Consider the following 72,089-nt stretch of genomic DNA (forward strand, 5'->3'; position numbering starts at 1 on the left):
AATTAGTATATTGATCAAACAAATTTAACAACATTATAGCTTAAAAGACAACAAAGCCAACATCAAATTCTTCATTTAGAAATGATGAAGCATTTCTTCATTTTGATTACAAGTGAACATTTGCTTAGGTTAACATAATTTTATAAAATAAAAAGTCATATCATCACAACATGAAATAGTAAAAACCCTTAAAATTTTATCAAAACAAAAAATTTATAAAAAAAAAACCAAAAATTTATGTTTTTGGTAGGATCAATAGGATCCCATATGATCCTACGTACGATTCTATCAATACGATTCTAAATATTTTAGTTAGGTAAAATTGTAAAATCGGACGATTTTACGATTCAGACCGCGACTGTGGCAACCATGCCCAAGTCTCATTTTTTTTTTTTTTTCCATTAACTGACAGACATAACAGCATTGTTGCATCGACAATACTCTTTAAGCATGATTGGTTGATTAAGAAAACACATCACTGGGGCCCGTTTCTGACATAAAAAACTATTCAATCATTTATTTATCGGATGATTAAAACCGACCCATGACATTAAATCCACATCATTTTATACGCTTTTTAAGTGCTAGAATTGCAGCAACTTTAGCATTTTCCTTGAGGACGGTCCTAAAGGAAACCGTCCGCCAATATCTAGGGTTGTCCACCTAAATGCCCAGCCTAAGCTTAAACGAAACTCCACAAAAAAATAAACTTTTACAGAGCTATCTTCAAAATGATTTACTACTATAGGGAAAATAACAGGCACATTAATGGGGGAAAAAAATAAAAGTGACCGGCTAATATAAATCATTTTTCAAAATTTTAGCATTACACAGCAATATTATGCCATCAAATCATAAGAAAGAATAATCTGATAAGTTACAGCCTGAAAACCAGCCAGTTTGTGGCTCATTTTTCAGTTAAAAATTCTAGGCAGCTTTTAGATAGTTTGATTTGCGGCAACCTCGAGCACAACACTTGGATTTCGCCCAATAATGGAAAGCATTGGCAACACACGCAGAGCTTTAGCGCATCTTATAGTGCTGGGTTTTTGAAACCATGCAACGCCGACCATTTAATGAATATTTGAGCATTATATCGACATCACGGGGATTTTTCTTGTTTTGTGCCACAGCCAAGCTCCCAACTATTGCCTCACCTTCGCAAATGGTCAGCACATCTTCCAGGTACAGGACCGTTTGCTTCCAATGAGTAACCCTCGATCTTGGCCCTGCATAATATTCCAACTTTATCAGAAACCTATTGAATAATAATTAACCATGCCTGTATTAGTGAAGACAGCAACAGCCTGGCTTGGTCAAACCCCCTTGCATATATAGTACTAAAGACAGACACAGACCAAAACAGTGCAAACAAATGCCCCAATTAAACCACATGTTTTGACATTTAAAAAGTGTAATTATGGTTGAAAGAGCAAGAGATACCAACTAATGACACCAAGAGTCCAAACAGAAACCAGTTAAACAAACACCTCCACAAGTGGGCTTATGACCTTCCAATCTAGAAAATTCTTACTGGTACCATGAATATAAATTCAAATTGACTCCATGAATTTAGAGAATCTTATTGGCACAATACTGTGGTCACCAGTATTTTTGGGGCATGACCAAATTCCATGAAGACATCATGTTACATCTCAGGCATAAAGACATGCTTCCTTTTCCCTTTCAAACCCAAGTGTATGCTACATGAACCATAGCAGAACTTAATCCAGGAAATACAATTCACAAAAGAGACGTAAAAATTAACAAAAGAGAAGCAGGAAAACATCAAAGAAATCAACCTGTGGAAAAGCCTGTCAACTTGTGACACTTGGTAAATGATACATCAAAATAGGCTACAAGAGCATGGATGTAGTCATCACGTTCTGCCACAAGCTTGAAAGGAGCTGTGAAGGAAGCATCCCCAGGGGCCATCTTGGAGATATCCATTGTCTGAAAAAAGGGAAGAAAATCAGCTTACATTAGCCAAAGAGGAAAGTTACATTTTGTAGTGACCAATCAAAAAGCAACAATGAAAAGCGAAATGAATATGCCACAAAACAATATATATTAATTGATATGTTTGTGAGTATCTTCACCTTTAGTAACTGGCAGTTAGTAACAATTTGGTTCTGGTCAACTGTGTCAACAAGAGGCTCCATCAATGCTTGCTTCTTGATGCAGCTCATGTCAAAGCCATATACATTATTCCAGACTGGAGAATGAAAATCAAGGGGAAAAAGGTGAAAATAAAGAAATTACACAGCATTGTCATGAAAAAAAAATTTGCATTTCAAATTCCCACAACTGAAATAGATGCGAGTTCACAGGCTCCTGTACTACCCAGGCATAAAAATGGATCCCAAAACAATATTCATATGCTTCATATAAGCAAAAGGTTAATTGTCTCACATTCAATCTTGTCATCTTTGTACTCAGCATCCTCAATGGCTGTCAAGTATAGGGAAGTTTTGTCAGGTAGCACAACTCCATCCTCGACCTGGGTAAACAAAAAATAATTGAGATAAAAATATTGACATTATCAATTTAAACAAGCTATAGCATGATTGAATGCCAGCACAAACTGTTACCAAGAAAAGGAAACAACAAAAACCATTGCACATTGAAGTTTGAAAAAATTCTCAGTATATAATAATCTGCAGCATAACCAAAAGACAACCATGCTGGTACAGACAAATATAGCAATGAAAGGGATCAAAGTGATATTTTAACTCAATGAATTAAGGGTTCTGAAACTATGTTTACAGTCTGCCATGTACTGTATGTAACATGTAATAGAGGACCTAGACAAACTCATACTGTAACACTAAGGGGGATTTTTTTTTTTTTTTTTTTTTTTTTTTTTTTAAGTAATAAGATTATATTGATATAAAAAAGGAACACCCTAGTACACATGGAGTCAACAAGGGATAAGAAATCAAATACCAAAATTGCAAGAGTCTAAGAAATCAATAAAAGAAGGGAATGATTGTTTTTGCAAAGCAAACAACCAATCCCTTAAAGTTCTAAAAAAGAGTAGCTTGAGGTCCAGAATAGATCTCTCAATATCTTCAAAACATCTACTATTTCTCTCTCTCCAAAGACACCACATTAAGCAATGAGGAATGATGGACCAAATATAACCATTTCGATGACGACCAAAGCTGCCTTGCCAACACTCTAACAGCCCCAAAACCGTGTGCGGCATAACCCAAGTTACTCCAAATAGACCCAAAACCATCGACCATAGATCCATAGCAAAAGGACAATGAAGGAATAGATGGTCAACTAATTCACCACTAAGGGGGATGTTTTTATGTTATGCCTGTAATGAAAGAAGTCCTCAGAAACTATAACTAAACATGATGCACATTTATCAATGTCTTGGGAAGGAAATTTTCAGCCTGGTACACAGGCAAGCATGAAAGTAAAAGACTAGCCTCTACTACCTTAGAAAACTTAGGTATAAAAAAATAAGGCATACTTTCAGGAACTAAATGCATATTTTTCCATGGAAGTTTCCCAGTATGAAGTATGAGAATATAATAAATAATTCCTCTCATGGCTCTCCCATTATAGTTTTCTTTGCACAACTCAATGAATGACATAAATCTATAGAACACCAGTGATTCCCTAATTCAATTGAAGTTCCAAAGCCACTATAACTCCAAGATTCCCACATATGCTTCAAAATGGCATGCATATTATACGTAAGAAAAATGATGTTGACTGTGGGACCGTCTAGATATTGACTTGAGCTTGTAAAAAGAACCCACATTGGCTTATCTCTATAACAAACAGAAGAAAAAGGTTCAAGTGTTCAACTTTTTAAGGCAATTTAGAACCATTAAGGATAATCTACAAAGTCACATATTAGAACAAATTATTTCCAGAGTATCTACAGAATAATATGATTATAATTGGGCTAAGAACCTTATAGCTCAACTAGCACCTCTTGGTGTTTCCACGTAGACATTCAAGGTTTAAATTCCCCCACCCCCACCCCCACCCCCACCCCCACCCCCAACTATCAAATTATATATATATATATATATATATATATATACATATATGATTGGCACTAATGAGTCACCAGCATAAGATCAACTATTTTTAGATCTTATGAAATAGAGAAAATTTTAAACGTAAATGGAAGGTGGAAACTTACAAGCCATTTGTCACGAGCATGCAAGACAGTATTTAACATATTCTCAAACAATAAGAAGTAACCCATCCATTCGGAAATAATTATATCCACTTTAGCAACTGGAAGATCAATTTCTTCGATCTTCCCCTTCAAAACAGTTATAACTGTAATAATAAAATCATAAATTAGTAAATGTATAAAGCAGCAACTACAAAGCAAATACTGAGATGGATAAAAAAAAATCACATCACCATTAGAAAATCCATTTGCTTCAACAATCTCTTTTGCCATGTCAGCCATATGGGAGCACTCAACCTAGTAATGGAAAAGTTTTAGAATCACATGATAATTAGCAGATACGACACAATGAAATAAGGACAGATACAACATATTTTTACAGATTAGTTGACCAAGATTTACATAAATATTTAAACAAAAATAATAGAGAGCATACCGCATAAACATGTGCAGCACCAGCTTTGGCACAAAATAGGGACAAAATTCCAGTACCAGCCCCCACATCAAGAACTACTTTATCCTTGAATAGAAATTTATTCTGATAAATAACATTTTGATATGTCTTAGTTCTCACAACATCCTTCAACATTTCCTGCAATGCAAGACATTAACAGATGGAGTCAAAGATATTTGCAATATAATGTTATAACAATAAGATCTTTTGATAATTCAAAAGTTGGGGGAGGGGGGATGTAACAATAAAATCTAACAGTCCATCATCGATGTTGAATTCACTTACTTCATGAATACCTGCAAATACACACAGAACCAACATAAGCCTCTACAAGATGCATCACCAATGAAGGGGTGGGAAAAGAGAGAGAGAGAGAGAGATAGATAGAAAGAGAGAACACAAATCGATTCTCGAACCCAATTGTCCATGTACAAGACTCCCACTAATAGAATTCAGGCATTAACACAATCCCAACATACAACATAGACCCATTTAAGCAAAAACAAGCTCAAAGAAGAAAAGTCATTATTTTTATGAACAATAAAGAAGAAAAGTTATTACTTTTAGAAGGTGAAGTCATTTAAGAAATCTCCAATATAAGTTAATACATCAATGCTTCATCACTCGCTTTGAACAAAACAAAAACTTCTACTCAACCACACCAAACAAAGTTTATACTTAAGACAAGCCCAATGTACAACATATACCCAATTAAGCAAAAACAAGCACCAACAAGAACAGCCATTATATATTCCCTTTCCCATGAATTAAAAAAAAAAAAAGTACTTTTACAATGTGAAGTCAATTAAGAACTCCCCAACTATAAAGTTACTACTACACAATGCTTCATTACTCACTTTGAACAAAACAAAAATTTTCCTTCGATTGGTAATTTACACACACACACTCCAGTTGAGCTAGAGCCCATTGGCAACAAAACAAAAACTTGCACTAAACTACACAAAACAAACAAACTTTGTAAGTAACTTGATTCAAAGCTCTAAACTTTGCACAAAGCATAAAACATCCCCCCACCCCCCAAATTTTTTTTTTTATCTTTTCCCTCAACTTTCCTATTATCCAAGCGGAGAGCTAAGTAGCTAACCCACTAATACACACATATTTCTCGAAATAAATAAAACCCAGAAATCATTGAACCAAACTTTTATCAAAGATTCAATCTTTTCTTTCTTTCTCTTATATATAAAAGATAAAAAGAAGCCATCCTCTAGTATTACTCAACAGAGGTAAAAAGAAAGAAAGAAAGAAAGAAAGAAAGAAAGAGGTTTTACCAAAGTGAGAGTAGGAATCGAAGTAATAGTCGGCACTGGTTTTGTCATCGCCATCCATAAACGACACGTCGTTGGGCTCATCAATGGCCTTGTCGGAACATTCGGGGTCGCACATAGACTCGTCGAGGTTGTTGGAACACTGGGTGGTCTCCTCCTCCTCCTCCTCGGGGTCCTCGAAGCGGATCTTCGAGTTGTGGGAATGGTGTGAGTGTGAGCTCTGGTTCATGTTGTTGTCGTTGCTGTTCTTTCGGCGACCCATTGCGAGAGAATCAAATTTATTAGGGCTTTTGTTTGAGGTTTAGGGTTGACACAACGTTTTTTTTTCCTTTTGTTTTGTCTTTGCTTTGCTTTAAGACTGTCTGTGAGTGGTTTGCTTTAAATGCTTGTGTGAGAAAGAGCACATATTACAATTTTGAATTTAAATGTTTCCAATTAAACCATAAATTTTAGGTGGTATTATTAATGAAAAAAAAAAAAAAAAACTGAAAAGAAAGGGAAAAGAAAAATAATAAAATTTTTTATTATAAAAAAGTTAGATTTCTTAAAGTTTATTTATTATCAATTTAGTCCCTTATTTTATTAAAACAAGTCATTCTAATCCTTTTGTTTAAATCCATTATTAATCACCCTCAAGGCTTCTAAACGAGACCGTTTTAAAACTAAATTTTCTTTTAGAAAAAAATCTAAATGTTGTTGTATGAACCTGATTATTAAGTGTTCTCAAAGTATGACACTCTCAAAAAGAGCACCTAATAGTATGGTCCATACCATGAGTTTAAAACCAAGCATGACATCGATTAGCCCTTCTTCCAAATCAAAATTTATTCTCAACTGGACTTCTCCTTTGAAGACCAAGGCCCTCTTTTTTCTCTCAAATCAAATTCATTCCTTCTTGGATTAAATCAAATGCTCATCTTCATTCCTCCTTGAACTCATTGCAAGAAGAATACCAAATCATTTGTTTCAAGAGAATTACTTTTTTGGTTTTAGACCTATAGACCATACAACACCGTTTGGACAATCCAATTATATATACTGAATTCCAAAACTAACTTTAATTATCCATACTTTCTATGTTAAGTTAACTTTTAATATATATATATATATATATATATATATATATATAAAGGCATGTGTTTTGGGCAAGGCATTTTAGAGTTGGAATTTGAGAGAGGAGATTTAGCTATGTTTTGTTTTAGCATCACTCAAAATTTAGTTTTCAAAACTCTAACCCATATCTCATGTCTTATTCTCTAATTTTCTCTTAACTCGCTCAAGAATGTGTTTGACTCAAATATTGGGTTTAGTTTTCAGCTTAAAAACTCAACTTTAACTCAAAAATTGTGGAGCCTACATGTCTGTTTATTCAAAGCAATAACATTACTTCTGTTACCACAACCCATGATATTTTCTCTCTCCCCAGTCCTCTTTCATTCTTCTCTCTAAAACACTCTCCTTCCTCTTTCATTTCTCTCTCCCATGCACTAGAAGCAAGAACCCAACCCAAACCTAGCTCATAAACATAGAGATTTCTCATGTACATACACATCAGCAAGAACAGTCCTACCCCAAACCTACTTCAAAAAATTTTAAAATCTTAAGGGTCATGGTGCCCTTGAACTACATGTAGTTCTATCCCTAATTAGCTAAATAAACAATGGATGGTGTTTGTTATACACACCTTATTCCACACAAATGTACACACATTCACATTTTGCACTGAAATTGTGATTTCAAGTCACGATTTTTAATTAATTTGGAGTTTGTGACTTGACAATTTTTGTGCAATATGCGTATGAGCGTCTGTACAGTTATGTGTGTTAGTGTGTGTGTGTATAAGAGTCATTTCCCCATAAACAATTACATCATGAAGTCTATCATGCATTTGATATAGACACTATTTTATGTGACTTATTACACACTAATACGAGAAAAAAAATAAATTAAATATTCATAGAATTAGTGAATTACTGCTCAATGTATTTTGAACCCCAACTAGTGTATTCAAACGAAACCAGATCATTAATCCAATATAAAACAATTAATTTGTTGATGGCAATTTCAGCTTTTGCCAAGTACACACAAAATTTTGTATTTCTTTTTTCTTTTTCTTTTTTTATGAGAAAATTTTTGTATATTTGTATACATAAAAGCGTGCACACACATGATATTGGAATTTGTAAGTCTAACATTGTGTGATATACCAATTGCTTGCACCACATCATGAGTTCATAAGCAAAAAAAAAAGAAGCACATTATATCAAAGGTCGGAGATCTCCTACAAGGTTAAACACCAGTAATTAGTTTGCAAAATCAAAATCAATCCAAGAGAAGAAATAGATAGAAACATATAACTAGTTTGAAATTTTTTCGCAAACCTTTAGTGAAGTTGTGATAGCCTCCAGCTGTGAAACATCTTTAGCAATGTTGTAGTATGCACTATTATTGTCACGTACAACCAATCCTTTAGGTTGATCAACATTAGGAAATATGCATGTCTCCAAGAACGGTTCAATATTAAAGAGACAGAGACTCCCCAAAAACCAGCAGCGAATCCAAACCCTGTACCAACATAAAGACACTTCCAGAATTCATCTCGATCTCCTTGATGGTTTTTACTTCCTCCATCGCGATCTTCTTGATGGTTTTTACTGCCTCCAACGTTGGATGTTTGATCTTCTGGGCACTTTTCTATAAGTGGAGGTCCACAAAGTCCAGCATTACCCATGAATTTGCTAGGGTCAAAGGACTGGAGTTGAGTGCCTGTTGGAATTCTTCCCGATAATTTATTATAGGACAAGTCAAGATAGCCCAAATAATGTAAGCCAACCATGCTAGCAGGTAATGAACCAGAAAACCGATTTCTCGACAAATCCAAAGATTCCAATTGTTCCAACTTACCAATGTTTTTAGGGATTATTCCAGTCAACATGTTTCCCGATAAATTCAATGCTTTCAATTCTATGAGGCTGGATATCCCATCTGGAATATTTCCGGTCAATTTGTTGTTTGCAAGATCAATGCTCCTCATTTCTCCAAAATTCTTTCCATAATCATACACATTTCCTTTCCAACCAACAATTGTATGGACACTATTGTCACTATAGCTTCCATAATCAGTATAAAAACTATATTCAGGGCCATTCCAAATGAAGTACTTGTTAGTCATAACATCTGAAATTTTGTGAGCCATGGCAGTTAAATTATCGAGGCACTGTGGAATGGTTCCAGATATATTATTTTGAGATAGGTCCAAATATCTAATATGGATTAGCAAACAAAGTTGTGACCCTATGCTTCCACGGAATTTGTTGGATCTAAGGCTAAGAATGATCAATGAGGAAATTGTTTCCCCTATCCAAGCTGGTATACTCCCAGATAATTTATTCTTTTCCAAGTGCATAAATCTCAACAAAGTGCAACTTTGCAAGGACAAAGGCAATTCCCCTGACAAGCTATTGTTGCTTAAGTCCAATGCTATAAGTTGTATTAAAGAACCCATAGAGTGTGGAATATTCCCAAACAAATTATTGTGAGCCAAATTCAAAATTTCAAGTTCTTGCCAATGCATGAAACAATCAGGGATCCCTTCAGATAGATTGTTGCTTGAGAGGTCAAGATGCATCATACCCCCAATCTTCGAGCATATAAATGAATTTAACCCCGACAACTTGTTTTTGGAGAGATTTAGTGAGGACAAATTAGAAGAAATCACTGGCAGTGGGCCTTCAAATCTATTTGAGCTGAAATCTAGTATGGCAAGGTCTAAAAATATACTTGATGCATTTGGCAATCTACCCTTGATTTGGTTTTGTGATAAATTTAAATAATTTAACTTAAAAGGCATGTCCCAGAACCAAGTAGGGATGGTATTTGAAATTCCAGTATTGGAGAGATCAAGGAAGATAAGGTTTCTTTGAGTTCTAATCCAATTTGGGAAATTAGGACCCAACTTGCAAGATCTCAAGTATAAGTCAATCAATTGGAAAGGGGGAAACCAATCAAAGCTGAAATTTAAAGTAAAAGAATTTGAAGATAATTCTAAATAGTACAACTTGGGAAAATTTGAAAGTAGGGTTTCAGAGATAATGTCTTCCAACATATTTGAACGGATATCCAAAAACTCTAACTTATGTAGGCTTCCTATTCTTTCCCCCAAAGTCCCATTAAATTTATTGTTAGAGATATCTAAGACTCTTAATGATGGAAATATTGCAAAATTAGGCACTGACCCTGCAATTCGATTCCTACCTAAATGTAAGCTCTCTAGTGAATTTTTTGTGCATCCTTGCAAGTTGTGGAAGAAGTCAAGAACTTGTCCATTGAGATTGTTCGACGACAAGTACAATTTACGTAAAGTACATATATCACCAAGGGATTGTGGAATGCCACCTTCAAGTTGATTATCATTAAGAAAGAGTTGCTCTAGAGACTTCATGTTGCCGAAAACATTTGGAATTGAACCTTGTAATTGATTTGAAGAGAGATCAACAAAAACAAGGTTGGTACTAGAATTCAACAACCAGGGGAATATCGAAGAGTTAATGCAAGGGTTGTTAGAGAGATCAAGATAAGAAAGAGATTTAGAGGAATTGATATGCAAAAGAGAAGAGGGAGTGATAAAAGGAAGAGAACAATTATATAGCCGTAACCCTGATAGCTTAGGGAGACCACTAACAACTTTCAGCCAATCATTGGCTACACTAAGATTTAAATTACTTAGTTCAAGGTGTTCTATTGAAACAAGATGAGAAAGCCATTCAAGATTTTGGACAAGTTTCAAATTATTCCAACTGAGATCAAGATATTGCAAGTGCGAAAAGTTACCCAGTTGTAATGGAATTGGTCCACTTAGATTGGCGCTATTTAGATCAAGGTACTTCAAGTTATTGAGTGAACTGATAGACTTTGGAATTTCGCTATTATTAAAATCATTGCCACTAAGACTCAAATAACTCAAATGATGCAACTCAATCAGTGAAGGACTGATCTTACCTCGTAACCCACAAGAATCAAGACGAAGCTCAAGTACATGGCCAGTTTGGTTGTTACAGTGAACTCCTTCCCAACTGCAACAATTTCGTTTTGCATATTCATTCCCCCATGAAGAGAGCCTATTGTTGTCATCAACAAGGCCTTTTTTGAACTGAAGGAGTGCTTGTCTCTCCCTCTCTATGCACCACATGTTATTGTCTCCAACCCTTGAAATGACACCAAGGGCTGGTAACAAGTGTAGTAAAAAAATAAAAATTGCGGACAGAAGTTTATGAGACCTTCTACCCATAATCAATGTCATGCTCAATGATACAAACAATAAAAATGAAGATAAAGATGAATCCTGAGCACAACTAGAGCAATCAATGTTGCAAGTTCGATTTTGTTTTCTGAGCTGTCACAACCCCTAGCACCAATTATTTATAAGTGCAGTTTTTACTGTTTTTTTTTTTTTTTTTTTTTTTTTTTTAATATTAAATTTGTAGTGTAAATGCATGCAAAGGGAACATGACTGCGCTAATAATGCGGTCAAAAAAGATTTGACACATTTTTTTTTTTTTTTTTAGACTCAAAAGAAAAAATTAAAGCTCATAACGCGTGAAATAAGGTGTAGAATCGTAGATTGACAAAGTCAATTTTTTTTTTTTAGCTTTATTTTTTGGCTGAAAAAAGGGGTTTGTAAGTGTATTCATTGTCCTTGCACCACTTAAACCCCCACTTAGCATTATGGTTTTGGATCACCTAGGCACTAATAAAACTTGTTGTTACTCACCATAATTTTTAAACTTGTAGTCCTAAGTATGATGAGTTACAAAAGCTTCCAACTATGCCACTTCTCCATATGGCTTTAGGAACTAACCAATATTAATAATGACCAGATAAGTTTTATTTATTAAACACTTTCTACCCCCACAAAACAGACACACACATAAATATAACATGTTCTTCTAATGGCTAATGACATCCACTCATTAGCCAAAATCATCTAAATTACCAGTATAATGAGTTAGAGACTTCCTTTAAACCAGTTTAAAACAATTTTTTTTAAAACTATATTCTATGGAATGAGAGTTTAAATTACATGACATCATAAGCACTCTGGAATGGATACAATTACCCCTTAACCATGGAGTATTGATTTCTAATGATTTAAATCAAATGATGATTTCAAATTAATTCATGCACTTTGTGATCAAACAGTTGAACATCAACAAAAAAATGCTAAGCCAAAAAGTAATTTGTTTAGACATAATTTTTTGGTAAAATTACAAATTGTACACTTTAACTTTGTCTAAAATTCAATTCAGTTCTCTAATTTCATCTTCATCCAATTCAGTCATCTAACTTTCAACTTTGTTCAATTCAGTCCTTTCATTAATCATCGTCAAAATTGAGCTGTTCAGGACTCCCAAAACAATGTAGTTTTGTATTGAATAAATTGAGCCAATACAATAGGAAGAACTAAAAGAGTTCCATGTCTTGAACTATGTATTATGTACAAATGCTTTGGGCTTGTTGTCCTGCCACTCCCATGTGTGATCCGGTCAAGTATTTAATTGTACTTGCCCTTAAAAAATGAATTATTGAAGAATAGAATTTTTGGTGGAGAATAGGATGTTTTAAAAGTTGGGGTTGTTGGAAAACAATTGGTTCATGGTTTATGTTGGTTATATGGTTCATTCGGGGGAGAGATCGAGCTTCAAGAAAGAATGAATGGTCTTATCAATACACAAATGTGTAACTCCCTAGGAATTTCAATTGCACTTATATTCATTATTGTTGAAATTGGATTCAAGCCATCCCTAGCCCCTAGAGGGAACTCTAATAAGAAAGTTGAATACTTAATAAAAATGAACGGATTTTTTTGTTATCTCTTTGTTAATTTAAGAATAAGGACCAATTTTTAGTATATATATATATATATATATATATATAAATGAATAAGGACCATTTTCAAGGTCTCATAATCAATCATTCATGATTGGATAGACCATTGATGAAAATAATATCCAAATACCAAACTCGCTTTCGATATAACCTTCACAAAGTAAAGGAAGTTCTTGGGAAGATCAAAGAAATAAACTCCTCTTCCTCTGTAAAGAATTCTTGGAAGAATTTTGAACCCACTCTTTTTTAAAAAATGCATGCAATACTTTAGTGTTTCTTTGAGGCGAAATAGAATCAACTTAAATTTGGAATAGCTGTTTGAAATCTTAGTGAAAGATTAGATTGGTTATCTCATTTTTACTTTTTGTGAAAAGAAACTAAAATGTTGTAGTTTTGTATTGAACAAAGTTTGTATTGAACAAAGTCGAAAATTAATAGCGCAATTTTGATGATGACTAGAAGTGGGGGGGGGGGGGGGATTGAATTGAACAAAAAATAAAGTTAGAAGGCTGAATTGAATGAAAGTGGAGTTAGATGATTAACTTGAATTCTAGATAAAATTAGAGGATACAATTTGCAATTTAACCTATTTTGTTTTGTTTTATTTTAAAGCAGCTATGATTGGTAGATCATTCCAAGATAAGTTATGGCCCATTGGAGAGGAGCTGGATCCAATATAAAAGCATCATAAACTCTCTAAATAAGAGGGTGGGGGTCTTGACACTTCATTGCGTACATGGACATAATTTGTTTAGTAAGTGGAATTCGTATTAAAAAAAAGGGGAAAAGAAAAAATGAAAGAAGAAGTGGAAGATATTTTGAACAAGAAGAAGATGTTCTAAGGACATGATTTTATAAAATATTTGTTAAAATTTTTTATGAGAAAAGAAAAAGAAAAAAACAGATATTAATGTTAGTTTTTTTATATTTCATATAAAAGTGGTATAAAAACTTTTTAAAAATAGTTCATTAATAAAAGTCCTAAAAACACCCATTAACGGGACCTGTATTACATTGATATTCAATTTTGGTTTCAAGCAACAACCAAAAAACAAAAAAGAAGCGTCGCCTTTTGAGTTTTTCTTTTCTTTTCTTTTCTTTTTTAAATTTATTTAAAAGAAATGGGTAAGCATGACACCTTTTTGATTTACTTTATGTTTTTTGGACCAGACCTATAACGTGTAAGAAAATTTGAAATGTTGTATTGTTCATACAAAGTAGAAATTCCATACACATTACACGTTAAGAGGTCTATCTCGAGAGTGGTTAAGATGCTTCTATGATAATGGTTAAGTAAGGAAGTCACATCAAATACCCCTAATTATTTTTTAATTTTTTAACAAGATTCGTACAATAGAGAAAGCAATAAATTACCGTCGCCTGACATTCTTATAGACTTATGGTGGGTATTCTTATTCACTGACCTTTATTATTATTATTATTTTTTTTTTATAGAATGAATTCTAGACTAATCTAGAAGAGTCATTTTTAACTTCACAACAGCAATTTTGCAACACTATTAAATTAGCTTACCACCTCACATATAGGCCATTAAAAAAAATTTGTGAATTTTTATTGTGTCCTTACCTTTGTTGAACCTAGAATTGCAATACTCGCATTACAAATATAATTATAATTAATTACTTTGGTAACACTCAAGTAAAATTAAGATTAATCATAAATAAAAATAAAAAGCAAAATTAGGATTAATTACTTTACTTATACCCCAGGACTAAAGTTGTATAGAGCTCAATGTCTTTTAACATAATATGGGTTTTTATTTTATTAAATTTGAACTGAAAATTAACTTTACGAAATTTTATTCTAATGCCTACCCTTCGAATTTAGGAGATATATACGATGCCCATCCTTAATAGCAGACTAGCAGTGAATCTGGATTTCAATTCGAAGCAAGAAACACAAAATTATTTAGGAGGAACTTGAATCCAGAACATGTTAGTAGTTGGGTGGAAAAAGTGTTGACAGTTTTCTCAGTAGAATTGCATGCAGCGGCTTCAATTGACAAGGTTTGGTAGATTCTTGCTTTAGACTTTAGAATGCATTGTAGAACTTTTTGAAACGTGTAGACGGTTTCAAAATGAAGAAGAAAAAGAAAAGAAACGTCTAGACGTAGTCCAAGTCAAGGTCAGGATCAGGTCATCAATGACCGATATTCAACAGATTCTACTGATCTTAAAGTCGGTAGCTAGAATTTAGATACCAGTATCAAGCATCATCTGATACGCAAAACTTTTCAGATGATTAAAAGAAGAAGAAAAAGAAAAAAAGCATGAATCATACCATCAATTTTACCAGAAATAGTTTCATTGAATTTCAATATCTACTATCTAGGCATATTAAACGTCCGATGAAATCATGTATTGTACATAAATGTATATAAAGTGCAGGTTGTAATATGCGTAAATAATAGTAGTATTTTGGAAAGTAGAAAAATGGAGAAAAATAAAAGTTAAAATTGGAAATTTTAGTGGCTTGCTCGAGCGTGCTAGAGCAAGACCACTGGGCATGCAATAGTTTGTTTGACAAACAGAGAAGGCTGATTGTGTATATTGGCACCTTGCCAATGCCAAGCCCCCTCGAGCGAGAGTCGAGCATAGGTTAAGCAGAGAACGGAATATCCTAATTTTCTCTTATTATTATTATTATTTTTAAAGCAAATTAAAAATAAATAAATAAATAAAACCAGATTATCCAAACGGTGTCGTATAGTCTATAGGTCAAAAACCAAAAATGACGCTGTTCAAGCCTTCTCCCAAATCGATCAAAATTCATTCTCTCAAATCATATTTCTCCCTCCATGACTAATATCCTTTTTTTCTCTCAACTCAAATCCCCTCCCTCTTTGGATATTTTGTATTTCCAAGTAGCTTGTAATGCAAGTTTGATTCCTATTTGTTATGTGAACAAATGTTACTATTTAATTATTATTATTTTGAGAAACATACAAGGGAGAGGGGAAAGTGTACTACTTCTTTAGATAAGATAAAGCGATAGATAAAATAGTAAACAAGTAAAAAAGAAAAAAAAAAAACAAACAAACAAATTTTGAGAAAATCAGACGTACAAGATCTCTGGATTTTGCTTAGCAAAATTTCCAAAATGGGATGTGAATTGTGAAATCTGTTTCTAAACAAGCTGATGTTGCAACTGTTACTTAAACTAAATTTGCTTGCTTGGATAAAAGAAATCACATTGGGTTCTGGTCTTGACATTGTTTTTGAAGAAGTATTGGGCTTTGTTTAAAAAAACAGAAGTCCTAGAAATTTTTTTGGGTCTCTCTTCATTAGATATCAAGTCAGCCCATGTCTTGGCTTGGTTAGACGAGAACAATGGTTTTTTTTTTTTTTTTTTTTTTTTTTCCTGAGTATGGGCTTTTACTTTGTTTTTCTAAAGGGAAAGTAATTGAAGTGCATTTGAAAACTTTAGGATTGTGGACTGAATCCATGGTCTTGTTTTGGTGTACGTTAGAGATGTTTATTGTGAAGAGGGATCTAAATAGTGCTGGTGTCAAGTCTCTATGAGGATCCTGGGCCTGGGGTCAAAAACATGGGTGATTTAAAATTAAATGGCGAATATGACCTAGGCTGGTGGTGTGGCATATTTTGTTGTGGCCCGTGAAATGAAGTAACTGCTGACTTGGGGGTGGTTTGTGTTTGATTCAGATTATAACTTGACTTAAAATAATTTTGTTACGGTTTTTAATGAGAGATTTTGTGAGGCTTGGCCATAGCGCTTATGGATTTATTAAAATTCACCTCCAATAAAAAGATATTGAGTAAAGTTCTAATCTAAAACTACAACCAATTTTGTAACTAAATTTTGTAAAAAAATATGCAAGAAGAAAGAAAATATAAAATGCATGATAAGTAATAAATTTTTTTTTTTTTTTTGGTGAACGATAAGTAATAAATTGCTACCATAGGAAGAGAAAACATCATGGAGTATAATTTTAATACGGAAAAATTTAATAAATCTACGTGCACATTTCCCACTCAAAAAGCCTACTTGATGAAAAAGGAAAAAACGAGCACAGAAAGAGATATCAACGAAAACAGTTAATTGTATAATACATTGACTGGCTTAAGAAAACCTACTGAATTTGCATTTCCAATGTATTAAAAGTTAGATTGGGTAAAGCAAATACATGTGTGATTTATGTGTAAAAATCAAACAAAACCAGCTCCGATATCATACCCAAATAAAAAATCAAGAGATAATTACACTTTACCCACCTGTAGTTTACCTCTAATTTGATGTGCCTATCCGTGGTTTAAATTTTGACACTTTACCCACCTGTGATTCCCACCGTTACTGTGCCGTAACCCACCTTTCCCTCAGCCGTTACTCTAACACAGAATATGTAAAAAACAAAAGCTTTTTCAGATTAAAACACACTCACTCCCAAAACTCACTCACTCCCATCTCGTCTTTAATTCATCAGGCAAATATAGAATATGTTGAGGTTGATGCAGAAGAAGGCGCTTTAGTTGGCAGTGGAAGCCAAAAAGGGTGAGAATTCAGGGTTGAAAATGGATTGTAGTGTTGAAAATGTGAACTTTGGATCGAATTCTAATCTAGGTGTTAAAGAAACTCCTGTTGGGGTATCGAATTCAGGGTTGAAAGTAGATAGCAGAGATGGAACTGCGAATGTTGAATTGGATTCTGAGGTGGGTGGAGAAAGAAACCCGGTTTAGAGTTCGAATTCAGGTGGTTTGGGGAGTAGAGGGACGAGAATAAAGGAGAAATTGGAGAGGAAGCTTAGTCTAGTGGCCATAGAAGTGGAAGATATCTCTTATCAGCATGTCGGGCATACTGGTGTTAGAGGAAGTGATGGGGAGACACATTTTAATGTAAAAGTTGTGTCTAAGGAGTTTGAAGGGAAAAGTTTGGTTAAGAGGCATAGGCTTGTTTATGGTTTGTTGCAAGATGAGTTACAGAGTGGACTACACGCATTGTCCATTGTGGCAAAAACACCTTTTGAAGTTAATGGAAGTTGAAGTCTATTGATGACTTATAAGCTAAATACAAAAAATGGAAAGCATCAACTGGATCTCCCCATCAAAAGATAGATCAAGCCCCTGTTTGGCTGCTGAGAAAATGAAGGAAAAAAATATATCGAAAAATGTATCTTTTTCCTTCAGCTCCATCCATATCCACAGGAAATGAAGATCTCACAAATCAAACTGAGCCAAATCCTAAAACCCAGCTCGGTTGAGATAAGCTATCCATTTTATCAAATCCCAAAAATGGAAATTCTTTGATCCCATCGATAAAAATGGAAACTTTGACATTCAAATCCTTTCCATTTCCTACATTTTCTCATCATCCAAACGAGACCCATGTAGAAACCTATAAAGTAGATCTATAATTTAAACTTTACAACCATTTTTAACAAATCAAATCTGAGATTGAAAAAATTAACAGATCAAATCGGAGCAGCCGTTACTGTGTTTTGATCTGAAAAAGCTTTTGTTTTTTACATATTCTGTGTTAGAGTAACGGCTGAGAGAGAGGTGGGTTACGGCACAGTAACAGTGGGAATCACAGGTGGGTAAAGTGTCAAAAGTTAAACCACGGGTAGGCACATCAAATTAGAGGTAAACCACAGGTGGGTAAAGTGTAATTATCCCGAAAATCAAACAAAAATTTTGGAAAAGGAAAATGAAAAAGAAATAAAAAAAAAATTGTCCTCGAAAAAATAAAAATATCTGTTTGAATTTGAACTCGAATTTGACTTGTTAATTTGGTAAGATTGAGTTTTAATGAAGATAATCAATCATATTCGCTAAGTCTTCCATTTAAGTTCTGAATTCGAATTTAAAATCAAATGGGGAAAGACCATTAAATATGGATTGACTTTGATTCCATACTTGAAAAATTGCTTGATTTACCCTCATATGATGACGATTGTTTTCCTTTGGGGTTTTGGCACTCTTTTCATTCTTGTACATAGCAGCCTTGAATGATTTACTTTCTATTTTGCATATTTTCCCTCGTATATAATATTACTCACACATATAACAACCTACACTTTTATATACATTTATATACAATACATGGTTTAATTGGAAGTTTTATAAACAATAATACGTGATTTCATGGGAAGTTTAATGGCCTGTTTGGTAAGAGGATTTAAATACAGATTTTTGATTTGTAAATCATAAAATGGTGAGTCCCACACTTGAATTTATTGTTTGGTTGATGTTCTTTAAATACAGTTTTTAGAAAATTGTATCCTATTTTCCTTGTTCAGAACTGGATTTTGAAAATGACTGAGAGAATGTTTTTAAGATACAAAAAATGTTTTTAATGACATAGTTGTAAATAAAATGAAAACAATGGACTCCACAATTCTTTCCAAACTCTTCTATTTCTTAAATTGTGGAGTTTATCTTTATCACAAAAAAATTTCATGCACCAAATTTGAAATTTATCATTATCCATATATATATATAAAGTAATTTATAGATTTTACATGTTACTTTTTGTAATTTTTTTAAAAATAATCTCAAAAATAAAAATAGTCTCCTAAACATCATTTTTTGTTTTTATTATTTTGAAATTTGTTCTTAAAAATGGGAGCCATACACATGTATAATACTAGACTCATCACACGTGCTTTGCACGTGCAATTAGGCTCAAGGTAAAACCAAAAATCGATCAATATAGGCTCAACATTACAAAACATTACAAAGGAATCAAATACATACCTGAATAGAAATTAAGACCAGGCTTGTAGTCGATGATCTATGTTTCTCTCGCCAAGCCCTTTGTCAACAACAAACGCCTTTAAGTACATACCTTAATAAAAATTATTTTCTCCATATAAATTAGATATAATGTACCTTTAAATATTGAAATTCAACAGATTTCAAAGGTTGCTGTGTTTGATTCTGTCATGAAACTGGTGGGTTTATTAAATTAGAATGAATCTGTGAAGTAGGAAGGTGGGAGACGTGATATGCTTGATAGTAGCTAAAGGGAGTTGAGACAGCAGTGGGTAGATGCAATTTTAACGTGTTCAAATGAGGGCAATTTTGTACCGTAAGAAGTTGAAACCCAATGGGACATTTGAATTATTAATTGGGATAAGAATTGTGATATGTAAAAAAATTTGAGAATTGAACAAAAGAAAGATAATATACATTAGTGGGGATTGGATGGGGATTTGTGATAGCTGTGTAGATTTTGGATAACAAATTTTTTGGAATGCTTAAAAGAATTAAAAGAAAAACATAAAAATTTCAGGATATGAATGAGTAGTTTTTACGTGAGGTAGTAGGTTTTTTGTTTGGAAGAAGCAATTTTGTATTTTTTTTTTTTATAAAGATAATTGAAGTATTTGAATTCAAATAGATAATAAACACATATAAGAATCAGATATTTGAATACAAATGAGTGGAGAGCAAAATTGTTTTTTTTTAAGAGGTGTACGTCTACAATATTTTTACAACAAATCATAGGTGGTTAGTTGTTATTGGTTCTAATTTGAACCTATCATTGATATTACTTTTCTACCCCATTAATAACAACTCATAACAACCCGCCACATAGAATTTGTTGTGAAAATGTTGTGGACATAGCATTTCTCTTTTTTTATTTTCCTTGTGTATCTACATAGTTAAAAGTTTTTTTTTTTTTTTGGTGGATAAAACATAATTGAAGTATTTGAATTCAAATAGATAACAAATACATATAGGAATCAGATATTTGATTTTTTTTTTCTTTTGTATGTGAGATAGTATTACTATTTTAACATTTTTTGCTTTTTTGTAGGAAATAAAATTAAACTAAATGGTATGTTATTTCAGAATTTGTATGAGGATATTTTGGTATGCCAAAAATTGAAGATGAAACAGGAGAATCCTCTTATTAGTCGTACTAGATTTATCGCACGCACTTTGCATGTGCAATAATGCTCTTTTTTATTTATTTTTCGTTTAATATTATAATGTTTAAAAGTGATATATAAATAACTGTTTTTTTTTTTTAATTAAAGGAAAAAACCTAAAACTTAGGAACATAAATTACTTTTTTAACCGTTTGTGTTTTATAATTTAAAATTATTTAACTAAAAGATATGAATATTTTAGAGAGTATAAGAATTTGTGTGAGAGTATTTTAGTACGTAAAATGTTGAAAACCAAACGGGAAATCCTGTTATTAATAGTAGTATAGATAGATAGATAGATAGATAGATAGATAAAAATTATTATTTGAAAACTAGTTTCAATTTCAGTTTTTTGAAAATTGTTTTCATACTATTTTGAAAATAAAAACAAAAATCCTCCTGCCATATAGACCCTAACATGCTTGGATAGAAAGTGCTTGTTTGGGAACAGCTGAAGTTGAAAACTTTTTGCTGAAAGTGTAAAAAAAAAAAAAAAAAAGTTAAAAAAAAGTTAAATAGTATTGTGAGACTCATAAATAGTATCAAAAAGTGCAATGAGACCCATAAATAATTGAAAAAATAAGCTAAAATCATCAATAAGCTACAACTTTAAGCACTTTGCAAATATTGAAATTCAATGAAACTATTTCTAGTAGAATTGAGGGTACGACTAATGTTTTTTTTTTTCTTCTTCCTTTTCTTTTAATTATCTGACAAGTATTGCGTGTCAAATGAATTAAAATGCATGAATCTTTAGTAGTTGGTAGTCAATGCTTGGAAGTTCAAATTTTCCTAAATCTACCAACTTTAAGATCAATAGAATCTGTTGAATGTCGGCCACTGATGACCCTGATTTGGTAAGAGTATTATAGTTTATTGTTTTGCAATTCACGGCATTGTAGTAAAATAATTTTTAAACTATAAATAGTGCCGTTGGACTTATGACTAACCTGTTTATGTGTGTTTTTTGAAGTTTGACTGGGTCATAAACAGTACTATAAGATCTAACCAAAAAATACAAAATGCCTAATATATAATCCTTAGGCAAAGCGAACGCTAAGTATTGAAATTCAATGAAACTATTTCTAAGTAGAATTGATGGTACGATTAATGCTTTTTTTTCTTCTTCCTTTTCTTTTAATTATTTGACAAGTATTGCGTGTCAGATGAACTGAAATGACTTGATATCATCATTGGAACTTGGAAGCTCAAATGCATGAATCTTAGTAGTTGGTAGTCAATGCTTGGAAGCTCAAATTTTCCTAAATCTACCAACTTTAAGATCAATAGAATCAGTTGAATGTCGGCCACTGATGACCCCGACCTTGACCTCGACTTGGACTACGTCTTCGCGTTTCTTTTTTTAAGCCGTGTTATGGATTAAGAAGACAAAAATCTTCTAGAATGCATTTTGAAGTCTAAAATAAGAATCTACCGAACTTTTAGGGCCGTTTGGTAACCCTACTCAACATATATTTTTCATATTTTAAACACACTTACACACATTTTAACATACATTTCCACTCATACGTACATCAAAAACACTCAAAATACCTTACTCAAATTTAGTTACAAACGAGCCCTTAGTCATTTGGAGTCGCTGCATGCCCAAAGACAGTGCTTTGGCTTGCTCTTCTGCACTGTACATAATTCTAATCAGATGTAATTCTACTGACGCTCCGTTTGTTTCGATGGAAAACCTTGTGTAAAGATAGTTTTCCGTGTTTTCCAGTATTTGATAGCATAAAAAAAGATGAGTCAAAGAAAAACTATCTTTGGTCAACATAAAAAGTATGGCTTATTTTTAGACATTGTTTTCCATTAAATTTTTTTGGAAAACAACTTTATCTCATAGCAAGCTAAATAAGGGAAGTTAGGAAATTGTTTTTCAACTTATTTAAAATTGCTACCAAACATTGGAAAATGAGATAGTTTTATAGAAAATTATTTTTGAAAAATGACTCATTTTCTAGAAAACATTATTGCTGAAACAAACAGAGCGTGAGATTATTGTCAACAGTTATTTCAACCCAAATGCTACCTTCTTCTGGATTTAAGTTCCTCCTAAATAATTATTTATTTTCCTTTCATTTCACAGTCTTAAATGTGATCAGCTTTCTTCTTCTTTACATAATCATCAAAGCAACTGAGATCCCGAAAATCAGAGGTGGAGCTAGGATTTAGAGTTAAGGAAGTCGGCTCTGCTTTTGATTGTGGCGGCTTCAGTCTTCGGCTTTGCTTTTGCTTGGCCATTAAAGTTTTTATTTATTTATTTAATTTTTGGTGTCTTTAATGCATTCAAAGTAAGGAAAAAATTGTTTTATTTAAAATTTTTTAAGGGACCGGGCTATTTATTTTATGTAAAATTGGTTGATTGGGTTTAATGTCTTTTAAATTTGCTACTTGTAATTTTTGTTGTTGGGATAAATCTTTTGGGCTTAAAATATTGTTTATATTTTAGATCTATAATTTTTTATGGCATTTAAAAAAAGGAAAATGCTAGAGTTACAAATTTTTTATTTATTTATAAATTACTAATATAGTGAGTAGTTATTGGTAAGTTAAAAAATTATGTAAGTGATGGGCTTAGATGCAAACTAGTAAAAATTTGCTAACTCAATAGTTTGTAAAAAATTTTGTGAATGTAGAATTACTCTTAAAAGAATCAATGATATTGTTAATGATAGCAAAGTGTAATTTTATATAACAAAATTACTAAAATTAGTATTTATATATAATAGTATTTTTTATTAAAAATATTAGGAGGGGGGAGGGGGGGGGCGGCAATTGCCCTCCAAAGTCCAAAAATACCTCTGGCCATGCCGGAATCAAAGGAAAATTTTAATATTCTGAAAGCAATAACTCCCTCAAAGACTCCATTACAAATTTTTACCAATAAGAGGACAGAGTGTTTCAAGAGATTAAGAGAACTGTAAGTTTATATAATTCAGCTTGGACAAAATCACAATTTTTTCACAATAAGAGGACAGAGTGCTTCAAGAGATTAAGAGAACTGTAAGTTTATATAATTCAGCTTGGACAAAACCCCAAATAAAATAGAGGGCCATAAATAGTGTGAATTTCTTAGTGGTGTGTTTGGATGGCAGGATTTAGATTTGAGTGATTGAATTCAAATACCTTGTTTGGATAGTTTAAAAAGGGTTAAAGATTTGGATTTGACAAATTCACCAAGAATTTTAAACTTTAAAATCCTTGAATTTGAAATAATTTCTAAACCCATACAATTTTAGAAATTTATAAGATATGTTTCAACATTTATAGATTTGGAATTAAAGCATTTCAAATCCACAATTTTAAAATTCAAATCCAAATTCAAGTAACCAAACACAACTTAGAAGTATATTGCTTATCATCTCCTAAATTCAAAGGATAGGTATTAGAATAAAATTTTGTAAAGTTTAGTTTTAGTTCAAATGTAAAAATCCATTATGTTAAAAGATATCTAGTCTAATGCGTTAGAGCTCTTGTCCAATTGATGTGGTGTGGAAGCTACAAGAAACAAAACATGTTTGCTTCAAGAAGATAACCTTGAATTCATGATGGGTTTCCTTAAATTCACAACGTGATAAAGTCTGGAATTTACCAAAAAATGAGAGACAAAGTCTATATTTTTTGTTAATTTGAAAAAATAAATTGTCTTAGAATCTACAATGCATTTAAGTAATAAAAGAAAATCTAGGGCCACCCTAAAAACCCTAATTCGAACTAATGACGTAATTAGGTGATAAAATAAGAACAATTACTAAAAAAAAAAAATACAAATTTGAGATTATTGCAAAATCAAATCCTAATATTTCTAAGTGATGTCTCAAAACAAACAGAATCTTATTCTGACTTCTAAATTAAAAATTTATATATAAAATAAAAATGACTAAAAACAGCAAAAATGTATAATTCAAGAACTAAACAAACGAATTTGCCTAAAAAGTGATTTCGTTTGTGGCCAAAGGCGACAAGTTTTGCTCCCAACATTGTTTTCCGCACCAATTTTCATGCAATTTCATCTCTATCGCCAATGATTTCTACTACTTCCTAAGGAAAGTTTGTATTTTCTATTTTACATCACCAATTATCCAAAAAAAAAAAAAAGTTGTTGTCCAAAAACAAAAACTAACTCAAAATGTGTCATTGTTGTCGGGCAAAAAAAATGAGAATTTTTTAATTATTATATATAACACTTTTTTTTAATGAATATTATTGTATTAAACACTTTTTCTGCCACCACAAAGTGCTGCACTGATGCGTTGCTTACCATTTACGGTGCTTTTATATATATGACATGTTCCTCGGCCAAAATGGCACAGCACTGTTTACCGAAATATATATCAATTTATTACTGTTTCAGAAATATTTAGAGATCTCCCACTTTTTGGGTACTAGAGTTTGGGAAACTCGAGTACCATGGAAAACTTGAGTACCCAAAAATTGGTAGATCCCTAAATATTTCTGCAAACAGTGGTAGATTGATTATATTTCGGTAAACAGTAATATTTTGGCCCATGTTCCTCTATTTTCTTTTCTTTTCTTATCTTTTTAATTTTTGAGCATGGTCTCCCATTGGTCAATGTCATCCACATGAATTTTTCTATTTGCGTAAATAAGCAACACCTTGTGGTGGTAGATTTTTTTTTTTTTTTGGTAAATAGAAAAAGTGTTTAATATTCATTAAAAGACAAAACTTAGGTACAGTACCTTAGGTGCTATTCCTTAGACTCTTCTGTTCAAATTCAACCATGTGGCTATTTAACTAAAAAATACACTTTCAACCCATGAGAAAAAATCTACATGGCAGAATCTTAAAAAGTGAACCTAAGTACTGTAGCTAAGTCTTGCTCTTCATTAAAAAGAAGTGTTTACTAAATAAAATTTATCTTGTCTTTATCTTTAGGGCAAATTACAACTAAACCCACCTGTAGTTTGGCTGAAATTTAAGTTGCCTACTTGTGGTTTGAAATTTGATACTTTACCTACTAGAGATTAGCTCAGTTAAAGTTCTATAACTCACCACCAATAAAAACGGGGCTAAATATGTAATTTTACTTTACTTTTATATCTCTCTTCTTAAAAAACACAAAAAATATAAAAATACAAGATCAAATAAGATAAAAATAATTCAGTGGAACACTTGCAGCATTGGATTTCAAATAACAAGTAGGCAATTCAAATTTTTCCCAAACCTGAGGTGAGTAAAATGTCAAATTTCAAATAACAGATAGACAATTTAAATTTCAGCAAAACCACATGTGTAAGCTGTAATTTGCCCTTATCTTTATTATTGGTTAGTTCCTAAAGCTGAAAAAATGGTAAAATACTGATCCTTTTTCACGCATTAGTAACTTTATCTTTTCTTAATTCTAATAATATCAGTGTCAACCTTCTTTTGACCGCATTATCAGCGTGTCATGATCCCTTTGCATGCATTTACACATAAAATTCAACAAAAAGAAAAATTACAACTATTATAAATAATTGATTCTATGGGCTGCGAGAGCTCAGAAACCAAAATCATAATTGCAACATTGATTGCTCTAGTTGTGCTTTCTCTCATATTTATCTTCATTTTGATTGTTTTTATCATCGGGCATGGCATTGATTATGGGTATAAGGTCCCATAAACTTCTGTTCGCAATTTTTACTCTTTTACTGCTCTTGAAACCAGCCCTTGGATTCATTTCAAAGGTTGGAGACGATAACGTGTGGTGCATAGAGAGGGAGAGACAAGCACTCCTTGAGTTCAAAGAAAGCCTTATTGATAACACCAATATGCTCTCTTCATGGGGGAGTGAAGATGCAAAGAAAAATTGTTGCAGCTGGGAAGGAGTTCACTGTAACAACCAGACAGGCCATGTACTTGAGCTTCATCTTGATTTTTATGGGTTACGAGGTAAGATAAGTCCTTCACTGATTGAGTTGCATCATTTGACTTATTTAGGTCTTAGTGGCAATGATTTTAATAACAGTCAGATCCCAAAGTTTATTGGTTCACTCAGTAACTTAAAGCGCCTTGATCTAAATGGCGCCAATCTAAGTGGGCCAATTCCATTTCAACTTGGTAACCTTTCCCACTTGCAATATCTCGACCTTAGTTGGAATAATTTGAAACTTGTCCAAAATCTTGAATGGCTTTCTCATCTTGTTTCAATAGAACACCTTGATCTAAGTAATTTGAATCTTAGTGTAGCCAATGATTGGCTGAAAGTTGTTAGTGGTCTCCCTAACCTATCAGAGTTGTGGCTATATAATTGTTCTCTTCCTCTTGCCACCACATCTCCTCTTTTGCATATTAATTCCTCTAAATCTCTTACTTATCTTGATCTCTCTAACAACCCTTGCATCAATTCCTCCATATTCTCTTGGTTGTTGAATTCTAGTACCAACCTTGCTTATGTTGATCTCTCATCTAATCAATTACAAGGTTCAATTCCAAATGTTTTCAGCAACATGAATTCTCTCGAGCGACTCTATCTTCATGATAATCAATTTGAAGGTGGCATTCCAAAATCCCTTGGAGATATATGTACTTTACATTTATTGTATTTGTCGTCCAACAATCTCAATGGACAAGTTCTTGAATTCTTCCACAACTTGCAAGGATGCACAAAAGATTCATTAGAGAGCTTACATTTAGGTGGGAATCAAATTAAGGGGCCAATGCCTAAATTTGCAAAATTTCCATCATTGAGAGAGTTAGATCTTTCTAACAATAAATTTTATGGGTCTGTGGCTGAAAAAATAGAAACTCTATATAAGTTAGAGTTTTTGGATCTTCGTTCAAATATGTTGGAAGGCGTTATCTCTGAAACCCTACTTTCAAATTTTCCGAATTTGTATTATTTACAATTATCTTCTAATTCTTTCACTTCAAATTTCAGCTTTGATTGGATTCCCCCTTTCCAATTGAATGACTTATATTTGAGATCTTGCAAGTTGGGTCCTCATTTTCCAAATTGGATAAAAACTCAAAAAAACCTTATCTTCCTCGATCTCTCCAATACTAGAATTTCAGATACCATCCCTACTTGGTTCTGGAACATGCCTTTTGAGTTACATTATTTGAATTTGTCTCAAAACGAAATCAAGGGTAGGTTGCCAAATATATACAATTTATTTTCAAACCTTGCCATACTAGATTTCAGTTCAAACAGATTTGAAGGCCCACTACCAGCAGTTTCTTCTAATTTGACCTCATTAAATCTCTCCAAAAATAAGTTTTCGGGGTTAAATTCATTTATGTGCTCAATTACTGGGGGTATGATGCACCTTGACCTCTCAAGCAACAATCTATCTGAAGAGATCCCTGATTGTTTCATGCATTGGCAAGAACTTGAAATTTTGAATTTGGCTCACAATAAATTGTTTGGGGAAATTCCACTCTCTATAGGTTCTTTAATGCGGCTTATAGCATTGGACTTGAGCAACAATAGCTTGTCTGGGGAGTTGCCTGCCTCCCTCCAGAATTTCACTATGTTAAGATTTATGAACTTGAGAGAGAATAAATTATCTGGGAGGATACCAGCTTGGATAGGGGAAACAATGTCCTCATTGATCATTCTTAGCCTTAGATCCAATAAATTCCATGGAAGCATAGGGTTACAGATTTGTTTGCTAATCCATATTAAATATTTAGACTTGTCTCAAAATAATATTTCTGGAACCATTCCACACTGCATCAATAATTTTACTGCGATGGCTCACAAAATTTCAGATGTTATGACTGACAAGTACTCAACTTGGAATGGCCCTGAATATAGTTTTTATACTGATTATGGAAAATATAGTGACAACAGTCTCAATATAATTGTTGGTTGGAAAGGAAATGTGTATGAGTATGGAAAGAATTTTGGAGAAATGAGGAGCATTGATCTTGCAAACAACAAATTGACCGGAAATATTCCAGAAGGGATATCCAGCCTCATAGAATTGAAAGCATTGAATTTATCAGGAAACATGTTGACTGGAATAATCCCTAAAAACATTGGTAAGTTGGAACAATTGGAATCTTTGGATTTGTCGAGAAATCGGTTTTCTGGTTCATTACCTGCTAGCATGGTTGGTTTACATTATTTGGGCTATCTTGACTTGTCCTATAATAAATTATCGGGAAGAATTCCAACAGGCACTCAACTCCAGTCCTTCAACCCTAGCAAATTCATGGGTAATGCTGGACTTTGTGGACCTCCCCTTATAGAAAAGTGCCCAGAAGATGTAACATCCAACGTTGGAGGCAGTAAAAACCATCAAGAAGATCAAGATGGAGGAAGTAAAAACCATCAAGGAGATCAGGATGAATTCTGGAAGTGTCTTTATGTTGGTACAGGTTTTGGATTCGCTGCTGGTTTTTGGGGAGTCTGTGTCTCCTTAATATTGAACCGTTCTTGGAGACATGCATATTTCCTAATGTTGATCAACCTGAAGGATTGGTTGTACGTGACAATAGTGGTGCATACTAAAATATTGCTAAAGATGTTTCACAACTAGGGCTATCACAACTTCACTAAAGGTTTGCGAAAAAATTTCGAACTCAGTTATATGTTTCTATCTATTTCTTCTGTTGGATTGATTTTAATTTTGCAAACTAATGACTGTTGTTTAACCTTGTAGGAGATCTCCTGCCTTTGATATTACGTCCTATTCATTCGCTTAAGATATCATGCTGGGGTGCAAACTTTAAAGAAGACTTTCGAATTCCAATGTCAGTTTGTGTGTGTAATATATATATATATATATATATATATATGTAAAATTTTGTGTGTACTAGGCAAGAGCTGGAATTGCCATCAATGAAATTTTGTTTTATATTCGATTAATGATCTGGTTTCATTTGAATAGGTTAGTTGGCGTTCAAGTTTGACATAGGTTGAACGGTAATTCTACGGATTTCAAATCTTTTATGAACTTATTTTCCCATGTTAAAGTTTAATCTGGATCTAAAATGTGCCACCTCTTTTAAAAAGCCCATAACCTAACTCTAATAGCAAAATTAATTGTAGCTATGCCAACCAAACATTAATAGCATAAAAAAAATATTATCGATAACTCTGCCTGAGATGGAAAAGGGAAAAAGAACGAGGATGGCTAGTGATTCTAGTTTTATATTCCTACTATATATATATATATATATATATATATATATATATATATATATAGGTGAAAATGGCCAAATACCACCATTTTCAGAAATTTGTAGCAAAAAAGCACTATTTCGAAACTTATTAGGGAAATACCACTTTTATGGTACTTGAGTTTGGCGAAATCGAGTACCATTTGGAACTCGAGTTTAAGAAACTCGAGTTCCTAGAAGTTTTGCCACCGTGGCATTGCTGAGGTGAAAATTGGGCGATTAAAAAAAATAATGTTGTACTCGAGCTTGGTATATTCGAGTACCATGCAACACAATACTCGATTATACTAGGCTCGAGTACCTTTTATAAATAAAATGTTGTTTATTTTATTTTTACGATACTTGAGCTCACCAAGCTCGAGTACCTTGTAACTTTTTTTTTGGTATTATCGACAAATAAACAGAAACATAAAATGATGTTTATTTTATTTCTACAGTACTCAAATCTGCTTACTGCATTTATAAAATCTGTTTTTCGCATTAATTAAAACTATTAACTGTTTTATCAATGCAGAAAAATAGATTCGATTATTGTGAAATTCAAACATGAAAAAGCATTTAGATTTGGCGTTTAAATTCAGAAGACACGATTTCACTAGGTGTTTTATGAGAAAACGGTGAACAATTTTTTAAATAGTGAACAGAAAATAATTTACGCAGAAAAGAGAGTGAATTTTTTTTTTTTTTTAAATAATGCTGATCAGAAAATAATTTTATGCAGAATGCTAGAAATAGTTTATGCAGAAAACAGTGAACAATTTTTATGAGAAAATAGTGAACAGTTTTACTTAATGTAGAAATTAAATTCATATTTTGAAATTAAAATCTCTATATTTTACAATGCTTCTATTTAAATAAATAAAAACATAAAAAAGCTATTTATTTTTATGTTTATGTTTATTTGTTGATAATCCCAAAAAAAAAAAGAAAAAAAAGAAAAAGAAAAGTTACAAGGTACTTGAGCTTAGTGAGCTCGAGTACTGTAGAAATAAAATAAACATCATTTTATGTTTATGTTTATTTGTCAATAATCCCAAAGAAAAAAAAAAGTTACAAGGTACTTGAGCTTGGTGAGCTCGAGTACCGTAAAAATAAAATAAACAGCATTTTATTTATAAAAGGTACTCGAGCCTGATATACTCGAGTATTGTGTTGCATGGTACTTGAGTATACCAAGCTCGAGTACCACATTATTTTTTTTTAATTGCCCAATCTCCACCTCAGCAATGCCACGATGGCAAAACTTCTAGGAACTCGAGTTTCTTAAACTCGAGTACCATAAAAGTGGTATTTCCCTAATAAGTTTCGAAACAGTGCTTTTTTGCTACAAATTTCTGAAAATGGTGGTATTTGGCCATTTTCACCTATATATATATATATAAACATTTCTTTTATCTACTTTTGTTATGTGGATCTCGGAGGAAGTTTTTCCAATAAGAAAATAATATTTCAAACATAATAATGAGTGTGTCGGTATTATAATACTATGCACGCAAAACACATTGTGATAACATACAAAATTCAATCAATTTATTTCAAAATGAATGGATATAATTTTAAGAACTCTTACTGTCACGTCTCAAACCCGATACCTGAATTTGTGACCATGATTGGCATGTTAATATCAAGCTTGAATCTGATATTAATAAGAACCAACTAAACTTTTAAACAAAAGCTTTCCCCTTTCTTTTCATTCTTATTTCTTTACTTTCTTGGTATAAAATTTTCACTTAATATTCAGAGCATCTACGCTGTACTCAAGGAATAACATAATCCACCAGTCATTCAATTTCCACACTTTCGCATAATACATCTCTAATTACACTAAAATATACAACTCTAATCAAAAGATCCTAAAGTACACAATACTATAGAGCTAAACATCAAATTTCTAAATTAGGATCTATACTTTTAAAACTAAAACTAGCTCCCTCCAAAACTCGACTAAGACTCTCTCTGCTCTAGAATAAAACCTGTTGACTGAAAGAGTGGAAGGGGTGAGCTACACAGCTCAGTAAGGGTAAGTTACACAAAAATTTAATAAGAATGCATGTAAATCAAATCATTTCATTTCATTTCTAGCTGACTCTTGTCTTGCAATAGCTCCATTGTTTCTAGCACTTCCAGCTGGCTCTTTTCTTGCCATAGCCCCATAGTTTCTAGCACTTCTTGCCAACTCTTTTCTTGCAATTGCTCCATTGTTTCTAGCACTTCCAACTGACTCTTTTCTTGCAATAGCTCTGTAGTTTCTAGTACTTCTAGCCGATTCTTCTCTTGCAAAAGCTCCATTGTTTCCAAAACTTCTAGCCATATGTAGAATTCCTTCAAATTGTCTTAAACAAGGTTATAAAGAGTAGGAAAAAAAAATCTTTCTCATAATATGTGACCTGCAATACATGCAAAACAAGAATTCTTAATTGAAATATTAAAAGCAAGCAAGAGTGCACCATAATTTTTTTTTAATGATTAATCATGCTAATTAATAATAATCTATAAATACATATATATATATATATATATATATATATAAAACCGAAACTTCTGAAACTCTCACAATTTTCCATGTCAGCACAATTAAAAAAATTAAAATTAAAAACCGAAACTTCTGAAACTCTCACAATTTTCCACGTCAGCACAATTTAAAAAATTAAAATTAAAATTAAAAACTCTATTTCACTCAATAACAAAACCAGATAAAAGCCAAGCATTCTAGGTTTTCTCTAACGCAACCCACTACAACCTTCCCTCTCTCAAATGTTTTTTTTTTTTTTTTTTGTCCCTCCTCAAACCCTGGACGTAAGACTTCCCTTCTCTTCCTTGCTCCATGATAGTCCCTACATTCCAACCAACACTCCCAAATCAATGCTTCTTGATTGCCCATCAGACTTGACGGGAGGCCTAGGACAAGTATCATGGTGCTAAAGGTGGTGTTTTTACAAATCTAAATCTACAACTAACAAACCCTAATCTTGGTATGTCCCTTTTTCCATCTAAGTTTTTCTAATACTTCTATTTTTGCTTAATGGTTTTTCTCTGGTATTTATTTATTTTTTTTTTGGTATTTTCCCAAGTCCCAGACTAGCATCGAAATCCCACGACAGATAAAACACTTAGATAATGTCGATGTTTGTCTTCTCTATGTGAGTTTACAATTTGGCCATGATATAGGAGCAAGGGTAATCATAAACCTATTGAAGTTAGGGCAAATAGGTAGTATATCTCCAATCTTCTTTTACAAAATAGGATAATAATAGAGCATGAGATACATTGAAGAATTGAGAACAAATAGTATAAATTGATTGAACACATCTCCATACGAAGAGAACACTTGACAGCTTTCATTAATTTATTTTATTTTTTAATTTATTTTAGGTTTTGGAAAACATACGTTTTGGTAGTCCCACAATGTTAAACATCATTTTTTTTTATTAATTTATTTATTAAATCAATTACTACTCTTCACACTAAAGAGTTTTAAATCAACTATTACTCAATAACATAGAGTTTCAAACTGACTACTACTTAGTGACATGGAAAGTTTTAAACCAACTATTACTCAACAACATGGAGATTTTTAAACCAAACTAAAGAAGTTTGACTATTTTGGTTGTCCCACAATTTTACTCATTATTGTTTTATTAATTTATTAATTAATTATGTCAAAATGAGAGTTTTGAATTGACCACTACTCAGCCAACTGAAGAGTTTTAAATCAATTACTACTCAACAACGTGTAGAGTTTTAAACCAAACTAACCTACTACTATATATACAATACTACACTAAAACCTTCTATGCGGTTAACTATCTCTACCATTTCTATCCTTTTGTTTTTATAAGGCGCTAGAGTTTTTACAGATGGAGTAAATGCTAAAAAGAAGCTAAAAGGTAATGGATGTCACTAAAATATCTTGATTTTTTATTCTCACGTACATCTTTGTTTTTATGGATGAATGCTTTGTGTTATAAAATGTTATTTTTATATTACTTTATTTGCGTTTTTTTCCCTAAAAGCCTTGATGAAACTTAGAAATTTCTTTTTGTCAATATTGTTGTTTTATTTTGTTGTTCCATATTTTATAAAATTTTAAATATGATAGAAATATAAATAGTTCACCTTTGTTTCATCTTTATATATATATATATATATATACATACATACACACACACATACAATTTGGTTTTTTTTTTTTTTTTTTTTTCAAAATATGTGTATCTTTATTTCATATAATAAATATTGATTTTTATTCATTTTTAACTAATATATGTACAAACTATACTTTCATAAGATTTTATTTCGTGTATTGCACGGGTTAGCGACTAGTTATTACTAATTATCAAGTAATGGTTACAAAGGGTGCATTTTAATTAGCAGTATTTCAACCAAGTACACCATACAATCTTTATGTTAAATCATATAGAAAGTAAATCACATACCTATATACAAGCACAAAACTCACATGTCATTTCTTAATTACACACATGCTAGAATTACAATAAGCACATGGCTAATTGATCATGATCTGATCCTACTGCTTGCATGTACCAGACAACCTAGAATACTACTAACTATAACCTAGGACAATGCGCACTATAACCTAGCTTGATGCTTCCAAAGACTTCATTCTCAATGCAGCAGTACTTGTGTGGAATGGCAGGAACAAGGCAAGGCCACACCTGCAGACTTCAGTTGCAGCAGCACATCAACACATCATAGTTCTACAAAGAATAGTCTCAAGAGTGGGTTCTCAATACAAGCCAAAACTTTCAGATTCATTATAGCATGATTACTGACATTCTAAGGCATGAGACAGGTACTTATTTTTCAGAAATTAATTCTATCCATGGAATAAATCTAAAGGCTAAAATATTGAGCGTAAGTTGTCACAATGAAAAGTACTAAAGTAAACTGTATGCTGCCACAACAAATACTTTTGTTTTTGTTGCATTAGTATATGGACACTAAACAGCTAATATAGGCTAAGACATCCAACTTCAACCTAGAGACACGGCCATACTCCACATGATATGAAATATAAATCACAACAGCCTAGAACCTATATAAGGATGGTTCAAAAAACAAATGCCATTAATTGACACTCCTCACAATGAAAATGATCTATAAAAAAAAAACACCAAACACACCACTTTTTTAATTCCAAGTGCCAATGACAATACAGCAGCTATGATCAAGATGATAAGGTTTAAATCATGCCAAGCTTCCCAAAGGAACCTCTGCAGGAAAATAATGGAGCATGGAAACAAATAAATACACATATAGCATTAAAAAAAAAAAAAGTAATAGCTATAGTTATGTAAAAAAAAGTAATTCTATCTAATATATATATATATTTTTTCTAATTTAAATCTGTAAGTTGTAACACAAGTTTAAATTTTTAATTAGACCAATACTAGACCACATGTGTGACCTTGAACAGTGGCTTGTGGGAAAATTCTTAAGCATGACTCATGCGTTGAGAACTGAAACTGGCTGCAAATTAAGTACAAGTTTTGCTTTCAAATCATTGATACAAAAATTTGGGAAGCCACCATTCCATCTTTTGACTAATATGTTACTCAGTTAGTTCCAAAAGACCATTGTGTAGACACTCGATTTTGTACCCATAATTTAATCAAGGAAGATGGCTCGAATAACCATTCATATACCCAAAATTCATGATTGCATTACATGCATTAATTCATTCATTGCATATCATAAAAATGATCTTGAGATTCTATCGGACGCAACGGTATGCTGGATTTCCAAATCGGACCGTCAGATTGAAAGATATCGCATGATCAAGTTTGCACGGTCTATATGCATTTTGTTTGGGTGGAACCGACCACGCATGATTAATTTAAATTAATTCTGATTGGTTGAGCAATTAAATTTAATTAAATAATTTTGTGATTGATTGTTAGTTAGTGTAAAAAATAAGCTTGCATGCATGGGAATAAAGAGGATAATCAGATAACAACAAAATTGTTGATAATCAAGACTTTTTGGAGTATTTATCTACAAGATAATTATTGCTGAAAAAACCTAAATTATCAGAAAAGGAGTTTAATTTCTAGAATATGGATTAAAAACGCATCTAAGTGCAAGTCCCGGCTCAAAAAACCTCAAAACAGGAGTCCAAAATGGACCAAAACTCAAACACGGGTCCGGCACCCAAGAGGGCCATTCGGCACTTTCCAAGTGCCGATTGGCACAAATGCGAGGCACGGCCCGAGGGCTTCTGGATTGAGATAAACCTTATCCTTTTCGATTTTTTAGAGATAAGGACGTGTCCCAATTCGTATATGATCATTTAGCTAATTTTTCGAAGCATTCTCACCCCTATAAATAGAGGGTGCCTCTCAAAATTCAACATACTTTTTCACGCTTTCTGACCCCCCCCTCTTTCTGGCTCTTCTCTTCTTTTCTGTTCCCTCTTATGTTAAAGACGTTCTAGAGGTTCTTTCCTTAGGAATTTCTTTTCTGTATGCAAAATATTTTAGGCTTCAAAGAGAATTGAATAAATTTCTTTGAGTCCTAAAATATCCTTTCATTAAGAAGAACACGTTCATGCAAGAGGTAGTTTATTTCTTTCTCCTCTTTTTTTTTTTTTTTTTGTGTGTTCCTTTCTATTTTTTGATGATGCATGAATAGGTTTAGGATGTTTTTATTATTTCTGATTTTTGATGTAATTGCCATGTTTTGTTTAAACTTTTCTTTAAATATGTTCTTAGTAAATTTTTGTTGTAATCTTTCTCTTGAATCTCAAAATCTGCTAATTAACAAAGATCTCTTTAAACTAAAAACTTACCTGAATTTTTCAGATATGATTTTCAAAATTAAAAACTGATCTGTATTTTCATTAAATACAGATCTAATTTTTTTTACACATAAAAATTGATCTGTATTTTTATTAAATACAGATCTAATTTTTTTTTACACACAAAACTAATCTATATTTTTATTAAATACAGATCTGATTTTTTTAAACACACAAAACTAATCTGAATTTTTCAGATCTAATTTTTTTTACACATAAAAACTGATTTGTATTTTCATTAAATATAGATCTGATTTTTTTTACACATAAAACTGATCTGTATATTCATTAAATACAAATTTGATTTTTAAAAAAAAAAAAAAAATATAAAACTGGTATGTATTTTCATTAAATACAGATCTGGTTTTTTTTAAAGAAAATTTTCTTTGTCACAAAATAGTAGTTTTTGAAATTTAAAAGAAGAAGTCAAAAGTTGAGATGATTTTTTGTTAGGTTTTGAGTTTGTAATGTTGGCAAACCATGACAAAACATGACAAAAACTAAGTCTTATTAGTTTAGAATGGTCTACATTGAAGCCCAAGACAAAAAACTCAAGTTTGGGATAAAAACTAATGAGTTACAAGCTGGTTGGTTCGATCGATCAAAAGACAGATTCGATTGATCCAAAATCGCATATCAGCAAAATCAGCAAACGTAAAAAGGCCATAACTTATTCGTTTGAAGCCCAAATCGCGAGCCGTTTTTTCCAGTATTTTTATTTTCTATAAAAATGATATTAAAATTTTCTTAAAATGGATTATTATTGAGTGCCTTAAAGATACTCGTTAGCAAAACACATAAAAAAAAATGCACAAATTAAATTATTAAAATTTACTTTTCTTTTCTTGCATGTTCTTAACTGCAAAAACACAAGTTTTGATTCTGCCCAATAATTATTTTTTAACTGCAATGTCTCGTGTGAAACCATTGTAAACCGAGTCAAAGTAGTGGCCATAAAAATTACATGGGTGGCAGGTCCATTAACTTCTCTAGCTGTGCATATTTATGAAAGTTGAAACTAGTTCTTAGAGCCTCCATAACAGTAAATCTATAATTTTAGTTATTTAGTTTCACCAAAACTTACTTTATCTATTTTACCTACATACATGCTGCAGCAGTGGATCTATTTTGGCTTTCAACACAATAAAATAATATATACATCACAATAAAATAATATAATCACTACAATAAAATAATATATCTCACTACCCAAAAAAACCAACCACAAACACCTCTACCATCAGCACAGCCACAACCACCACCAACACCACCACCACCACCACCACCGGTCCACAGCAGGAATAAATAAAAAAAAAACCCAAATCTCTAATCTTTTTCCTCAATCACGGCCTCAACCACAGCCACCACCACCACCACCACCACCAGTCCACAGTAGGAAAAAAAAAAAAAAAAACCCCAAATCTCCAATCTTTTTCCTCAACCATGGCCACGGCCACAACCACAGCCACAACCATCACCACCACCACCACTAGCAATCCACAGCAAAAAAAAAAAAAAAAAAAAACCCACTGCGAGCAAGCACCGATCACGTCGGCAAGCTGGGTCGGCAAAAGGGGTGGATCGGTGGCTTGGGTGATCAGAGTTGAGAGAGTGAGAGATAGGAGTGACAGAGCAGCGGCTTAGGTGATCAGAGTTGAGAGTGTGAGAGATTGGAGTGAGAGAGTGAGAGGCCGGCCGTAGTGAGGCAGTGAGAGACCGGATTGAGAGAGAGAGAGTGATGTTTAGAGATGAATGAGAGAGAGAGAGTGAATGAAAGAGAGAAAGAGAGTGCCATTATTTTAATGCACCGGAAGATTAAAATAATTTTTTTTTTTTTTTTTTTTGCTCCTCATGAACAGTGCACATCTATTTTTACATGTGCACTATAACAGTGGAGTTAAAATTTTTAGATTTAGCTTCATTGCTGAAGCATCATTTTAACAACAATGTAGCTAAAATATAGCAATATAACAATGGATCCGGTTAATGTGTGCCCTAAAGGCACACATTAAACCTTTCATTTTTGGAAATATTTTCTCGAAAATTGAAAAAACTGTCAATACTTTTTCAATTTTCGATAAAAATTTTCCAAAAATAGTTAATTATTGTGTACCCTTAAGGCACACATTAACAAAATCCTATAACAATATAGCTACACTGCTGCAAATGCTCTTGCAACGAATTCTGACGCCAATCCTTCTTGCGTTCACACCTGACACCCAAAATCATTGCCAGTCTTAAATGTGATCAACTTTCATCCTCTTAACAGTATCATCAAAGCAACTGAGATGCCGGAAATTAAAGGAAAATTATAAAAAATGGCGTTTAGTAGGGTAGTTTAAGTAATATTTTTTAGTTTTTAAATAATGTTATATTTTTGCATACTTTTTTACTGCAATGTCTCTGGAGGCCTTGTAAACTGAGTCAAAGTAGTAGCCATAAAAATCACATGGGTGGCAGGTCCATTAACTTCTCTAGCTGTGCGTATTTATGAAAAGTTGAAACTAGTTCTTACAATGAATTCTGACGCCAATACTTCTTGAGTTCACACTTGACACTCAAAATCATTGCCAGTCTTAAATGTGATCAGCTTTCTTCTGCTTAATATAATCATCAAAGCGACTGAGATCCGGAAATTAAAGGTCGTATGGTTAGAGGTACGAGAAAATAGAAGAATAGGAAAGGTTTTATTTTCTCTCTATCTTATTTAATTAGAAGTGAAAAAAATAGAAAAAAAAATTTTGAATAAATTTATTAATATATTTTTGTTAAAAAATTATGTCAAATTAAAAAAAAAAAAGTAACAAATAACCATACAAAAAAGAACAATCACCCAAAATTTTTATAAAAATAAAAAAATGTTCCAAAAAAATTTACATCCAGTAAAAATAAAAATAAACTATCGTGCCTAAGCCCTAAAAAATCAAAAAAAAATTGGAAAAAAAAAAAGAGGCAATGTGTAATGTTGCTGCCCAGGGAAGAGAAAAGAAAGAAAAAAAAAATGCAACTTAAATTGAGAGTATTTGTGTAAAATGCATCTTTCAACACTTTTTTCTCCTCATTTTCCTCCCAAATTAGGAGGATAAAAAAAGGTGGACCTGGAGAGAAAATTTTCCCCCCTATTTTCTATCTTTCTTGTTTTTTATCCTCAACCAAACAGTGAAAAATGTCATTTTTCACTCTATTTTCCTCTCCCTATTTTCCATCCTCCCTATTTTCATTACAACCAAACATACCTAAAGAAAAAAAAAGAAAAAAAAAAAGAAGGGTCGTTTGGTATGGTAATTTAAGCAATATTTTTCAGTTTTTAAATAATATTAGACATATTTTTACACACTTTTTCCAGTTGATCGCGATCTCGCGAAGTTGATGATTTTTTTCTGGATTTGTGGCTTGTGTTTTTCTGGATTTTTTATTTTGTATTTATTTAATTTTAAATTTAAATTTGAACAAACCCAGAAGTTTGAGCTGATTGTTGAATCAAAAAGTGTGAGATTGGACTAATATCGTTTGCTTACTTGAAATGTTTCAGAATTTATAAACCCTTTTGTGAATTCTTTTTTGAGTTCTGTAATTGCTTCCTAATCCACGTTTCAATGGGTTTTCCAAGTGTGGAGCATGTAATTGGATTGTTAGGAACTATTTGATGAAGTCTTTATTGAAGGAATTGTCCTATACTCCCACCTCTGCGTCATCCTCCTGATTAAAAGTGATTTCATTGAGCATTTGATCTGTGCTATTCCTGTATTTTGTTCTCAAAGAAGTTCTTAAGTAATAAAAAGTCCTAACTTTTTGATCTTTGTTATGTTTGTTTTTAAAAAAAAATGTGTTTTTCTAACGGCAAACAGAGAGGTGGGTAACAGATCCCTAACGAAAGACACCTCATATGAGCAAAGTGATAAGTTTTAAACCACGGGTAGACACAATAAAAATAGACCTAATCACATGTGGATTTACTGTAATTATCCCTATTTTTTAACTGCAATGTCTCGTGTGAAAGCATTGTAAACCGAGTCAAAGTAGTGGCCATAAAAATTACATGGGTGGCAGGTCCATTAACTTCTCTAGCTGTGCATATTTATGAAAGTTGAAACTAGTTCTTACAATGAATTCTGACGCCAATCCTTCTTGAGTTCACACCTGACACCCAAAATCATTGCCAGTCTTAAATGTGATCAACTTTCTTCTTCTTAACATTATCATCAAAGCAACTGAGATTCCGGAAATTAAAAGAAAATTATAAAAAAGGGCGTTTAGAAGGGTAGTTTAAGTAATATTTTTTAGTTTTTAAATAATGTTGTATTTTTACATAATTTTTTTCTGCAATGTCTGGCATTGTAAACTGAGTCAAAGTAGTTGCCATAAAAATCACATGGGTGGCAGGTCCATTAACTTCTCTAGCTGTGCATATTTATGAAAGTTGAAACTAGTTCTTACAATGAATTCTGACGCCAATCCTTCTTGAGTTCACACTTGACACTCAAAATCGTTGCCAGTCTGCTTAACATAATCATCAAAGCGACTGAGATCCGGAAATTAAAGTTCGTACGGTTAGAGAGGTAAAAAAAAAAAAAAAAAAAAAAAAAAAAAAAGAAGAAGAAGAAGAATAATAGAAAAGATTTTATTTTTTACTTTTTTATTTGATTAAAAGTGAAAAAGTAGAGAGATAAAAAAATGAATTTAAATAAATTTACTTATATATCCTTATTAAAAAATAATGTCAAATTAAAAAAAAGTGATATATAACCACACAAAAAAAAGCAATCACCCAAAATTTTTTATAAAAATAAAAAAAATGTTCCAAAAAAATCACATCCAAGTAAAAATAAAAATAAACTATCATGCCTAAACCCTAAAAAATCAAAAGAAAAAAAATTTTGGAAAAAAAAAGTGGCAATGTGTAACGTTGTTGCCCAGGGAAGAGAAAAGAAAGAAAAAAATATAACTTAAATTGAGAGTATTTGTGTAAAATGCATCTTTCAATACTTTTCTCTCATTTTCCTCTCAAATTCGAAGGATAAAAAAAAGTGGGCCTGGAGTGAAAATTTTCCCCCCTATTTTCTATTTTTCTTGTTTTCTCTCATCAACCAAACAGTGAAAAATGTCATTTTTTACTCTATTTTCCTCTCCCTATTTTCCATCCTCCCTATTTTCATCCCAACCAAACATACTCTAAAGGAAAAAAAAAGAAAAAAAGAAGGGTCGTTTGGTATAGTAATTTGAGTAATATTTTTCAATTTTTAAACAATATTACATATATTTTTACACACTTTTTTAAATACATGTATTTCCAAAAAATACAAAAAGAAGGGTGTTTGGTATGGTAATTTATGCAATATTTTTTAGTTTTTAAACAATATTACATATATTTTTACATACTTTTTTCACATACACGTATTTCTAAAAAATACGAACAACGTTACCAAACGGCCCCTATATTTCGAAAGTAATAACAAATTTTTCACATACACGTATTTTTAAAAGATACAAATGACATTACCAAACGGCCCCTATATTCTGAAAGCAATAACTCCCTCAAAGACTCTATCACAAATTTTTACCAATAAGAGGATAGAGTGTTTCAAGACCCCAAATAAAATAGAGGTCTATAAATAGTCCGAATTTCTTAGTGGTGTGTTTGGATGGTAGGATTTGGATTTTAGTGATTAAAATCCAAATACGTACCTTGTTTGGATAGTTTAAAAAAGGTTAAAGATTTAGATTTGACAAATTTACCAAGAATTTTAAACCTTAAAATTCTTGAATTTGAAATAATTATAAACCCATACAATTTTAGAAATTTATAAAATAGTTTTAACATTTATAGATTTGGAATTAAAGCATTTCAAATCCACAATTTTATAATTCAAATCCAAATTCAAGTAACCAAACACAACTTAGAAGTATATTGCTTACCATCTCCTAAATTCAAAGGATATGTACTAGAATAAAATTTTATAAAGTTTAGATTTAGTTCAAATGTAAAATCCATTATGTTAAAAGATATCTAATCTAATGTGTTAGAGGCCCTGTCCAATTGATACAGCGTGGAGCTACAAGAAACAAAACATGTTTACTTCAAGAAGATAACTTCGAATCCCTGATGAGTTCCTTAAATCCACAACGTAATAAAGTTTGTAAATTACCAAAAAATGAGAGACAATATCTGTATTTTTTCATTAATTTGAAAAAATGAATTGTCTTGGAATCTACAATGCATTTAAGTAGTAAAAGAAAATTCAGGGCCACCCTAAAAACTCTAATTCACAGTAATTATAAAATTACGTGACAAAATAGGAAATATTACTAATATATATATATAATTGAGATTATTGCAAAATCAAATCCTAATATTTTTAGGAGATGTCTCAGAACAGACGGAATTTTATTCTAACTTCTTTTTAAAATTAAAAATTATATATAAAATAAAAATGACTAAAAACAGCAAAAATTTATATGACAAGAGCTAAAGGAACAAATTTGCACGAAAAGTGATTTCGGTCCTGGCCAAAGACAAGTATTACTCCCAGCATCATTTTCCTTTTCGCACCAATTTTCATGCAATTTCATCTCTATTTCGAATGATTTCTACTACTTCTCAAGGAAAGTTTGTATTTTCTATTTTACATCACCAATTGAATATTTTAATCCAAAAAGAAAAAAAAAAAAAAGAAAAGAAAAGAAAAGAAAAGAAAGAGCTGTTGTCCAAAAACAAAAACTAACTCAAAATGTTATATATTACACTTTTTTTTTTCATAAATATAATTATATTAAACACTTTTTCTGCCACCACAAGGTGCTGCAGTTGCACTGCTGCTTTGCTTACCATTTATGGTGCTTTATTTTATATATATATTTATGTATATGACGTGGTCCTCTCCTCTCTTTACTTTTCTTTTCTTCTCCTTTTAATTTTTGAGCTTGGTCTCCCGTTGGTCAATGTCAACCACGTGAATTTTTTATTCGTGTAAATAAGCAGCACCTTGTGGTGGTAGAAAAAGTGTTTTTTTTTTTAGTAAATAGAAAAGGTGTTTAATATTCATAAAAAGAAGTGTTTAATAAATAAAATTAATCTTGTCTTTATGTTTATCATTGGCTAGTTCCTAAAGCTGAATAGTAAAATACTGATCCTTTTTCACGCATTAGCAACTTTGTCTTTTCTTAATTCTAATAATTATCAGTGTCATTAATCTTCTTTTGACCGCATTATCAGCGTGTCATGTTCCCTTTGCATGCATTTTACACGTAAAATTATAGTTGGCATATTTGATTCTTTAAAGTCCAGATTCGTAGAACATAAAATCTGCCTTGTTTTTGTGCCAGTGGAATTGGTGCAGGAATGGATATCGTTGTTTCTAGTGTCAAGGCCTATATTGGGGCATTAAATAAGATGTTAGGCTTCAAGGAAGAGCCCCCAGTTAAAGACTCCAGCCAAAACAACCAGTGTGTCTGTTTGAGGAGCTATGGGGGGAAGTCATCATATTTGCATGATGCCTAGCAATCAAATTGCCAGGATCATGGGTCTGTGATTTCTTGTTGATTGTACAAAGGTGGGATGAAGTATTCTGTTTTAACTTATGGCTGTTTCATTGTTATGAACAAGTTTCAGCGATAGGCCTAAGCAGCCTGTCATTGGATTTTGGTTGTACTTCAATACAAATGTGTTATTTGTAGAAATTTTGCTTGAACCTGTGGAAGGATTAATTTTGAGAATAGAGATGATTGGTTGTTTAAAAGCTAAATGTGTGTATATTACAAAGATTGTGAAGTCATTCTGAAATTATTCTTTTAAGTTTGGCAGGGATGGGGTGTTGATAAACATACAGTGGTATCTGGGTTGAACAAGAAGTAAAATGGCAGAGGAGATAAAAATAATCGTTTCCCATTTCCATGGGCAGGAACAATAGCATCTTTTTCTTTTATTGCAATTTCTTTGTTAGGGAAGTGATTTTTAGGAACAATGTAAATCAAAGACGATCATTTGGGCGAATACCCCTAGCTTTTTAGGTGAATTTTTTTTTTTTTTTTTTTTTTTTTTTTTTAATAATCAATGTAAATGGGACACTTTCATTTGGACAATGCCCCTAATAAGTGAAAGTTTTGGAGCTTAACAGAGTATTCAACAATGGCAGAAAAATAAGAATCAACAAATGAGAGAGAGAGAGAGAGAGAGAGAGAGAGAGAGAGAGAGAGAGAGATTTCTGGAGAGAGTTAAAATGAAAAATGTATTTCCACAACTTAATAAAATACAAGCATCAAGATTATTTATATAGTATTTACATGAAGATGATACCAGAAACTAATCTAACTGAACATTAACTAACTCCACGTTATGAGGCGCGGATTAAGGGTTGACAGCTGGAAGGTGGTTATGACAGCTGGAAGTCAGAGCTGGACTATTGAGAGTTTGATCAAGCACTGAAGGTGACTCTGAAGCTTGATGAGGAAACAGAGCACTGGAAGGTTTGACTCATAGACAATCTCTCCAAAACGTCCCGTTTCATTCAAACATAAACTGGGCTAACTTAAACGACATCGTTTCTAATATGAAACTAGTCATTACCTAGCCGTTTGAGTCTTCTTCTTCTATTCTCATCTTGTGCTCTGTTTTAGAATCATGACTGTCTTTAACATCCCCCCTCAAAACCATGGGGTCAAGAGACACCATGATTTTGGAGCGAAGAAAAGCAAACCGAGAAGTGGATAAACTCTTTGTAAAGACATCAGCGAGTTGATCACCGGTTGCAATGTACTTGATCTGAATGTCTCGGCGCAAGACCTTTTCCCGAACAAAATGGTAGTCAACCTCTATATGTTTTGTACGAGCATGAAAAACCGGATTGGAGGCAATGGCTAGAGCAGAAACATTGTCACACCAGAGCTTGGGAGGAGCAGAAAGATAGATACCAAGATCCTTCAAGACCTGGCAAAGCCAATAGAGTTCAGCAGTGGTGGTTGCCAAAGCTCTATATTCAGACTCAGTAGAGGAACGAGAGACAGTATCTTGTTTCTTGGCACTCCAAGTGATTGGATTAAAACCAAGATACACAATATAACCAGTGATGGAATGTCTATCAAATGGATCTCCGGCCCAATCTGAATCAGAGAAAGCAGATAAGGAAAAAGGACCAGGTTGAAGCAAAATGCCATGATTCAAAGTACCATTAACATATCGGAGAATTCTCTTGGCAGCAATTAAGTGTGCATCAGTTGGATGAGACATAAATTGGCAAACCTGCTGGACTGCAAAGCTTAGATCAGGTCTAGTAAAGGTCAGATAGTGGAGAGACCCAACCAAGCTCCTATACTTATGAGGATTAGAGAGCAAAGACCCTTCAGTTGGAGACAACCTGGTATTAGGAGCAGATGGGGTACGAGTAGGGTTGGAAGAATGCATATTGGCCTTAATCAGTAAATCCTGGGCATATTTAGTCTGAGACAGAAAAAGACCTTTGGAAGATCTAGTAATCTGAAGGCCAAGGAAGTAATTAAGAGGGCCTAAATCTTTAAGTTCAAAGGCTGAGCTGAGCTGTGCAATCAAAGAAGACAAGAATTGAGGATTGTTCCCAGTGAGAACTATGTCATCAACATAGACTAACAGATATACAACCAAGGAGCCTTGTCTGAAAATGAACAAAGAAGAATCAGAGAGGGAAGCCTGAAATCCCAGATGCAACAATTCAGTAGAAAACCTCTCAAACCAGGCCCTAGGGGCTTGTTTAAGGCCATAGAGAGACTTGAGAAGCTTGCAGACATGGTTAGGATGAGCTGGATCAACATACCCTGGTGGTTGGACCATGTAAACCTCCTCCCTAAGGAAACCATGCAGAAAAGCATTGCTTACATCAAGTTGCCTCAGTGGCCAATTGAATTGGACAGCAAGGGATAGAATGATCCTCACAGTGGGAGGCTTAACAACAGGACTGAAAGTTTCATCAAAGTCAATTCCAAATTGCTGGTGGAACCCCTTGGCAACAAGTCTAGCCTTATACTTGTTAATGGAACCATCACTATTTCTTTTAAGTTTGAACACCCATTTGCATCCTACTACATTTTGGGAAGGAGAAGGAGGAACCAGAACCCAAGTGCTCTGCCTTTGAAGAGCATCAAACTCAGCAGCCATAGCAAAACACCATTGGGGATGCTGAACTGCTATTTTGTAGGAGGGAGGTTCAGTGAGAGTGTAATCTGGCTTGGGAGGAGATGGAGCCTTCTTAGATGGAGCACACTGGACTGAATCAGTCATAACAGCAAGAACCTTTGGTTGGAAAATACCATCCTTTGATCTAGTGATCATGGGATGAGTGTTACCAGCAATAGGAACCTGAATAGGGACAGTGGAAACAGTTGGAGGACTAATGTGTGGTGAGATAGGAGAAGGGGAGCTAATGTGTGGTGAGGAGGAATGTGTATAGAGCTGTGTAGCTGTATGGGATGTATCAGTTGGCTGTGCAGTAGGTTGTGTAGCAGTAAGCAGTGTATCAGTAGGCTGTGCAGAAGGTGATGTAGCAGAAGATTGTGTAAAAGATGAGGTAGGCTGTGTATCAGTAGGCTGTGCAAATGGGGATGTAACAGAAGATAAAGGAGTGGACTGTGTAGGTATAAAAGGTATAGGAAAGGAAGTTGGAGTGGAATGTATGCCAGAGGCCTGTGATGTACCAGTGGATAAAGCAAGAGATGAAATAAACTCATGTTCATTAAAGTGCACATGTCTTGAGATATAGATTCGAAAATTGACAGGGTCTTGACAGATATAGCCTTTGGAATGAGCAGGATAGCCAAGAAAAATGCAAGGGGAAGTATGTAGTAAGAGTTTGTGAGCATTGTAAGATTTGAGTAAGGGAAAACAGATGCAGCCAAAGGTTCTAAGGTATGTAAGATCTGGTTTAGACTTGAATAAGACTTCCCAAGGAGTAGAATTATGAAGAGTTGGAGTGGGGAGTCTGTTGATAAGATGAACTGCTGTGGAAACAGCATAGGACCAAAAAATTGGAGATAACTGAGAATGAGAAAGCAAGGTAAGAGCACACTCCACTATGTGCCTATGTTTCCTCTCAGCAACTCCATTTTGCTAGGGAGTATGTGGACAAGAAAACTGATGAGTAATACCATGTGATGAACAAAAATGCTTGAATGCATTTGAGGTATATTCCCCACCATTATCTGATCTCAAGATTTTTATCTTAGAATCAAGTTGATTTTCAACAGAAGCTTTAAAGAACTTAAAGACTTCAAGAACATCTGATTTGTGTTTAAGAAGATAGAGCTAGGTAAACTTGGAATAGGCATCAACAAAAAGAACATAATATTGGAAATCATTAGAGGATTTGACAGGGGCTGGACCCCAAACATCAGAATGTACTAATTCAAGAGGCTTAAATGCACGAAAATCTGATAAAGGGAAAGAAAACTGATGCATTTTACCACTTAAACAGTGCTTACAATTAGAAAGAGTTTTATTAGAACTTGAAATACAGACTCTATCAATGGAAGATAAAGCAATATTCAGTACTTTATCACTTGGATGTCCTAACCTATGGTGCCACAACAACCATTTATTTGGTTTATTTACATGAAAGCTTGAATGAACTAAAGGAAGGGTAGGAGCAGTAGAAGGATGAGTCTGACATGAAGAAACAGATTTGAATTGAGATGATGGCTTGATGAAATTCTTGGAGTAGATTGGATAAACACCATTCTCACTCAAGCCCTTGTAAAGGAGTCTCCCCGTAGGAATATCCTGAATTTTGATGATATTGGCATCAAAGTAACAAGAACAGTTATTATGGAGGTAGAATTTGTGAACTGAAAGTAAATTCATAGCAATTCTTGGTACATGAAGTACATTTTTAAGAAGAAACTTGTGATATTTGGTATGTAAGGCAGTGTTACCTATGTGATTGATGGGCAAAGATTGGCCATTTCCAACTGTAACCTGCTCAGGTCCCTTGTACTGAGATTGAATAGACAAATTGTTTAGGTTTGCTGTGATATGATCCGAGGTGCCAGAGTCAGCCAGCCATGGGTCCTGGTTGTTAGTGATGACAGCATTGGATGCACTAGCCATAGCAGCAAGTTTTGTGGGAGGGTGCTTGCCTTGGTAAGCAAAGTTCATCCTGTGGTAGCAATCTAATGCCTGATGACCAGACTTGCCACAAATTTGACAAGATGGGCGTTCATGCTTGAAACCTTGTGAGGTATTCTGAGAAGGAAAATTCTGGGAATGGAATTCATGAGGAGAGAAATTGTGAGAGCTTTGATAGAAATTATGAGAGCTCTGAGAAAGATTGTGAGGTGAAAACTGTTGACTTCCACCATGACTGAATCTGCCACCATTTCGTCCTCTAGAGTTATTGTTTCTTCCTCTCCCCTTTCCTGAATTATGATTCTGATAAGAGGTATGAGGACCTTGTTTACCATGAGAGGCAAACATAGCAAGAGAGCTAGGAACTGAGTCCGAGTGGTTAGTCATAGCTTGTTCCTCACTTTGCAACATAATTGCAAATTGCTCATAAGTGATTGGATCACTCCTAGTCCGAATTGCAGAGCAGAAATGAGCAAATTCTCTAGGGAGTCCTCTGAGCACAATGCATATCAATTCTTCATTGTCAACTGGTACTCCTACAGCAAGAAGCTTGTCACGAGCAACTTTGATCTTTTGCAAAAAAGAATTCACAGATTCATTGTTTTTCTTGATCCCTTGAAGTTCAAGCTTAAGATTCAAGATATTAGCTCTTGAAGTGGAAGTAAATCTCTGCTCCAAAGTATTCCATACTTCCCTTGAGCTAGTGACACCAACAACAATTGAAAAGACCTGTGGAGTAAGAGTTGAATTGATCAAGGATAGAAGTGCCTTATCCCTGATTTTCCATGCTTGAAACTCAGAATTAGTCACTGGCGTTGCATTTCCTGCTGCATCAAGAACAAAAGGTGATGGTGTTGGAGCAGTACCATCAATATGTTCAATTAAGGAATATGCTTCTAGTATAGTAACTAATTGATGTTTCCATGGAATATAGTTGGTGTAGTCAAGCTTGATTGACATTAGGTTTGACATGCTAGATAGTAACAGTAATGGTGATGGAGTTGAGATTACAGATGTAGAAGGAATGGAGGTAGTGTGAGTTGGAGTTGTGTGCACAGATTGTGCTGTGTCATTTGGATTTGTAGAAGCCATAAATCTTGGCTCTGATACCATGAAAGTTTTGGAGCTTAACAGAGTATTCAAAAATGGCGGAAAAATAAGAATCAACAAATGAAAGAGAGAGAGAGAGAGAGAGAGAGAGAGAGAGAGAGAGAGAGAGAGAGAGAGAGAGAGAGAGAGAGAGAGAGAGAGAGATTTCTGGAGAGAGTTAAAATGAAAAATGTATTTCCACAACTTAATAAAATACAAGCATCAAGATTGTTTATATAGTATTTACATGAAGATGATACCAGAAACTAATCTAACTGAACATTAACTAACTCCACGTTATGAGGCGCGGATTAAGGGTTGATAGCTGGAAGGTGGTTATGACAGCTGGAAGTCAGAGCTGGACTATTGAGAGTTTGATCAAGCACTGAAGGTGACTCTGAAGCTTGATGAGGAAACAGAGCACTGGAAGGTTTGACTCATAGACAATCTCTCCAAAACGTCCCGTTTCATTCAAACATAAACTGGGCTAACTTAAATGACATCGTTTCTAATATGAAACTAGTCATTACCTAGCCGTTTGAGTCTTCTTCTTCTATTCTCATCTTGTGCTCTGTTTTAGAATCATGACTGTCTTTAACAATAAGGACATATGCTTTGAGAACCATTGAGCCAATGCCCCTAATTTGGGCATAGTTTGAAACATCCTGGCCAATATCCCTAGTTTAGGGAATTTGGAAAACAAGCGAATCCCCTAGTTTAAAATTGGTGAAGAAACCGATCATATTTTTACATCAGCAATTGATGTTTTGCACAATTGGCTGCTGGAAATGGGTTGGGGGTAATTATAAAATATTTCGGAGTACTATAAATGCATACTCCTTATTTTCACATTATTATGAATCTTACTAATTAAATTTATGACAGGACCTACCATTTATGTGAGAAGAAAAAGTAAGCATTTATGATATTATACAATAATTTCCAGTGGGTTTGGGTATGAATCTTTTTTCCGTGCATGCAATTATGTTTATAAATAGCTGATGCAAAGGGATGGTGAGAGCACCAAAAGCAAACTCAAAATTGAAATACTGATTGCTTTAGCGGTGCATCTTGATCTTTACTTATAATTGTTTGTATCATTGGCCATGACTTTTATCATGGGTGGAAGGTCCCTGAAACTTCTCTGTGCAATTTTTACGCTTTTTCTGCACTTGAAACCAACTCTTGGAGTCATTTCAGGGGTTGGAGACGGTAATATGTGGTGCATAGAGAGGGAGAGACAAGCACTCCTTGAGTTCAAAAAAGGTCTTATTGATGACAACAATAGGCTCTCTTCATGGGGGACTGAATATGCAAAGAAAAATTGCTGCAACTGGGAAGGAGTTCTGTGCAGCAACCAAACAGGCCATATAATCAAACTTGACCTTCAGGCTGAGGATAAGCCAACTTTGCGAGGTAAGATCAGTCCTTCACTAATTGAGTTGCATCATTTGAGTTATTTGGACCTGAGTTACAATGATTTTAATCAAAGCCAATTCCCAAAGTTTATCACTTTACTCAGTAACTTAAAGTACCTAAATCTCACTGACGCTAATCTCAGTGGCCAAATTCCATCTCAGCTTGGTAACCTTTCCCGTTTGCAATCTCTTGACCTCGGTGGGAATTATTTGAAAATTGCTGAAAATCTTGACTGGCTTTCTCCTCTTGTTTCAATAGAACACCTCAGCCTAAGATTTCTTAATCTCAGTGTAGCCAATAATTGGCTGAAAGTTGTTGCTGGTCTACCAAAGCTATCAGAGTTGTCGTTGATTGATTGTGATCTTCCTTTTATCACTCCCTCTTCTCTTTTGCATATTAATTCCTCTAAATCTCTTACCTACCTTTATCTCTCCGGCAACCCTCACATGACTTCCTCGATATTCCCCTGGTTGTTCAACTCTAGTACCAAGCTTGCTCATGTTGATCTCTCTTCTAATCAATTAAATGGCTCAATTCCGAATGCTTTTAGCAACATGAATTCTCTTCAGGTCCTCTTCCTCGATGATAATCAACTTGAAGGCGGCATTCCAAAATCGTTTGAGGATATATGTACTTTAAGAACTTTGGGTTTGGAAGAGAACTATCTAAATGGACAGGTTCTTGAGTTCTTCAAAAACTTGAAGGGATGCCTAAAAGATTCATTAGAGAACTTATATTTAGATAGCAATCAAATTGAGGGGTCAGTGCCTAATTTTGCAATATTTCCATCATTAACATGGTTAACTCTTGCTAACAATAAATTAAAGTGGAATTTGGCCAAAAGTATTGAAAGCCTACATAAGCTAGAGGTTTTGATTGTCCGATCCAATATGTTGGAAGGCTTCATTTCTGAAGCCCTACTATCAAATTTCCCCAAATTGCGGTATTTAGACTTAAGTCATAATCCTTTAACTTTTAATTTCAGCTTTGATTGGGTTCCCCCTTTCCAATTGCGCTATCTATATGTGAGATCTTGCAAGTTGGGTCCTGATTTCCCAAATTGGATAAAAACTCAAAGAAACCTTTGGTTCCTCGATATCTCCAGTACTGAAATTTCAAATACCATCCCCACTTCATTCTGGGACATTCCTAGTGAGTTACGCTATTTAAATTTGTCTCATAACCAAATCAAGGGAAGGTTGCCAAATATATCCACTAAAGTTTCAAACCTTCACACAATAGATTTCAGTTCAAACAGATTTGAAGGCCCATTACCAGTGTTTCCTCCGAATTTGACCTCAATAAATCTCTCCAACAATATGTTTTCAAGGTTAAATTCCTTTGTATGCTCAATTTCTGATGGTAATTTAAGAGTCCTTGACCTCTCAAGCAACTATCTATCTGAAGAGATCCCTGATTGTTTCATGCATTGGCAAAAACTAGAAGTTCTGAATTTGGCTCACAATAAGTTGTCTGGGAAAATTCCACACTCTATGGGTTCTTTAACACAACTTATAGCATTAGACTTAAGCTATAATAGCTTGTCTGGAGAATTGCCTTGGTCCTTGCAAAATTGCACCATGTTAAGAATTTTGTGCTTGGAAAATAATAAATTATCTGGGAAGATACCAACTTGGATAGGGGGAAAAATGTCCTCATTGATCATTCTTAGCCTCAGATCCAATGAATTTCATGGAAGTATGCAATTTCAAATTTGTTTGCTTGTCCATATTAGACATTTAGACTTGTCTCAAAATAATATTTCTGGAACCATTCCCCATTGCCTCAATAATTTGACTGCCATGGCACACAAAGTTTCAAATTTTATGATGAGCGACAACTTCTTCATTTGGAATGGCACTGAATATACAACTTTTGGTGGAACGTATGCTTCTGGGAGTAACAACATCATTGACGGTGTCAATAGTCTCAATATAACTGTTGGTTGGAAAGGGAATGTGTATGAGTACAGAAAGAATTTTGGAGAAATGAGGAGCATTGATCTTGCAAACAACAAATTGACTGGAAATTTTCCAGAAGAGATATCCAGCCTCATAGAATTGAAAACATTAAATTTATCAGGAAACATGTTGACTGGAATGATTCCACAAAACATTGGTCAGTTGGAACAATTGGAATCTCTAGACTTGTCAAGAAATCGGTTTTCAGGTCCATTACCTGCTAGCATGGCTGCTTTACATTACTTGAGCTTCCTAAACTTGTCCCACAATGAATTTTCAGGAAGAATTCCGACAGGCACTCAACTCCAGTCCTTTGATTCTGACAGATTCATTGGTAATCTTGGACTTTGTGGACCTCCACTTATAGAAAAGTGCCCAGAAGATGTAACATCCAACACTAATCGCAGTGAAAACTATCAAGAAGATGGAGATGAATTCTGGAAATGTCTTTATATTGGTACAGGGCTTGGATTCATTGTTGGTTTTTGGGGAGTCAGTGGCTCTTTGATGTTAAACCGTTCCTGGAGACATTCATATTTCCTATTGATGACCAATCTAAAGGATTGGTTCTATGTGACAATAGTAGTGCATACTACAAGATTGCAGAAGATGTTTCACAGCTAGAGGCTATCACAGTAGTTTCTCTAAAGGTTTGGGAATTTTTGTTGGATTGGTTATAATGTTTCTAACTATTTCTTATGGATTGATTTTAATTTTGCAAACTAATGGCTATTTGTTTAACCTTGTAGCCTTGGAGGAGATTTGGGGCTTTTGATATTACGTGCTTTTATTCTGCTTACGGATTGATGCTGTGCAGCTGTGGTGCAAGTTTTGGACATCACATGATTTTAGACTTCCAAATTCCAATATCAATGTGCGCGTGCTTTTATGTATTCATATATGCAGAATTACGTGTGTACTTGGCAAAAGCTGATATGCCATCAATAAATTATTTGTTCCATATTGTATCAATGATTTGGTTTCATTTGATTAGGCTAGTTGGGGTTCAAAATACATTGAACAGTATTTCTACGAATTTCTATTTATTTATTTATTTTCCTGTATTAGTGTGTAAGAGGACACGTAAAACAATTTCTACATCAAATGCATAATAGACTTCATGACATAATTGTTTATGAGAAATGACTATTACACACACAATTGCATACACACATTTTGCATTAAAATTATCAAGGTTGTGTGGAATAAGGTGTGTATAATAAATACCATTCATTTTTTTATTTAGCTAATTAGGAATAGAACTACGGGTAGTTCAAGGGTGCCATAACCACTAAGATTTTAATTTATTTTTTTTAAAAGTTTTATATATATATATACATACATATATATATATATATATATATATGGCATTTTAAATTTTGAAAAAAAAAAAAATTTATACTTAACCTCAAATTCAAAATTGTCCCAAAAATTCAAGTAGGTTCAACTCTTTATATTTCCAGTACCAAAAAAAAAAAAAAAAAAAAAAACTCTTTATATTTCCAGCTTGGAGTAGGTGTCACTACGCCTCAAGTAAACCAAATTTAACACTTAAAAGAGGAAATCACTAGTTAATTCTAAACACAAGTATCAACATTGCAGATGATCTCATTCCTCGTCCAAGCATTTGTGGAAGTGTGAAACCCCAAAAACAATGAAGATTTTTTTTTTTTTTTTTTTTTCTTTTCTGGCTAAATAGAAACATTAAGCCCATCACGCGGCAGCATAATTTTTTAAAATTTATTTTAATGAATGAGCAATTTTATTCACCAAACAGAATGATAACACAGACAATACAAACAAGCAGCAGAGCTGCAAACCTACATCAAACCAAAAATCCCAATAGCTATCAAATTCAATAAAACGAATGTTCAAGACCCTATTTTAAATAGAATATAATTCATTATATTTCTTCACAAAATCAGTGTATATCTCATATCCTTCATGATAGCGTGGACAATTTCAGCATCAGGTTGAATTTTTCTCCTCATTGTGTTGGAGATAAAAATATTTTTTATCTAAAATATATTCCTTTGATAGTAGATATAATTTGATAGTTGTATATTTTGAAAACATAAAATATGCCTACAAATAAATTAAATATACCTAAAGATATTAGTTAATTAACAGTCACATATCCCCACTATGTTGTGTTATAATTTTTCAAGAATTATCATGTTACAGTGTTCATATTAGTGTCTATGTCCATACTTCTTAACTTCCCATTATGAACTTTAGAATTGTAATTTGGATAATACGATAGATTACAGCAACTCAAAACTCAACCAGCTATTCTATTACTACTTTTAAAATTGTTCTTCACAAACAGCTGACAAACAAAGCAGAAGTTTCCATTTTGATCCCAAATGTGTGTTTTCCACTCTCTAACAATATGTTTTCCTATAGCGCTTTAAAAATTCCAGACCTCTCATCATACCAACTATTTCGAGAACTTCATGGTTGTTGGATGCTTATTGAATTTTCAGTTATTCTTTATTTGGCCAATAATAAAGAATAACTAAATGGTTCAATTTTTTATTTGGCCAGAAATACCTAGCTCAATGGGTACCCTGGTTCAATTTCAAGCTTTGCATCTATCCAAAATCATTTTTCAACCGAAATGTCTCGTGAGGGCATTGTAGCTGAGTCAAAACAATGGGCATAAAAATGATCGTGGGTGGAAGGTCCATTAACTTCTCTTTGCTTTTTTAATTGTTTGACTGCACTTGAAACCAGTTCTTGCATTCAATTCAAATGGTTATGGCCCTCATTAAGTTCACACTCTCATAAGCAACGGAAAAACACTCCCAAAAGAATAATGTAAGATTAATACCAACATATATATTATCATTTGAATAAGAAGTCTAGATAGGATAAGGCAAAACTTAGTTACTATTTCTTAGGCATTCTACCTTAACTTTATCAACGTGATTGTGATGCTTTAACTAATAATTGGCATGAGTGAATTCAATTAAGAAACCTAATACACAAATCCTAAAGAGCAGTGTACCATCACATTAGGACCTTTCTACCCTGCTTCAATTGCCCTTGGACTATCAAATTCTTAGTGTAAGAAATTCATCCAGCACTGCTAGAGTGCGGGGACCCACAAAAAGAAAAAACAAACACACAAACACAAACCAATTGATTAGAAAACTAAATTAATTATTCGAGAGTAAAGTTCTGTGGCTATTGTTGCATTTGTTTCAATGGAAATTTTCATTTCAAAGAATGTTTTTGATTTTTTAAAGGCTTTTTTTTTTTTTTTTTTTTTGGGGGGGGGGGCCAACGGTTAGAGATTTTTCAATAATATCTTTTGCAAAAACTGAATATTTGGCAAAAACAATACCCTTTTTAAATCATAAAACATTTTCTGAAACTTTTAAAACATCTTCTGAAACTTTTACAACATCTTCTGAAATGTCATAAGCTCCATATAACAAAAGACTCCACAATGGTAACTCCCCTCACTCTCACTCCATAGAACGACTGTTTATCGTTCTTGTCTTCTTGACTAACCCTTAAATTTTTTTTTTTCCCCAAATGACTCTTTTGCTCAAACTTGTTGCTTTTCGACTGATTTTCTTGATGTAGAGTCTGAATTTGGGATCAATTTTCCATATGAGATTCCTGAATAACCCAAAAGAAATAAAAAATATTTTCCATTTGGGAAATACGTTTTTATGAAAGAAAAATGTTCATATAATTATTTGAAATTATAAGAATTACTAATTATTTTGCATGCATGTCAAACAATAAAAAAATAATTTTTAGCTCATTTTTCACAATTAAACATAGGAAAATGAGACAATTTTCTAGAAATATATTTTCCAAAAAAACGATCATTTTCCAGAAAAAAATATTTCCATCAAAAGAAACCGAGTTCAAAAGCTTTCTCAATCCGGCCCTATTATTAAAAGCACAATGCAGTACTTCAAACTAAACTTCACGGGGTAATAGGTTGCCTTACAACAACGTCACAAGTTAAGAGCACATTCCTGCGCAAATTATCAAAGGCAGTGACTTTTAAACTCAGTCTCCATCCTCTATAGGGTCTTATCGAGTGGCCATGGTTCTCCTGCCATCACCGCTTCGATCTCCCATATTTTCCGGGGACACCTTGTCATGTTCTTGCAACCACTGGCAGTGACATGCTGCAAAAATAAAAAGGTCAAAAAAAAAGCACCCAAAAAATATATATATATATATATATATATATATATATAGATATGAAGTGAAATGCATGAAGTGATAAATTGCTATCATAGGAATATAAATGGCACAAGAATAATTTTAATATGGGAACATTTATAAATCTGCCTTGCATATGGCTCACTCAAAAGCATACTTGATGAAGAAAGAAAAATGAGCACATGATGAGAAATAAGCCAAAACAGTTTATTGTATAAGTTAAAATATTAACTGGCTTAAGAAAATTTACTGAATTTGCATTTCCAATGTATTAGAGGTTAATTTGGGTAAATCTAATATGCGATTTATGTGGTGAGATTGAAAACATAACATAACCAGTACCATTATGCAGATGCAAATGTCAAAGAAAGCAAATTATTTGATCCAGTTAAAAGAGAGCTTCGGTAAATGGAGTACCACATCACTTTCAATTCGAACCCCACCAAAACATTTAAATCTGCCAATTACTTCTTGATTGAAGAATCTTGAAGTATTTGAACTTTCCATGGCTGGAAGCAACAAAGCATCAATGAAGTAGCATCCAGGCTCTACGGTTATCACCTACATAGAAAGCCCCAATGAAATTGGAATAATGATTATTCTATGATATATTCTGAAGCATATAAGCCAAAGATCCATAAAATTATATGGACATATTACAGATAAAAGCCAAGAACATAAATGAAGTAGTTGGGAAGAGATGGTAGATAACTGTAACATCAAATTTTTTTTTTTTTTTTTTTTTTTTTTTTTTTTTTTTTTTTTTTTTTATAAATAATATCGGATCAATCCTTCCCCACCAAAAGAAAAATTAATCAATAAATCACAGATTTCAGTCAAACGGAACAATTAAACATAAATGAGCTCCCTCCCTCCAAGTAATGTAACATTACCAGACCCTCCAGTGTATTTTCCACGTCTTAGCAATAGAGTTTACAGGTCCCAAGTGAATATCTATCCTCATGGCAAAGCATATACAAAGGTGCTTTAAACAATCAGTGATTATAATACCAATGAACAGCCCTGACAAACATGTTTGGCACATAATGTATATCAGTATATGTAAAATATTTCAGTTCCCTTTGAATAAATTAGCCCTGAGAAGTTAGAAGTTACAACTTCTCAACCAAATAGAAGATAAAGTGATGCTGCTTATCCCAATTTAGGTTTTTAAATTTTAACTAATTATGAATTTGACATATAAAATAAGTCTAAATGAAGCATGATAAAAATAAAATAAAATCAGAAGGAAATCAAACAACTTCACAATTATCATATGCAACACACATGCTTTAGGGTCTTAGATTTCAAAAATAGAATCACCCATTGATAATGCTACTATGGAAGATTGATTTGCTATTACTATGCAAATTTTCCTATTCAAAAATTATTGTATGGGGTCCACCTTTGAAGTTCAATTAAAGTAAAATTTGTGTTGCTTTAAAGGTCTAGGTACAAGTCTTTTAGGGATAAACAATTTTCTATTTGGAATTTTATTTTATTAGTTATGGTCAATTTCATAGTCAGAGGCAAATCTGTAATTTCTGCAACTCCTGTGAATGAAGGATATTTTTGATACCTTAGTTGAGTCTAGAATTTTCTAGGAATCCTAAGTATCTTAGGTTTATTTTCTTTGAATCCTAGTTAGTCTTTATAAGTTGTTTAGTTTACTAGTAACTAGTCAAACTACGAGTCTTAATACTACTAGTTCAAGAAAGAGTTTTAATACATATTTGCGCTCAATGTATTCAAAGGAGATGGAGTTGATTGATAAAATTATTGATTTGAGCATAGAGACATGTTGGCCTTTGCGTTTCTGTTCTCCCTCTCTTCTTCTCTTTTTCTTTTTCCTTAAAACCCAAAATCAAGTCCTTTCTTTTACCTATTTAAGCCCTAAAACCCATATACTTTCTTATACTAAATAGCCATCAAATAACTTATCAAACCACTTTTTGATTCCGGTCATAACTCCATGACCCTTTCTTCAACAACTCTAAATCTTATTTCCACAAATCATCCTAACCCTAACCCCAACCCCACCACAACCATACATAGCCAAATTCCCCCAATTTGTCCTACATCACCCACACATATGATTTAATTATGTTACTGAAAGAGAAAAAAGTAAGAAAGGATAATTCCAATGACTGAGAAAAACCATTACTAACCATTCCCTCTTGGAGCTCTCTAACTGTACGTAAAGACCTCAATCCAGGTTCTTTTCGTCTCTCCAGCCCCTGCAAAAAAATATGCAAATTTTCAAGACAATAGAGGAAAATGTAATACAAAACATATGTGATATGCGCAGCTCTCTAAAAATATAAATTAAAGCAAGAAAAAGAAACTGAGCATAATAAAAATTATTATTCACTAAGACCTTCAAGTAGCCCCCAGGATCATGTGTATCAATACCAAGGAAATGCCCAAGACCATGAGGCATGAAAACGGCACCCAATCGTTCAGCCATCATATCGTCGACATTGCTATAACATAACTAAACATAAATTAGAAGATTTCCTTCTAATAAAGGGAATAAGTTGCAGGTAATTGAGGAAGTAACATTGAAAAAACAGATGTTACCCAACGATGATGCATCCTTTCTTCAATGACTCAAGTATAATTTTCTCTGCTAATCTGCAATTTTGAGGAGGGAGGCAGGGGTTGGGGGGCAGCAGAAGAGAGAATAAAGATGTCATGCCGAAGAGAAGATATAGGAAACTTAAAAAGGATCAGTGGAAGACACAGAAATATTATAACTACATTCTTTCAATTGAATGAATAATCTACTTAACCTTGAAATGCCACAAAATATTTTAGAAAATGCAATTATGAATAGCATGCAAGTAATACATTATGCATGTCTACCAACACTTCTAGAACATGATGTTCAGTTTCCATATGACACATTGAGTAAAAACATCTTTGAGGTTTCTTGAGAACCACATTTGGTTTAGGCTTGAATGCACAAGGATTTCTTTCTCTTTTTTTGCCTTCTAAAATATCTGTAATTCAACATATGGTTGTTCGATGTTCAAACAAATGAAATGAAAACCACTCTATTTCAATGCTTTCATATATGCTCTAATCATGTAGTTCCCCAAAGAGGACACCCTATCCTTCCTCCCATAAAACACATACAAGACATGCATATTACAATTGTTTTAACAGAAAAGTTTAATATCAAGTCTTACAAGTGCATATCCACCCAGTTTACTCCAGGTTTCATTGCAGATATTACAGCATCGTGTGCATCAAGGACAGCCTGCAAAACAAGATAGTCAGAAAAGGAATCACTGAACAACAAAATGCCACAGGCAATACACCCAAATAATATGTGTGCAGTTCTGTTTGGTACCTATTTAGTACAGCAGTGATAGACAGTGGTTAGGTAAATTTTATATATATATATATATATATATATACACATATATATATAAACAGTTGTTTAAGTACATTATATGTATCATTACAATCCACAGATTATTGCAAATGTGCTCACAATTCTCAGACAACTTAAGAGCAGGTTTGCACGTACGAATTCTATCACCTAGCTTCAGACCATTACAAACTCACACACCAGGGAGAAGAAAATTAAGTCTAATTGATCAGGTTGCTACTGCTCTAAGGAGTAAGCACTTACATTGTATATGAGCGACTGATCACTAGTGAACTTCCCATTCACCTGCACAGAAAATTTAACAAAATTATAATTCCTTACAACTTGAGAGTGAAGATAAATCTGCATCAGATATATTTAGATAACCTTGGCGTCACAAATATACTCTTTTACTCCAGAAATTCCCATCAAATCAGAGCTCTGATTTAAAACCCTCAATGTCTAAGACATTATGGGTTTGATTATGGATCATTATGGTTCCTTATAAAATCAGAAGAAGTGAAAGACTAGAAATATGTATGATGATGGTAGTGATAATGATTATTATAAAATGACCTATAGTTAATCATCATAACTTCATAAGTATTCTAAGAGCAAAGGATGAAGGTTGCAATGATAATGATGATGATCTAATCAATCTACGAATGCCATTAAAGAAGGACCTATATGTAAAGCAGAAAAGAGAAACCAGATAAAATTGGGTAAGACTTAAGTGAGGAGCTACCGAAAGCTTATTAACTGCCTAAATCAAAAAGTCAAGGCCCAAAGGTAAAAATTGTATCAAATATGTTATTTTACTAGCAAAATGGCCAAACTCACAGGAAATGAACAAGTTATGTCAGAACCATAAAAATGGTATTCAGCTCCCATATCAAGCAATGCCATATCTCCATCTTCCAAAGCCTGCACAAAGGAGATTATAAGGTTTTGAAAACTTCATAAGATACTTCTGAAGTCAAGGAGATTCAATCAGAAAAATTGAATAATGAAACTGCAAAGTATAACTAACTCTGTCATTGTGCAATTAAGCCTAGTTTAAGTATTAAGACCATACAAAGGTTCTCTTATTTAAAAATAAACATAAAAATAATAAAAAGACAATACAAAAGGCTCTACAATGCATTAAGTCTAAAAGAATAACGAATTTACCATACCCTGTCATTTGGAGCTGCTGCATGCCCATAGTGCAGCACAGAACTGTGTTATGAATAATACACCAGTTAGCAAACCTTTCTGTGCTGGATGTAAAATTCTATATCAATACATTTACACTCATAATTTACCTTTCCATTTACAAAAGTTAAAATCTTTTCAATCATGAGTTTGCCAGAAAGTCTACAAAAGTGCATAACTATACATAAATGTCCTAGTTAAAACCAGTCCCAATGTATTGGAAAATTACAGAGCATGTCCATATTTTGAAATTTGAATATAAAACACACATTTACATCTGTTTGTGTTTTACTTTTATTTTGTTTTTTTCTGTGATAAAAAGAAGTTAATTCCGGGATGAGCATGCATCATGGTTTTAGTAATGCATGGGAGAGCACTTGGCACCGCATGCATAGAACAAGAAACCTTGAGAACCTCCAAAGGTCTCACCTATTTTCACCAGTAGCGCAAATACATGTGTAAGAACAGTGCCTACAGCCACCATACATATAGGTGTGGTGAAGAAACACGCTTTCCAACTGATACTCTTTCATTCCCACTCTGGTTTTTCTCATGACCTGGTCAGAATGTAAATAGCAAATAAAAAAATTATATTTATAACTACAAGCAAGCCAGGGATGACTCTACAAGAAAAATGAACAGCATACATGTACTCTACATCCCAAATACCTATTAAAAACAAGAAGATTCTTTTGAATATCAATACACACAAAAATACACTTGCAATACGAATATTTCCCAAAAGCCAAAACACTCAGAGATTCCCCCACCCCTATTTTCTCTTTCTGTCATTTAAGTTACAGTTGTGCCCAATGCCAATACCTTTCATAATAGAAGCAAACTAACTGCACATACATAATGAAGTTGCCAACTAATATTTTATTAATCAGAAATGCCACAGTAATTTAGAATTTCAGACAAGCCTTTTTCTTATATATATAAGCAATACTTTCATTAAAACTCAGACAAGCCTTTTTCTGTCATACATTTTGTTCACAGCCAATCCCAAGCCCGAAATGGGGAGTGGGATCAGTAGGTTGATGGCCAACATAAAATTTAGTCACTTTCTTATGAATGGATAGTAAAAAGGAATACATATGGTCAACCCTAACTAATTTGTTGAGAATACATAACTGACCATAAAATTTTGGGACCAGTGATATGTTTGGAAGGGAGATAGATGGAGGGAAAGGAGAGAAGAGAAGGGGGAAGGTGGCTGGAATATACTAAAAATTTAATACATTCTATTATCTTCCATTCTCCTCTCCTCTACTCTCACCTCATCTCCCTCCATCTAAACATAGGGTAAGGCTTAGTTGTTGTTGCATATGAAAACATTATCTACTAGCTACCTATTTCCCTATTACTTTGCATACACATGTTACTGATTTGACCCCTTTAGCAACTACGTCAGAGTCATGTATGCAAAATTATACTTAGATCGAATGATATGTGTGCGTAGTCAAATGAAGTAAGTACAGTTTATATAAATGCGTTTAGTGAATAAGACATTTTAATAATGGTTACCTCAACATGAGCTTCAGAGCTTATATCATTGGCAAACTGGATAAGGGCAAGCTCCTTATCCGACTTCAAAACACGGCATTCAGTCAAAATTGGATGCAAGGTTGTCAAATCCTTCTCAAACTTATCCACACCCTACAGAGATTCAGAAAAAGAAAGAAAAGTTAAAACTTATCTGTAATAGTAATTCTAGTCTAAGAATAATAATATGAAGATATACATCAGAACCATGGAAATGCTATCAGTACAGAGATATTTAAAAAATGTAGGGAAACTAGAAAAATCAGATTCTCATTACACTATTCTGAAGGTATAAAGAAGTCATTTGTGATGAGAGAGAAAAATATAAGATATAAGCACCTCAAACTCTGCTGGTTTTGCATAGTTATTGCTGTCGGTGTTAAGCCCATGCAACAGAAACAACAAAGGTTTACCAGATTCTTGGAATTGGTCGTGCAAAACTCCTGTGATCTCATCGGTGTAGTACACCATGCTAACCATGTACCTTTCCTGCAAAAGAATGTACTTAGGCAAAACACAAGCTAAAATATGCAAAAAGGCATACACTTCAAACCATCAATCAATTAATCACCTTAAAATGGGATAAGGCCTTTATTTCTCCCAACCAAACAGCATAATCTGAGGGTAATCGAGGAGCGAACAGGATTGAGTTCCCGGTCGCAATGTCCTTCAGGGCAAAAATGACAGTAAATTAAGCAAAGCATCAATAGACATATAAAAAACCCGTACAATATACATTATTTGTTCAGTTAAGCATGCACACCAAAAAAATTGTTGAAAGCTTTCAAACCATTAAAAAAAATTAAGGAAAATTGTACTTTTCCCCCCTTAACCATCCCCAAGTCGCCATGTCTCCCCCCAACTACAAACTAAGTAATCTTGTCCCTTAATTATTGGTAATAAGCACTTTGCCCGTATCATTTGAAATTCCATCAAATTTAACAGAAAATTTAAATTTCTATTAGACATTTTTTCGGACCAAAATTTTTTTTACATTTCCATTAAATTTAACAAAAATTGTAAATAGGTAAGTGGTGAACATTGCTCTGTTTTAAAGTTTAGGACGACACTGCAAGTGGATCCTAGTTAAGAGGGGAAAAGTGAAATTAACCAAAGATTTTAAGCATTCTATGAAAATTGAAAACAATGATTATTCCATTAATGGTAGTTATGATCCAGTACTTAAACAATAATGATAATGAAGATAACTCTTTAGAAGCCAAATTTTCGAAGCTACGCGTAAACCAGAACCAAGAGATAACGTGTTATAGATGTGATGTACTTACAATAGCTCCAAAGAAGCCAGGTTCTCTGACTCCAAACAAGTAAGCAAAGAAACTCTCCTGCCTATATAGATCAAACTAAACCCTCAATTAGCGAATAAAATGATCATCAACTTGCAAAAAAATCAAATTTATGCCAATAATTCTCTCCGATACCAAATCCTAATAACAACTCAAACAAGTTCGATAAAGTAAACGATTCAATGTATAGGTATACATAAATGTGTGTGTACGAGGGAGAGAGAGAGAGTACCTGAAGAGTTCGATGTGATCAGTATCGTGGCGCGTTTGTTCATCGCCTCCCTGGAAAACCGTTTGGTCGATAAGAAAATTTGAAGGAAAATTGCATTTCAAAATTTCGAAACCTCGTTCATAGTGAGTACCTGAAGGAAGACGAAGCCGTGGAGAGGACGAGAGGAGTGAGAGAGGTCATGGCGGAGAGAACTGAGAAGCTTCTCTCGGTTGGTGACGTGGAGCTCCATTGGAACTCCCGGAGGAGAGAGAGATGACGAAGCCATGGAAAAATGGCTTCACGATGATGGACCAATCAGTTCGATAACTGTCACTGCACTTTTATAATTCGCTCAAACGACGGCGTTTGTTTCTCTCATGGCAATTTTTTTTTTTTTTTTTCCCCTGATAGGATCTCTCGTGGGATTTAATTTTAAATGAAGTGGCATTGTATATATTATTAGATCAAAGAAATAAAATCTAAACCATTTTATAAATTCTCCTCATTTCCAGTGAAGGACGATGATTTAATGTAAAGTGATGGATTTTATTCCTTTATATGATGTGGTCAAATTTAAAAAGAGACATGCAATTACCTTATCAAGTATGCCATTTACGCATTTTAAAAGTGATCATTTTAAACTTTTAGAAGCTAATAAAATCACTAGTGAGATAAAAGGTTAGGGATTATGAAATATTTTTACCTTCTTTTTTTATAGTGCGTTCATTCATTCCATGCACAAGATGGTTTCTGTTTTACAAATAATTATTTATAATCATGCTTCCAATCCTCTAAAATAATGATATGTAAAATTGTGACTACAAAAACCAACTAGTTTTTAAGGTGGTTTTTGCTGCATTAGAAGCTATACATCTTGCTTGCCTAAAGCAGAAAAATAAAACATGATTGAAATGAACAAAAAAAATAAATTCAGACTACCGATAAGAAGAATCTAATGGGTGCCTTGATTCGAACATGACTTTCTGCATTAGAAGTCATGTATTTTGCTTCCAACTTCTTTTATGACATAAGTTCCTTGCAATTTTTTTTTTTTTTTACATAGAACTTGATTTTCACAAAACCAAGTCTTTGTAGTGAGGGAAAATTCACAACCTATCACATGTTAACACGTCACATTATCAAGTCCACAAAATACAACCAATTACAAAACACCACATATTGCTGCTAGGTTTTGCTATCACTATTCAGAAACCAACGGAAATTTGCCAAGTGTCATAAAAAAACCAATCACACATCGGCGCGTGTAAGCGATGATACAAGCAGTCCAGCACGTGAAAGCGATGACACAAGCAATCAGCATGTGTAAGCGATGACATAAGCGGACCAATCAGGCTGTGACATGTGTCACCAATCAGACTTCGCCACATGTTGCTCACCCACCTCCAAACTCCTATAAATAGAAGCCTTCCTAAGACATTTAAGGGGACCAAGATTCAGAAGTGAAAAAGTTCTGCAAGAATCAAGCCTCAAAGCCTTCAAGAGCATCAAGAACTTCAACCCCAAAATCGAAGAACATTCGAAGCAGAATCATCTAGACTATCTGCCTAGATCTTAAAGTTTGCGAGAATCAAGCCTAAAGTGTTTGAAAACATCAACAAATCACAAATCAGTGAAGCTCTACGGATCCAAGTTTCTAAAGTCCCGAAGAACTTACACCACAAACCTTCGAAGATGAAGAACACACGAAGAACGTGAAGAACAAAGGATTTCTAACAAGCTCATAGCCAGAGATTCATTGTAATTCCGTTTTAGCAATCTTCAATCCATCCCTCAACCAAATCAAAGGATATTTTGTGTTCAAGTCAAAATCACATTATCACAAATCCAATCAATAAGTCTTGCAAGGAGATCGAATTAGATGATCATTTTTTTTGTAATTTCAGAGAATTGTACCACACAATCATCAATACAAATTCGCATTTGTGAAACTATTTTACTTGTTGATTTATTTCAAACTAGAAATTTAGTCACTTACAAATTCTGGCACGCCCAGTGGGACCTCTCTGCCTCTCATCTCTTTCTCCTTCAAAAGAAAAGAAATTTAATTTGCTACTAGCCCCAATGGCCTCTAGCAAGAATGTCCGAAAATTAGTGGTTAATGATTCCAATGCTGATGATTATGTCGGCCCAATCACTTGCAGTCGATCCAAAGCTCTTGATCGACTTCAACCCCAACCAACCAAAGAAAGCCAACCTCCTACCATCATCTCTCTGGACTTTCTTGCAAATAGGAAAGCTACCGCTAAAGATTCATCTGCTTCGAAAGATTTGGAGATCAGTTATTCTCCAGACTTCATCAAGGCTTCCCTTTCAAAATACAAATTAATTATCACAAGCGTGTCTTGAACTTGAAATTACACTGGGTCATTAGTTCAACCTACCATTCCCATTCGGTGCCTACCAGTCTTCAACCTACCGTTCCTGTTCGGTGCCTACCGTTCCTATCTACCGTTCTCACCAAAAATTCTCAACTACCATTCTCAACTACCTATCTACCATTCTTCGTCTCTCTACTGTAAATAGGAGGATCTGATTCATTAAGAACTCATCCAAAAAAAAAAAAAAAACACACTGAATCATGAAATGAAGATTTGCTTCTTTCAGATTTTCAAGTCCTCCATTTCACAGCCATTTCTCACTATGGCCTCATCATTCTCAACACCTAGCAACCGATATTGCTTCATAATCGGTTTGAGATCAACCCTGCCATGGTTCGGTCGAAACCCTATTTACAACATCATTGCAGTTTTGAGATCCAAACAAATTTTGTTTCTCCCCTTAATGACCACATTTGTCCATAAAATTACTCATAACAAGGTCTACGTTGATGTTCCATGCTTCCTCGAACTTGGTTGGCTAGGAAATCCAAGTCCAGTAGACACAACTGTTCCTAACCTCAGGGCTCCCGTAGTCTCTCTCCAATTGCTTGGTCTTCCAGCAGAAACAGTGGTTCGGAACAAACAGCAACTTGGCTAGTTTCTAAGACCAAAATCACAAGTTAGCTCCATCTTTCATTTTTCTGTGCTTTTCCAACAAGTGGCAGTAGGTGAAGATGGTAAAAAGTGTTGGGATATCCTACATATTGTCTTCCATCCAACACTTAAAACACCCTCCAAGGCACCAGCTCATCAGAATTCAGCCTTTGGTGCCGGTAAATGGTCACCAAAGCCTTATTCCATGTCTCCACCACTGTGGGACCCAAAGGTCATCGTTACTGGTACCTCAAAACTCACTTTCTGGAATTACTCCAACTTAAAATCAGCTTGAAGAATTTCGGAAGGTACTCTTCTGAAATTACTTCAACTTAACGTCTATCGGCATGGTCCCATCACACATGCACATTCTATGACTTACCGTCGGACCTCATTCAGCATGCAGTCAATCCCATATCCAAATATGTACTTCCCATAAACATCTATACTAGAAGGTCCCCAACATACAGGGCCAGCGCCATGGTGGCATATGTTTCACCCATTCGCTTTGCTTCATCCCCGTCTTCTTCACCACCAACATCAACATCCCCATAATCCATAAGCTTCTGAAATTACCTCAACTTAACCTGAGTGAAACAATTACACATGCACATTCAACCACTTTCCCACATGTCCTCGCCATAATCCAAAGTATGTTCTTCAGAAATTACTTTGCCTGGACTACTTAAAAACACAAGGTTAGCCCCATGACTCTGCATGCTGTACCCAGTCACCATTCTCTCATCTTCCCCATCTTCTACACCCTGTGATCGCCACCAACGATCCAAAATACTCTCCTAAAATTACCTCAACTTAACCTCTGTTGAAATGAGTCAATCTTGCAAGTACATCCAACTTCTTGCAAATAACTTTCCCCCTCACCAACCCACTTCAAATACCATAGAACACTCTTTTGAAATTACTTCAACTTAAACTATGCTGAGAAGGCTCAGTCACGCAAATACATTCAAATACTGGCAAACCCCTTTTTAGTCTCATCAAAGTCTTTCATATGGGTGGGTTTACTCTTCGGAAATTATCTCATCTTGTTGAAAGCTCCACCACCTTCAACTACTTCACTTAAAGAGTCAAGTACAAAAATTCATTTTCGAAACTCATTCCCACACCACACTTCGAGACTGTGTGCGTGAACGAGTCTCGAGAGGGCATTTGTAGAGAGGGAAAATTCCCAACCTATCACAAGCTGACACATCACATTACCAAGTCCACAAAATATAGCCAATTACAAAGCACCACGTATTGCTGCTAGGTTTTGCTATCACTATTCAGAAACCAACGGAAATTTGCCAAGTGTCATACAAAAACCAATCACACATCGGCGCATGTAAGCGATGACACAAGCAGTCCAGCACGTGTAAGTGATGACACAAGCAATCCAACACGTGTAAGCGATGACATAAGCGAACCAATCAGGCTGTGACATGTGTCACCAATTAGACTTCGCCACGTGTTGCTCACCCACCTCCAAACTCCTATAAATAGAAGCCTTCCTAAGACATTTAAGGGGACTAAGATTCAGAAGTGAAAAAGCTCTGCAAGAATCAAGCCTCAAAGCCTTCAAGAGCATCAAGAACTTCAACTCCAAAATCGAAGAACATTCGAAGCAGAATCATCCAAACTATCTGCCCAGATCTTAAAGTTTGCGGGAATCAAGCCTAAAGTGTCCGAAAACATCAACAAATCACAAATCAGTGAAGCTCTACGGATCCAAGCTTCTAAAGCCTCGAAGAACTTCCACCACAAACCTTCGAAGACGAAGAACACACAAAAAACACGAAGAACGTGAAGAACAAAGGATTTCTAACAAGCTCATAACCAGAGATTCATTGTAATTCCGTTTCAGCAATCTTCGATCCATCCCTCAACCAAATCAAATGATATTTTGTGTTCAAGTCAAAATCACATTACCACAAATCCAATCAATAAGTCTTGCAAGGAGATCGAATCAAAGGATCACTCTTTTGTAATTTCAGAGAATTATACCACACAATCATCAATACAAATTCGCATTTGTGAAACTATTTTACTTGTTTGATTTATTTCAAACTAGAAATTTAGTCGCTTACAGTCTTATACAACAACAAAAATTACATAGAACTTGAATTTGTCAAAAGAGAGTTCCATTTACTAAGAACTCGAGTTTTAAATGGGAATAATGTCACATTAGTACGCTACATCTGCAGTAGCGGCTTGGAACTCGAGTTTTGCAAAGTCGAGTTCTAAACAAGACTATTTAATAACATTCAAAAGTGTCTTTTTTGTAAAATAATTTGAAAAAAAAAATGCATTATTTAGAGCATCAACATTGGTGATGCCAAAAAGTTACTTTATCTATTTTACCACCACACTTTATAAAACACTCAATATCAGTGATTTTATTTTAGCATTCAACACATTAAAATAATATAAACAATATAATAAAATAATATATCCACTATAATAAACAACAACCACAACCACCATCACCGCCACCAAAATGAATCCCTAATCCAAAACCAAACAAAACTCAAATCTAAAGAGAGAAGAGAGTGTGAGATGAGTCGAAGATGGGTGACAATGGAGGTAGAGATGGGTCGGCTTGGGTCGGCAATGAGTGGAGGAAGAAAGATGGGTTGGTGTTTGGGCAGGGGAGTTGGGCTAGTGATGAGTGGAGGAAGAAAGAAAAAAAAAATGAAAGGGAGAAGAGAAGGGCGGTGACTTGGGTCGTCGGGCAGGAGAGATAGGTTGATCGGCAGCTAGGCAGGAGAGATGAGTTGACAAGGTGAAGGAAGAGAGAAAAATATCAGGAGAAAGGGTGAGAGAAGTGAAGAGTGATGAGAATAGAGAGAAGGTGTGGTGGGAAAATGAGAAAAGAAAGGAAGAAAAATAATAATAATAATCATTTAATAATTTGAGCTATAGTGGAGGAGCTAATAAAATATTGCTTTTTTGTTTAATATCTGAGTTACAGTGCACATCCATATTTGCATATGTAACATTTGAGCTACATACGCAAAAATGATTATGCACTGTAGCTCAACAACAACAAAATTTAGGGTATATTTGTTAACTGTTTTTTCTCCTTATTTTCTGTTTCTAAAAACAATTTTCTAATATTTAGACTAAAAAACTTGTTTGGCAACCCAAAATGAACAGAAAACAAAAAATATTCTCAAAACTCAATTTGTAAAGGAAACTGAAAACATACAAAAGACTGTTTTCAATTTCTAATTTTCAAAAACTAACGAAAATACGTATTTAATTTAATAAATCTATCTCATTTAATGAGTTAACATTAGAGTTCAAATCCTAATAACAACATATTTTAATATTTTTTTTCCAAAAAATTATCTTTTTAATTTCAACTAACCAAACATGTTTTTGATTTTAAAAATACAAGAAAATTGTTTTTTCTTTATATTCCCAAAAACAAGTTTTTGAAAATAAAAAACAAAAACTATTACCAAACATAATCTTAATTTTTCTTCCACTAATACAGCCCACCAATACTAATGCTCGTAACAACAACAACAACAACAAAATATATAAATATATATATATATATAAATATATATATATATATATATATATATATATATATATAGGATTCAAAAATAGTAACACAAGTTATTGTATGCAATTACCATCTTGCATACATGTGAAAGACACATGCAATGACCATCTAGATTGTTGGGCCTCACCTTTTCCCGTGTGAATTATGGGGAAGTCTAAAGTGGAGGCCTGGCTTTATAGGAGTTCTATAGCATTAGGATTGTTGATGATTGTCTTGTTCCATCTGGGCCTTGGCCCTGAACTCTAGGCTGGCGAGCTGGGCTCAATAGAAAACCCAAAAAAAGGGATTTATGGTTCTAGTTTGGGGCCTTGTCACATGCCTGCAAAATCTATGGTCTAACACTCAGGAAATGAGAACCAATACAAGCTAAAAAAGACAAATAGTGCGTCCTTGCAAAATCTATGGTTTAACACTCAGAAAAGGGATTTACGTTCATCTAGGCATGCTTTTTGCTTCTTAAAAAACCATCCAAAAAAGCGCGTC

At 33.6% G+C, this 72,089-nt stretch overlaps 5 protein-coding genes across 6 annotated transcripts; 2 read left to right on the plus strand and 3 right to left on the minus strand.

The window, feature by feature from the left end:
* Nucleotides 1-769: 769 nt before the first annotated feature.
* On the minus strand, nt 770-6,273 carry LOC126714267 (protein arginine N-methyltransferase 1.1). Its single transcript, XM_050414336.1, has 9 exons — nt 5,912-6,273; nt 4,905-4,915; nt 4,602-4,757; nt 4,399-4,462; nt 4,169-4,311; nt 2,413-2,500; nt 2,100-2,215; nt 1,803-1,953; nt 770-1,229 (listed from the first exon to the last, which is right to left on the minus strand). The coding sequence occupies exons 1-9, from the start codon at nt 6,168-6,170 to the stop codon at nt 1,024-1,026; spliced, it is 1,194 nt and encodes a 397-aa protein (XP_050270293.1). The 5' UTR covers nt 6,171-6,273; the 3' UTR covers nt 770-1,023.
* A 1,597-nt stretch (nt 6,274-7,870) lies between these two features.
* On the minus strand, nt 7,871-11,272 carry LOC126714265 (receptor-like protein EIX2). The gene is made up of 2 exons (XM_050414335.1): nt 8,290-11,272; nt 7,871-8,189 (listed from the first exon to the last, which is right to left on the minus strand). The coding sequence occupies exon 1, from the start codon at nt 11,205-11,207 to the stop codon at nt 8,292-8,294; it is 2,916 nt and encodes a 971-aa protein (XP_050270292.1). The 5' UTR covers nt 11,208-11,272; the 3' UTR covers nt 7,871-8,189; nt 8,290-8,291.
* A 14,977-nt stretch (nt 11,273-26,249) lies between these two features.
* On the plus strand, nt 26,250-29,533 carry LOC126714268 (receptor-like protein EIX2). 2 transcript variants are annotated; one of them, XM_050414337.1, is made up of 3 exons: nt 26,250-26,610; nt 28,432-29,226; nt 29,328-29,533. In XM_050414337.1, exons 1-2 carry the CDS (start codon nt 26,310-26,312, stop codon nt 29,202-29,204), a joined length of 1,074 nt encoding a protein of 357 aa, XP_050270294.1. In that variant the 5' UTR covers nt 26,250-26,309; the 3' UTR covers nt 29,205-29,226; nt 29,328-29,533. The 2 variants fall into 2 exon arrangements, with proteins under 2 accessions (XP_050270294.1, XP_050270295.1); XM_050414338.1 differs by having other exon boundaries at nt 28,843-29,226.
* A 21,411-nt stretch (nt 29,534-50,944) lies between these two features.
* Nucleotides 50,945-54,254, plus strand: LOC126701424 (receptor-like protein EIX2). Its single transcript, XM_050399517.1, has 3 exons — nt 50,945-53,375; nt 53,499-53,868; nt 53,968-54,254. Exons 1-2 carry the CDS (start codon nt 50,945-50,947, stop codon nt 53,840-53,842), a joined length of 2,775 nt encoding a protein of 924 aa, XP_050255474.1. The 3' UTR covers nt 53,843-53,868; nt 53,968-54,254.
* A 2,767-nt stretch (nt 54,255-57,021) lies between these two features.
* On the minus strand, nt 57,022-65,433 carry LOC126714269 (uncharacterized). Its single transcript, XM_050414339.1, has 16 exons — nt 65,191-65,433; nt 65,061-65,110; nt 64,811-64,871; nt 64,096-64,191; nt 63,864-64,013; nt 63,507-63,638; nt 62,409-62,536; nt 61,961-62,003; nt 61,626-61,709; nt 61,050-61,091; nt 60,601-60,671; nt 59,990-60,043; nt 59,787-59,892; nt 59,578-59,646; nt 57,827-57,970; nt 57,022-57,372 (listed from the first exon to the last, which is right to left on the minus strand). Exons 1-16 carry the CDS (start codon nt 65,323-65,325, stop codon nt 57,265-57,267), a joined length of 1,473 nt encoding a protein of 490 aa, XP_050270296.1. The 5' UTR covers nt 65,326-65,433; the 3' UTR covers nt 57,022-57,264.
* Between the last annotated feature and the right edge of the window lie 6,656 nt (nt 65,434-72,089).

The sequence above is a fragment of the Quercus robur genome, chromosome 2 (genome assembly GCF_932294415.1).
Source record: "Quercus robur chromosome 2, dhQueRobu3.1, whole genome shotgun sequence".
Lineage (NCBI taxonomy): Eukaryota > Viridiplantae > Streptophyta > Magnoliopsida > Fagales > Fagaceae > Quercus > Quercus robur.

Coding starts and splice junctions, on each gene's coding strand:
- LOC126701424 (XM_050399517.1), top strand. CDS start 50,945: ATGACTTTTATCATGGGTGGAAGGTCCCTGAAACTTCTCTGTGCAATT. Junction 53,376..53,498: donor AATGATTCCACAAAACATTG/GTCAGTTGGAAC, acceptor ATGAATTTTCAG/GAAGAATTCCGACAGGCACT.
- LOC126714268 (XM_050414337.1), top strand. CDS start 26,310: ATGGCATTGATTATGGGTATAAGGTCCCATAAACTTCTGTTCGCAATT. Junction 26,611..28,431: donor TGATTTTTATGGGTTACGAG/GTAAGATAAGTC, acceptor ACAAAATTTCAG/ATGTTATGACTGACAAGTAC.
- LOC126714269 (XM_050414339.1), bottom strand. CDS start 65,325: ATGGCTTCGTCATCTCTCTCTCCTCCGGGAGTTCCAATGGAGCTCCAC. Junction 64,872..65,060: donor GATCACATCGAACTCTTCAG/GTACTCTCTCTC, acceptor TGATCTATATAG/GCAGGAGAGTTTCTTTGCTT. Junction 62,004..62,408: donor TGCGCTACTGGTGAAAATAG/GTGAGACCTTTG, acceptor TTCATAACACAG/TTCTGTGCTGCACTATGGGC.
- LOC126714265 (XM_050414335.1), bottom strand. CDS start 11,207: ATGACATTGATTATGGGTAGAAGGTCTCATAAACTTCTGTCCGCAATT.
- LOC126714267 (XM_050414336.1), bottom strand. CDS start 6,170: ATGGGTCGCCGAAAGAACAGCAACGACAACAACATGAACCAGAGCTCA. Junction 4,312..4,398: donor AGCAAATGGATTTTCTAATG/GTGATGTGATTT, acceptor TTATTATTACAG/TTATAACTGTTTTGAAGGGG. Junction 1,954..2,099: donor CTAACTGCCAGTTACTAAAG/GTGAAGATACTC, acceptor CCCTTTTTTCAG/ACAATGGATATCTCCAAGAT.